Source organism: Phacochoerus africanus, chromosome 8 (assembly GCF_016906955.1).
Source record: "Phacochoerus africanus isolate WHEZ1 chromosome 8, ROS_Pafr_v1, whole genome shotgun sequence".
Lineage (NCBI taxonomy): Eukaryota > Metazoa > Chordata > Mammalia > Artiodactyla > Suidae > Phacochoerus > Phacochoerus africanus.
Genome location: NC_062551.1, coordinates 81,877,116 through 81,938,111, shown reverse-complemented (window position 1 = coordinate 81,938,111; position 60,996 = coordinate 81,877,116). Strand labels below are relative to the sequence as shown.

At 43.3% G+C, this 60,996-nt stretch overlaps 1 protein-coding gene across 9 annotated transcripts; it reads right to left on the bottom strand.

Annotated features, from left to right (window-relative positions):
• Nucleotides 1-23,641: 23,641 nt before the first annotated feature.
• SRRM1 (serine and arginine repetitive matrix 1) lies at nucleotides 23,642-57,919 on the bottom strand. 9 transcript variants are annotated; one of them, XM_047792591.1, is made up of 18 exons: nucleotides 57,762-57,919; nucleotides 54,964-55,053; nucleotides 54,544-54,666; nucleotides 52,244-52,414; nucleotides 51,326-51,441; nucleotides 48,651-48,764; nucleotides 48,011-48,205; nucleotides 47,612-47,731; nucleotides 45,282-45,556; nucleotides 40,191-40,271; nucleotides 39,629-39,712; nucleotides 35,463-35,607; nucleotides 35,075-35,116; nucleotides 30,300-30,410; nucleotides 29,086-29,550; nucleotides 28,182-28,377; nucleotides 25,850-26,059; nucleotides 23,642-24,709 (listed from the first exon to the last, which is right to left on the bottom strand). In XM_047792591.1, the coding sequence occupies exons 1-18, from the start codon at nucleotides 57,780-57,782 to the stop codon at nucleotides 24,605-24,607; spliced, it is 2,664 nt and encodes an 887-aa protein (XP_047648547.1). In that variant the 5' UTR covers nucleotides 57,783-57,919; the 3' UTR covers nucleotides 23,642-24,604. The 9 variants fall into 9 exon arrangements, with proteins under 9 accessions (XP_047648547.1, XP_047648540.1, XP_047648541.1 ...); XM_047792584.1 differs by having other exon boundaries at nucleotides 39,629-39,715; nucleotides 48,651-48,854; nucleotides 57,762-57,918; XM_047792585.1 differs by having other exon boundaries at nucleotides 48,651-48,854; nucleotides 57,762-57,918.
• Nucleotides 57,920-60,996: the final 3,077 nt, after the last annotated feature.

Genomic DNA, 60,996 nt, shown 5'->3' with positions numbered 1-60,996 from the left:
CATAGGCCGGCAGCTGTAGCTCCGATTTGACCCCTACCCTGGCAACCTCCATATGCCGTGGGTGCAGGCCCCAAAAGAAAGACAAACCAAAAAAACCCAACTTTCCCCAAGGTCATGTGTCAAGCTGTGGTAGATATTCACTGATTCATAGGTATGGGTGAGGGGAGCTGCATTGCAATGCAGCTGTGTACAGATGATATTAACATCAGAGCTCTCTGTTCTCAAGAGTCCTTCTGCCGACTTGACCCCTGGTCTTCCCTCCTGCTTTGACTCCATCTCCCTACCAGATTGTCAGACCTTCTCTCACCTTCAACCCACCTTCATCTCCTCTTCCATCTCCCCCTCTAAATTCCACTTCTTTCACTATCCTGAACAATGAGGTTCTCGGTCTACTCCCCTTCCCAGGGCATCCTAGCTGCATTGACGGGGATCTCTTCCCATGATTGCAATGTTTTTTAGCCAAAAGAACTGCTGGAAACAGGTGGTTTCCTCCCCAAAGAGGAATTCGGTTGCCAGGACATTTCCCCTTTTCTGCTCTTGGTGTTGGAAGGCCCAAGACATCCTCCAGCTTAGTATCTTCCAGATCACATTCCTGGGAGCAGTTTTAGTCCTTACGCTGGTCATAGATGTTGCATTGAGGTAGTGTGATCAGATGCATGTGGGAAGTGCTGAGTTAAAATGAAGCAGCCTCCCCTCACTGCAGCACCATCAGACACCATCCTGAGAGCAAGAGAAGATGCTGTGCAAGTTGGTGCCACCGGCCACAGGTGTCCACTGAGCACTGGAAATGTGGCCAATGAGGAACTGAATTCTAAGTTCTAGTTCATTTTTTTTTTTTTTTTATGGTCACACCAGGGCATATGGAAGTCCTTGGGCCTGGGATTGAATCTGAGCTGCAGCAATACCAGATCCTTTAACCCACTGTGCTGGCCAGGATCACACTTGTGCCTCCACAGTAACCTGAGCCACTGCAGTTGGATTCTTTTTTTCTTTTGTCTTTTTTGGGCCACACCCATGGCATATGTAAGTTTCCAGACTGGGGTGGAATTGGAGCTGCAGCGACCAGCCTATGCCACAGCCACAGCAACAGCAGATCTGAGCCACATCTTCAGCCTACACCACAGCTCGTGGCAACCCCAGATCCTTAACCCACTGAGCAAGGCCAGGGATCAAACCTGCATCCTCATGGATACTAGTCAGGTTCGTTACCACTGAGCCATGACAGGAACTCCTGCAGTTGGATTCTTAACCCACTGCACCACATTAGGAACTCCCAGTTCTAGTTCTTTTAGTTAAGTGAATCTAAATAATCATATGTGGTGAGTTCCCTGGTGGCCTAGCAGTTAAGGATTCAGCATAGTCACTGCTGTGGCTTGGGTTCGATCCCTGGCCTGGGAACTTTCCATATGCTGTGGGCACAGCCGAAATAAATAATCACATGTGGCTAGAGGACACCATATTGGACAGCACAGACCCAGAGCTTTTACTGTTCCAATAGGTGTTAAATGGCTTTCCCCAAGAGGTCTGGCCGAACTCTTTCTCTTTTTGTGTATGGTATGCTATTAAACCCATTTTGCAGTCTGAGAAATCCTCCTCTGCTGCAACTCTCACTTGACAGATGAGGAAACTGATCCCAGAGAAGGGAAGGGAATTTCCCAAGATCACACAGCAAGTTAGATGCCCAGCTGTGGCGTGAACTCAAACCTCTTCTCTCTCCTGGTCCAGCTCTGTCCCTCAGGACTTTGGATCACTTTAACTAAGGGCTGATGCCAAAAGGCAGGACCAACACCGAGTTTGTTTAAGGTCCAGTTCTGTGACAAGACCTCGCTCATACATGGACTCCTTTCATGCCCACAATAACTCTGTGAGATGGAAATAAGTAGCCCCAATTTACACACGGGAAAACTGAGGCTCAAAGAGGGACTCGCTCAAAGTGATACTTGTGGCTATTGCTTGAAATGAACAGAGCTGTGTCCAAAATGTTCGATTGCCAGGAAAAAGGTGGGGAAACGGCAGGAAGGAGAAAAATAAACCTCCGTGAACAATGAAACAAGGAATTTGGGGGGGGGGGGGGCGGGTAGGAACATAGGGAACTGGTCTGGGCCCATAGAAAAATCAGAACAAGAGGAGGAAACACTTGCAGAAGCCAAAGCTAAAACACGACCCCAACCATTACTGTCCACGGATGGGCGGGCCTCCGGTCCTCAGAAAGCCATCCTATTGGTTGGCTGGCAGCCAGTGGGGGAGCTGGAGTGAATGCTCTGGCCAACAGGAAAAGCCCTGACAAGCTGGGGTGGGAGAACCAATCAGATCCTCTCTCATATGAGGTTTGCAGCCAAAGGAGGAGAAGGAAGCAGCGGGTGGTCGCCTTGATGTAAAATTGTGTAAATGCTGTAGCTATAGACGTGAGCAAATGAGCAGCGGGTAGTTCACAAGAAGGATTGACTTATGAGCCCTCAATCCATAATGAGTAACAAGGGACAATGGATGACATTGTGCTGTGTGGGTGCCGTTAGGGGAGATGATCAAGACTTCTTGTCTGAAGGATGTGGGCTGGGAAGGGATTAGATCATTCGGCTGGACTGGGGAGAGGCCACTTCCTTCACCTTCCATATTCCACATCCAGAAGCCACCCACACCCCGGTCTCAAAGTCTGCTTCTAAAACCCTGGGCATGGCTGGTGGCCTCTGGACCAGAGGCAGCACCCCGTCCCAGCTGGCCAATCACGTTCACGCTCCTAGAATTTGAAATTGAAACCTAGATCCTGGCCTCTGTTGGGTGTTGGAACTGAGAGGACCTGTAAAGCTGGGGCTGAGGCAGCCGGGAGCCCTGAGAAAGCTCATGATCAGCGAAAGGGAGAAAAATGTGGGCATGCGGACCAGATGGGCAGGGGTGGTGGCGAATAATGTCATTTTTTATTTTCTGGTGTGTTTCTGGCCCCTTGGAGCTCCAGCTGCTTTTCCTACCCTTTGCCCTCACACAAGCATCCTGCCAGGAACCTCCCCACCTCTTGCCTCCCATTTATGCTTAAGGAGGCTGAGGCAGTTCTGTCTTTGTAACTAAAGTGATGCTTGGTGTGTGTGTGTGTGTGTGTGTGTGTTGGGGAAAACATATTGAATATTGTGTCTGTGAGAGCCTGTCCGCCTTCTGAGGTTATATTTTGACAAGCTACTTTTTTTTTTTTTCCTCTTTTGCTCCCGAGGCATATGGAGGTTCCCAGGCTAGGGGTCCAATCGGAGCTGTAGCCGCCAGCCTACACCACAGCCACAGCAACTCAGGATCTGAGCCTCGTCTGCGACCTGCACCACAGCTCACAGCAACGCCGGATCCTTAACCCACTGAGCGAGGCCAGGGATCGAACCCACAACCCCACGGTCCCTAGTGGGATTTGCTAACCACTGAGCCACGACGGGAACTCTAAGCTACTTTCCTCTGACCCACGTGGTCCTCCCACATGTTATGTCAGGGGCTGGAGAAGACACCCTCTTCTGACAGCCAGCTTTCTTACTGGTTTTCTGTTTGTTTGTTTCCTTTTAGGGCCACACCTGAGGCATAAGGAAGTTCCCAGGCTAAGGGCCGACTCAGAGCTGCAGCTGCCAGCCTATACCAAACTCACAGCAACACCAGATCCAAGACACATCTTCAACCTACACCACAGCTCGCAGCAAAGCCAGATCCTTAACCCACTGAGCGAGGCCAGGAATCGAACCTGCATCCTCATGAATACTAGTCAGGCTCTTAACTTGCTGAGCCTCAACAGAAACTCCTGACAGCAGCTTGCTGCTGCAATGCTAAGTACCACATTTATTCAAAGAATCAGTCGTTCATTCTACAAATGTTTATTGAATGACTACTATGTGACACACATTATTCTAGGTGACAGGGATGAGGAATTGAATAAAACAGATAAAAAAATTAACCAACCAACCAAGCTTTTACACAAGATTGGCCTCAGTTTTCCCATCTGTAAAATGGAGCATCAGACCCAAAATTCCTTGAAGTTCCTCTGGACCACAAGCATCTGTGGTTTGCTGAGCTGTCCTATGAGCACTTGTTACTGATAAAACCTAAATCTATACTTTGGGCTCCTGCAGGGGCCCAGGTGAGATACCTGGAACCCGAGAAGCAGGCGAGGTAGGTGGACAGTGACAGCTCCTGAGCTCATGTTGCAGATTGGGCTTGGCCTGCCAGCTGGCCTGGCCCCAGCCGGGTTCCGGCCACTGGGCTTTCCAAGCAGCCAGCATTCACCTGTGACTGCTCAGCTCTCCCTGGAGGCCATCCCACCTGCCCTCTGACTTGCCCACCTGACCCTTCCCCCTGCCCCACCTTTGACCTTTGTGTGTGGTGGGCTTCTGGAATACCAGGCAGGGTTCAAATACCAGGATCACCACTTTCTGGCGGTATGACCTTAGGCAAGCATCTTATTCTCTGTGCCTCTGTGTCTCCCTCTGTAAAATGGGTGTAAGGATAGCATCTTACCTCGTAGGTGGTGGGATAATACACCGCTGGCACGGACTGTGCTAATGGAGCAGCGGGGCTGGGAAGTGCCTTGTTTCCACAACAGGAGCCTCTATTTCCTCTCCTGTGGAAGGAGGATAATAAAATCTTGGAAGGTTAACAGGCAGGGTGGAGCACCTCTGGGTTTTGGGTCTCGGCTCCACCTCCAACCGCCTGCATCCTTGAGCAAGTCCCTTCTCTGAGGCAGACCCTTACTTCCTCAGGACCAGACCCTCTGGTCAGCACCCACCTCCAGGAGGGCCCCACCCAAAAGGTGGCTCCTGATTGGAGGATTAGCTTAGGCAATTCTGGCCCTTGAGAAGTGAGGGGGAGTCTGCTGGGAGCTGCCAGGTGGGACTCTTCCCTCTTAAAAGGGGTGACAGAAAAAATAAAAAGGGCGTTCTCTCCCGGCGCAGTGGGTTAAGGACCCGACCTTGTCACTGCTGTGGCACGGGTTCCATCCCCGGCTGGGGAACTTCTACATGCCTTGGGCTCAGCTGAAAAAAAAAAAAAAAAAAAGGTGTGTGTGGGGGGGTGACTGGGGAAAGAGTTCTCTGGGTGGCTGCAGATGCCATTGTTGGCTTGTGGCCCCTGAAACTGTTGCCACCATTCTGGGGGCTGCGAGGGAGGGATGAGCCCAGCACAGAGGATGAAGCCTACAGTGAGGGAAGGAGCCTGGGTGCTGGGGACCCCAGATAACATCTGGCACTTTGGGGGTTTTGTCAGGTGAATGTATTTATGGCTTAAGCCACTTTCAGTTGGCTTTTCTATTACTTGACGCCGACAGAAGCCTGACCGACAGATTCTCCTGACCCTCAGTTTTCTCATCTATAAAATGGAGGAGTTCCCACTGTGGCACAGTGGGTTAAGAACCCAACTGCAGTGGCTTGAGTGGCTTCAGAGGCTTGGGTTTGATTCCCAGTGCAGTGGCTTAAGGATCCGGTGTAGGTGCAGCTTTGGTGTAAGTTAAAGCTGCAACTTGGATTCAATCCCTAGAACTTCTGTGTGCTGTGGGCGTGGCCATAAAATAATAAAAATAAAAAAATAAAATAAAATGGAGATAATCTTCCATGTCACAGGATTACTGTGAACGTTACAGGAGAGAACACACGTGGAGGGTTCAGCAGCCTCTGCACAACAAGGGGCTCCTGCCTGCCTGCCTCTGCCTGGCCCGGTGCCCCTCAGGACCGTGGCAAACTCACTTCCTGCTGCTGCTCTGCCCCCCTCCCCACTGTGCCTTCCAGGCTCGACTGGGTGTCCCCAGTGAGCCCAGCATGAGGATACAATGCAAATATCCATCCCAACCACTCCGTGAGTCAAAGTAAGCAAAAGAACCAGTGCTGGTTCTCTTCCCAGAGGCCATCAGACCCTGGGGCTGAGTCACGGCTCTGCCATAGGCTCTATGTGTGTCATCAGACACCTCTATGGCTCAGCTGTTTTGTCTGTAAACTGGGAGAAACAATGGCACCTGCGTCCCAGACATGCTGGGCTGGAATGAGTCCATGTGGTCAGGTGCTTGGCACCCACAGGATCTCGAAAATGGCACTTCCCTTAGAACATGACTCCCCACGACAGCTTTCCTGTCCTTAAAAGCCCATGACTTTGGAGATCATGTTATGCGGCTTCTTTTTCTCCTCCTCCTCCCCCTCCCCCTTCTTCTTTTCCATGCTCACAGCATACAGAAGTTCCCGGGCCAGGGATTGAATCTGCGCCGCAGCGGCAACCCAAGCCACTGCCCTGACACTGCTGGATCTTAAGCCCACTGAGCCACCAGGGAACTCTCGGCTTTTTTTTTTTTTTTTTTAACCGTGCAACTTTTTCAGATAAAATCTTGTGAGAAGGAGTGTTCACAGCAGGAACATTCATTTGTAATAGCTGCAAGTGGGAAACTACCCAAGTGCCCACCAACAAGTCAGTGGGTAAACGAACTATGGTGCATCCGTATAGCAGGACACAGGCAGCATTAGAAAGGAATGGGCTATTCATACACATGCCAACACAGGTGAATCTCAAAACAATTGTGCTGAATGAAAGAAGCCAACACAAATCAGTACATACTGTATGGGTTTGTTTACATAAAAAAAAAATCTAGAAAACTGAAACTGGGTACATATATATACACAATGGAACATTACTCAGCCATTAAAAGGAACGAAACAACGGCATTTTTAACAACATGGATGGACCTAGAAATTATCACGCTAAGTGAGGTCGGACAATGAGACACCAACATCAAACGTTATCACTTACATGGGGAATCTGAAAAAAGGATACAATGAACTTCTTTGCGGAACAGATATTGACTCACAGACTTCGAAAAAAGTATGGTTTCCGAAGGAGAGAGGTTGGGGGGTGGGGGGATGCACTGGGGGTATGGGGTGGAAATACCGTAAAACTGGATTGTGGTGATCATTGTACAACTATAAATGTAACAAATTCATTGAGTAATTAAAAAAAAAAGAGAAAAAAAAAAAAACGCCAGCTAGTGTGTGGCTCCCGGGCAATGGGGGGAATTAGAAAGGGGCAGGAGAGGTTTCTTTTAAAAAATTTTTTAGGGCTGTACCCTTGGCATATGGAGGTTCCCAGGCTAGGGGTCAAATCAGAGCTACAGCTGCCGGCCTACACCACAGCCACAGCAACGCCAGATCCCAGCTGCATCTGCGACTTATATGCCAGATCCTTAACCCACTGAGTGAGGCCAGGGCTCTAACCTGTGTCCTCATGGGTGCTAGTCAGATTCATTTCTGCTGAGTCATGAAGGGAACTCCAAGGAGTTCTTGAGGGTAATGGATATGTTCCCTCTCTTTATTGTAGCTGGTTTCCCAAGTGTGTGTGCGCATGTGTGTGTGTGTGTCAAAACGTATCGAATCATACACTTTAAATACACCAGTTTAGTGTGTATCACTTTTGCCTCAGGAAAGCCTTAAAAACAAAAGAGAAACCTCACGTGGAAGCCCAATGTGTAAAAGTTAAAAATGAAGGATGAGAGTTTCCTGGTGTTGCGGTGGGTTATGGATTTGGCATTGTCACTGCAGGGGCTCTGGTCACTGCTGTGGCATGGTTTCCATTCCTGGCCTAGGAACTTCCACATGCTGTGGATGCAGGGGGGGAAAAAAAAGGACAGAGCGGCTCCGGGGGTGGGGCGAAGGCTGGAGTACCAGCTCATGCCCTTGGCCAAGCCCCACCAGCCAGGAATCTCCACTGCTCCCTCCACTTGGCGCTTCGGTGCCCACTTGGGAGAGAGGAAGGGCCCTGTGTTAAGTCACACCGTCTGAGCGGGGTGGAGCCGTGGGCAGAAGGTAAGATTCCCCCTGTGTGGCCAGAACTCTTTCCAACTGGCACTGGGAGTGGAGTGACAGCTCATCAAGGGACTCAAGGATGGCCCAGCAGTGCAGTCAGTAAACAGGTCTGCAGTTCAGTCTGCTGGATCCTGTATTAGGCTCAGAAGGGAACACAGAAGTAAACAGGCCCCAGACTCCTGGTTTCTCGATCTTTTTTTAATTTTTCTCTTTCTTGGGGAGCTCCCGTCATGGCACATAGGAAATGAATCCGACTAGGAACTATGAGGTTGCGGGTTTGATCTCTGGTCTCACTCAGTGGGTTAAGGATCCAGCCCTAAAAAGACAAAAGACCAAAAAATATTTAAAAAAAAATTTTTTTTTAATTTTTCTTTTTAGGGCCACACCAGCAGCATATGGAAATTCCCAGGCTAGGGGTCAAATCAGAGCTGTAGCTGCCAGCCTACACCACAGCCACAACAACGCGGGATCTAGGGCATGTCTGTGACCTACACCAGAGCTCACAGCAATGACAGATCCTTAATCCACTGAGTGAGGCGAGGGATCAAATCTGCATCCTTGTGGATACTAGCTGGGTGTTTTGGGGTTTTTTGTTTGGTTTTTTTTGGTCTTTTTAGGGCCGCACCCGAGGCATATGGAGGTTCCCAGGCTAGGGGTCTAACTGGAGCTACAGCTGCTGGCCTATGCCACAGCCACAGCAACACGGGATCCGAGCCACCTCTGGGACCTACACCACAGCTCACAGCAACGCCAGATCCTTAACCCATTGAGCGAGGTCAGGGATTAAACCCGCAACCTCATGGTTCCTAGTTGGATGGTTTCTGCTGCACCAAGACGGGAACTCCCTTGTTGGGTTTTTAATTCCCTGAGCCACAGTGGGAACTCCCTCTCATCCTTCTTTGTCCTCGGTATATGGAAGTTTCTGGGCCAGGGATTAAACCCGAGCCACAGCAGTGACCTGAGCTGCTGCAGTGACAACGCCAGATCCTTAACTCCCTTTGGCACACAGAAACACCCAGTCTCTCATCCTTGAGGACCTTGCAGCCCAACTGGGAGCAAGAATTCAAGAAGAATCAGACACAAAATTACAAAGATGGCTTGAACCTGGACTTCCTGGGCCAGAGTGCTGTTGACCGCCAACCAAGAGGGCAGCATGTGTGTGTGTTTCTCCGGCAGCCCGGGAAGCAGAAGCAGGGAGCACTCCGTGACGTGTGCAGCAGGTGGCTCTTGCTTAACCCCAGGACGGGCACATCTGTCCCATCCCAGAACTGCAGTTTACTGGCGACCCTCACTGATGTCCCTGTTTCACAGAGGAGACCCTGAGGTCCAGAGAGGAAAGGACTAAACCAGAACCAGAGCCTGGGAGCCCCGATTCCAAGTCCCAGTCGCTCTCGAAAGCCGCCCCCTGGTAGGGTTGGCCTGTTGGTAGGACAGGCCTGGGGGCTGGGCTTCGGGCCATGCCCTGGACAGAGAGACCAGGGCAGGGCAGGGACAGAGGCTGGGAGGAGAGGATTACTGCCAACCCCACCCCCACCCCCGGGCCCCTCTAGGGCTGCTGCAAGGTCAGGCGATGATAGGCTTCCTCCCGCTGAGCCGGCTGGAATGCTTGGAACTTGGTGGTGGCAGTCCGGAGTTTCTCTTCCCGTGGAGGGAAGTTCTAGATAAGAACCTGGGGCTCTGGCCTTTCCTCCCGCCCTGCCTCTTCCTTCCCAGGGGCTTTCATGCACGCCAAGGTTGAAAACAGCCACTCTGGGACACTTGGCTCACCCTGGTCGGCCTTCCAGCCCCAGCTCCTGCTCCGGGATGAAGAAAAACAAGCATCTCTTACATTTAGCTCTTGGCCGTCCACAGGGGCCCTCACAGCAAAATTCCCCTGAGAATCACTATCCGCATTGTAAGGATAAGGAGAACTACGCTCAGAGAGATGCGAGCTTTTGCCCCGCAGAACAGGTGAGTATCCAGAGTTTGTTCGCGAACCCAAGTCTCAGGCTTCCTAGCTTTGCCCCGCCCCAGCCCCAGCCCCAGCCCCAGCCCTGCACGCCTGTTAAATACCAAGAGGGAGTGTGGTGTGGTGCAAAACACAGGGAGCCCCTGAGGCCCTCCAGCCAGGTTCGAATCCCAGCTCCACCGCTCCCTTTTGCTTCCTGTCCCTTGGACAGTTACTTCACCCCCTCTGCGCGTCATTGTCCTTATCTGTGGACAGGGGTAATTATAGTAACCACCCATCAGGGTTGACGTGAGAATGAGACGAAAGGAACATCCATGAAGTTCTTGGCACACAACGAGGAGAAAATACTCAAAAAATGACGGGGGCTCTTGTATTGCAGGCCCCGGAGGCAAAACCACATCTGTCCTGCAGGTCTGCCTGGTCCTGTTTCTTCATTGGCTTCTGGGAGGATCAGATGAGATGCAGATGCAAAGGACATGACGTGTATGCTAAGACGTGAAGGCCCACACAGACCCGGATGGTCTGGGTGAAGCTACTCCTGAAATGCCATGTCTCTTCTGGACAGGAGGGAACTAAGAAAATCCTAGAAGCCTGCTCAGGCAGGTTAGCCCAAACCTCTCCTTTCATAAGGGAGGGCGCCGAGGCCCAGAGGGAAGCAGGGACCCGCTCAGGGTCACATAGCAAGGTGGCCAAGGTGGAGGTGGACAGAGGTCTTCCCACTTGGCCATGAGGTTGATTTCTTTGTCCCTCTAAAGGGGACCAATCCAGAGAGACGTGGAAATTGTTGCCAAATGTTTAAGGATAGGTCCAGGATGGAAAAGTCATGTCTTGGCATGAGCAGCCAATGGAAAAATGAGTATGATGGATCATGAATCAACAGAGCAGTTTTCCTACAGCCATCGTCACCGTGGGTCATGGAGCTGGGCCACATACTTTGTCATAAGATGAAAGACCCCTCTTGGAGCCTAAGCCCAGCTTTCACCTCTGCACTTAAGAGGGACTCAGTCAGACAAGGCAGGTCTGGAGAATGAGGCCAGGAAGATGAAGGCACATCCCAGGAGGTACTGGGTGTACTAACCAGGGCTCTTTGATTAGCATGGATCAGAAAACCCAGCTCAAGAGCTCCTGTTGTGGCTCAGGATCCATGAGGATACAGGTTTGATCCCCGGCCTTGCTCAGCGTGTTAAAGATTCAGCGTTGCCGTGAGTGGTGGTGTAGGTTGCAGACATGGCTCAGATCCTGCGTGGCTGTGGCTGTGGCGTAGGCCAGCAGCTGTAGCTCCCATTCAAACCCCTAGCCTGGAAACTTCCATGTACTGCAAGTATGGCCCTAAAAAGAAAAAAAAATTTAGGGTGATTGGTTACAAAACAATAGGACCTAATAAAAACACAGACTGGGGCAGTTCCCTGGTGGCCTAGTGGTTAAGGATCTGTCATTGTCACTGCTATGGTGCAGATTTCATTCCTGGCCCAGGAACTTCCGCATGCTGTAGGTGTGGCCAAAACAAACAAACAAACAAACAAATGAAACCACAGACTGGGTGCTATTTCACTATGAAGTGTCTGGGCTCTGCCTTCCTCTATATGTTGGCTTCATCCTCAAAATGAATCCTCTTTTGGCAAAAGAGCTGCTGTACCTCCAGCTCTCACATCCCTTCAACACACTCTCCAGGAAACAGTATCCCTCTCACTACTTCTGAAGAAGCAAAAAGCAGCTTCTCTCCCCCAAAAGCCCTGCTGACTTCTTTTGACAAATCACTGGCTCTGCTTTAGTGACAGGATATGGGAAAAACGCATTGCTTGGCCTAAGCCATCAGAGCCTGCCCTGGAGCTGGAGGTCACCCCCACCCCCAGCCAATCACATGGGATTCCAGTAGAGCCAAATAGGGCTCTGATGGTGGGAGAGATGGGGAACAGATGCTGGGACTAGCCATGAAATCATGGGAGTGGTGGTGGAATGCTCAGGAACAGAAATTCTCCCATGGGCTTGAGCATCCTCCAAGGTGAAGTGATAACAGCTTAGAGGGAGGTGTCTTGTGCAGCAGGTTAAGGATCTGGCGTTGTCACTGCTGTGGCTTGGGTTCAATCCCTGGCTTAGGAATTTCCATATGCTGTGGACACACCCAAAAACAAAAAACTCCACTTACGGAGTTCCCACTGTGGCACAACAGGATCAATGGTGTCTCTGCAGCACCAGGACACAGGCTTGATCCCCAGCCCAGCAAAGTGGGTTAAAGGATCCAGCCTTACCTCAGCTGTGGTGTAGGTCGCAACTGCGGCTCAGGCTTGGGAATTTCCATATGCTGCGGAGTGGCCAAAAAAAGCAAAAACTAAAAAGCCCTGCATTTATGAGGACTATTGAAGATGTAAGCACTTAAAAAATAATAATAACAGGGCTTAGAGATTCAGGTGTGAGTTCTGCAGTCAGACAGGATCCAAATCCTGGTTCTGGACTCACCACCTTATGAGACCTTTCTGTGCTTTCATCTATAAAATGGGATTAGAATGCCCAGGAACACGGGCAGAAGAAGAAAATGAGGTGCAATAAACGCTCAATAAATAAGTTCTATTATTCATTCAGAAACGTCACTGAGCACCCACTGTTGCTTGTCTCTTTCCCTGGCTAAACAAAGAGGCACCCAAAGGACCAAATCATGGTTGTGTCTTCGTTTGCTTTCTTGATTTTTAGGGCCACTTGTGCAGGATATGGAGGTTCCCAGGCCAGGGGTCGAATCAGAGCTACAGCTGACAGCCTACACCACAGCCACAGCAATGCCAGATCCGAGTCGCGTCTGCAACCTACACCACTGCTCACGACAATGCTAGATCCTTAACCCACTGAGCAAGGCCAGGGATCGAACCCGCATCCTCACGGATGCTAGTTGGGTTTGTTACCACTGAGCCACAGAGGGAACCCTGGTCATGTCTTTGCTGTCTTGGTGACCCTGGTACTTGGCACACAGTAGGCACACATGTCTGCAGAGCTGAATCATTTGGAAAAGAGAGTAAATGTTCTTCTTGGCTCCAAGGACAGGGCTAAGACCAAGGCCTGTGTGTGGAAGTCTTAGGAATCAACATTCAGATTGCTCTAAAGGAGAACTTTTAGATGAAAGGAATAGAACTATCCATAGATAAGAAAATGAACGAAGTATTTGTGGAAGGCTTGCCATGTGCCAGGTATGAGGCTAAGCCTCCCTCAGGTCCTTAGTGTGTAATCCTCACAAGCTTATGAGGTAAGTACTATTATTAACTCATTTCACAAGTGCAGAAACTGACGCAGAGGACAATTGAGTGTGTTCCTTTACTTAGTCATTTACCAGAGGAGTGCCAGACCCTGAGGATTCATCCAGAAACAACACAGAGAAGAGTTTGAGTCGCTGGCTGAAAAAGGAGCAAATTGGGGACATTAGAACCCAACTGGGTTTATCTTCAGAGCTCAAGTGCATGGATTACATGGATTCCTTCCAGAACAGTATCCTCGGAAAGCAGCGAGTTTCCTTTCGCTGAAGGTGTGCAAGTCCGAACTGGAGAGAGCAGGGGCCTGGCTGTGAAAGAATTCCAAGTTGGGATGGATTGGGGTCAGTGAGCTGCAAAGGCCCTGGGCCTGTTCTTCAAGCTCTGGAACCTTCCGGAGAGCCTCTGAGCACTGAATTGGGCCTCTTTCTGCCTCTGGAGGGAAAAAAAGATAGGGATGGAGTTAAGGGAAAGAGGAAGGAAAGGGGAAGCGGGAGGAGCAGACTAACTTTAGGGCGTCAGCTCCCGCTGCAGACACCCAGGGCCAGGGCGCCACCTAGTGGAAGAATGGGCGAAGCTGCTGGAAAACCGGAGAGTGAGAGACAAAATGAAGGGAGCTGGAAGGGAGAGACCTGGAGAGAGAAATTGAGAGTATGACAGATGTGTTCCTTCTTCAGTGTTCCAGACCCTTCTGTGCACAACACTGTATATAATCTAAGATACACAGATATCCATAAGATTACGATAAGATATAATTTAAGACTTTCCCACAGCAGTTTGACCTCTGGAATCACAATGTGTCTTTACAGTGAAAGGGATGACATATAGATGGTGGTGCATCCTCCAATTGCCAGCATCGAGACTTGATGAAACTTGGTCATAACTCTCATTGAAGAAGACCCCATGAGGGGCCAGGCACAAGCTAAGCCCTTGACATGCATTATCATACTGAATCTATGCCCATTTTACAGAAGAGGGAACTGAGGCTGGAGGTGGCTTAAGATGGGCAGAGTAGGGGGGAGCTCATCTTCCCGCAACACACACATTGAAAACACAGGCACATGTGGGACAATTCTAACAGAAAGCCAACTAGAAACTGAGGCTGAGGGAGGAGGTGACGTCAGGTGCCCAGGCTCACAGTATGCCTTTGGCTGAGACGCTGCTGACCACTGCTACACTGCACTGCTCTCATCTTTGTTTTTTTTTTTGGTTTTAGCGCTAGTAACTTGATCGCCCCTCTGTTCCACCCACCCCCATCCTGGCCATATGCCATGAGCTCCACTGGAGCAGGGACTGTATTTTCTTCATCTCATTTAATCCTCCTCACAATCCTGTGGGGTGGGTACCATTATCACCGTTTCACCTATAGAAGTAAGGGTTTCAATAAATGGAAGCATCTGATATTTTTTTTAAATAAAAGAACTAGATAAGAACTAGACAAAAGGATTACTGTAGCTGTGTATTGATGTTGGCATGGGGTAATTCAGTTTTATCTGTTGTCTAAATTTCCTGGTTGTAGAAAACATTTAAGATGTATTCTGCAATTTCAGTTCATGATATGCCCAATGGCAAAAAGAATATTAAACATTATATGTACATGGTTTGATCCTGATGTTTGTAGCTACACATGTACTTCTTTTTTTAGGTTTTTACTTTTTCTATTACAGTTATTTACATTGTTCTATCAATTTCTGCTGTACAGCAAAGTGACATGACCCAGTCATACACACACACACACATTGCTTTTCTCCTACTATCCTCCATCATGTTCCATCACAAGTGACTAGATATATTTCCCTGTGCTATATATACAGCAGGATCTCATTGCTTATCCTCTCCAAATGCAATAGTTTGCATCTACTAACCCCAAACTCCCAGTCCATCCCACTACACACATACTTCTAAATATATAAGGAAAAACACCCAGTTTGTTTCAAATCTGAGGAAGGGAGCTCAGCGTAGGTTAGGCATAGTCAGGTAGAGATCTCGACCTGAGGTTAGGTGTCATTGGTTATTTTCAGATGATGGGATAACCAAGTGGTTTTTTTTTTTTTTCCCTCCAAATCCTCTAAAAGTGCGCATGTGCTTTTTTTTTTTTTTTTTTTTTTTTGGTCTTTTTGCCATTTCTAGGGCCACTCCTGAAGCATATGGAGTTTCCCAAGCTAGGGGTCGAATCGGAGCTGTAGCCACCAGCCTACACCAGAGCCACAGCAACATGGGATCCGAGCCACGTCTGCAACCTACACCACAACTCACGGCAACTCCGGATCCTTAACCCACTGAGCAAGGCCAGAGATCGAACCCGCAACCTCATGGTTCCTAGTCGGATTCGTTGACCACTGCGCTACGACGGGAACTCCAAGCATGTACTTTTTAAGATATATAATTAGAAACCATCATTTTTGTTTTTTGATTTTCAGGGCTGCACCCTCGGCATATGGATGTTCCCAGGCTAGGGGTCAAATCAGAGCTACAGCTGCTGGCCTACGCCACAGCACAGCAACGTGGGATCCAAGGCATGTCTGCAACCTACACCACAACTCACAGCAATGCTGGATCCTTAACTCACTGAGCAGAGCCAGAGATCTAACCCTCACCCACATAGACACCAGTCAGATTTGTTACCACTGAGCCACAACAGGAACTCAGAAATCATAAACTTAAATACACTTCTTTTGTTGCTGTTGTTGTCTTTTTAGCACTGCACCTGCAGCATATGGAGGTTCCTAGGCCAGGAGTTGAATCAGAGCTATAGCTGCCTGCCTACATCACAGCCACAGCAACTCAGGATCCAAGCCGCATCTGCGACCTACACCATAGCTCATGGCAACGCAGGATCCTTGACCCACTGATCGAGGCCAGGGATTGAACCCTCGTCCTCTTGGATACTAGTCAGATGCATTTCTGCTGAGCCACGAGGGTTACTCCTTAAACACACTTCTAAGTCCGAAAAGGATATGGACATTTGGAATCAAGAAAGGATATCCCAGGCAGAGAAGAGCAAAGAAATGGAAGTGGGACATCACAGGGACCAGACCCTGAAGTAGCCTTGAGCACCTGGCAGCTGCTCAGCACATCCTGACATCTGGGTGGGCTCCCACTGGTCAGGCTCACCAACCCCCTGCTCATGTTGGCTATGAAAGCCAAAGCCTCCGTGCTGAAAATGCGGTTATGGTCCCCACCCGGCTAGGCGCTAGGGAAGGAAACAATGTGGGACTCTGAAGTTCACAAAGTCTTCCCTCTTGCATGTCTTTCATACTTGGGGTCTTCCTCCCACATCTCCTATATTCACCGCGAGTCACAGTGCCTGCTTCAGAGGCACCTGGCTATTCTCAGTCTGTGTCCTTTCACTACAACAGAATTAAAGCTGGGTACACTCTGCAGCCCTTTGGCTGTGGTAGTGTGAAGGGTAGGAAGATTCCTTGGGGCAGTCAGTTTCCCTCTTTAGACTTTGTTGATGACAAGGCCTAGGATACATGGGTGGTTTTTGCATGGTTCTTGTGGAACCCTTTATTAAACAGAATCCAGGAATTCTCTTGTGGCACAGTGGGTTAAAAATCTAGTGTTGACACGGCAGCAGCTTGGGTTGCTGCTGTGGCACAGGTTCGATCCCTGGCCCAGGAACGTCTACAAGGAGTGGATGTGGCAAAAACGAACAACTCAGAATCCAACAGAGATCAAAATTTAAAAAAAAGGGGGGGCAGGGAATTCCATCATGGCTCAGCAGAAACGAATCTGACTAGCATCTATGAGGATGAGGTTGAATTCCTGGCCCTGCTCAGTGGGTTAAGGATCCGGAGTTGCCATGAGCTGTGGTGTAGGTCACAGACACGGCTTGGATCTGGCGCTGTGGCGGTGGCATAGGCCAGCAGCTGTAGCTCCGATTAGACCCCTAGTCTGTGAACCTCCATATGCCACAGCTGTGGCCCTCAAAAAAAAAAAAAAAAAAAAAACAAAGAACAAAGCCCTTGCAAAATTTACTTGTATCATCCTCAATCCCTCAACAAAGATCTAGTACTACTCGTGGCCCCATCCTACAGAGAAAATCTTAATCATAACTCCCTCCACTCAGAGGCTCTTCAGGGCAGGGTAAAAACCGCTGGACTAGCTGATCCGTAAGGTAGTGGCTTTCCATTCTGTCGACTGTCAATCACATTACAATACATTTTACATTGTAACCCAGTACACAAACACACATATACACACAGACACTCACTTCATGAAATAATGCATAACCTACTATACGTAATTCATATTCAAATTCACTATTTCATTTTTTTGGCCATACCCAAGGTATGTGGAAGTTCCCAGGCCAGAGGCTAAACCTGCACCAAGCCACTACTCAAGCCTCGGCTGTGACAATGCTGGATCCTTAACCAGCTGAGCCACCAGGGAACTCCCCATCCCTTGGCCCTGCCCCTGACACATTCAATTTTACAATTCACTGCTGAGTCTCAACCTGCAATCTGCAATACACTTTCTTAAAGAAGTTTCCAGTTGTAGAGAGGTATCAATGGCACCACTCTTGGGAATCAGTACATCAGCTCCTCCTCCCCTGATACACCTGAAAGAAAAGGGCATCTTAGCAAAAACCCCTTATGATGTGAAAGCCCACCAGCTTCCTACATATTGCCAAATGTGGAAGGTTTCTGCAAAGAGCTTTGGAAAAACCTGTATTTCAGATCCTCTCAATTTATCTTTCTTTCCTTTAAAAACAGATTTGGATGGAAGATCAGTTCAGAGTACAGCAATAATTGAGTTCCTGAGAACAAAAAGGCAATGTCTGATATGAGCAAAGATGAGTCTTTTTTTTTTTTTTTGGCTTTTTGCTATTTCTTGGGCCGCTCCCGCGGCATATGGAGGTTCCCAGGCTAGGGGTTGAATTGGAGCTGCAGCCACCAGCCTACACCAGAGCCACAGCAATGCAGGATCCGAGCCGCGTCCGCAACCTACACCACAGCTCACGGCAACGCCGGATCGTTAACCCACTGAGCAAGCGCAGGGACCGAACCCGCAACCTCATGGTTCCTAGTCGGATTCGTTAACCACTGCGCCACGACGGGAACTCCAAAGATGAGTCTTTTAAAGGAAAAATACTGTATTTACTTATTTAAGCTTTCAAAAGACAGAAAAGTCTTATGGACTCTTAAAGCTGGTCTTTCAGAGAAGAAGGGGCAGAATTGGGTCCTTAAAATATTAATGCCTTTCAAATTTCAACTTCTAAACTTTGATATTTTCAGGGTAATAATAAGCTCCATCCTTAATTCCAATGCCTTTCTGAGAACCACATTTTTGGGCAGTCTCTATATTCACCATTTATTTTAACTCTGTTCTAATACCAGACAAATGTATTGAGAATAGAGTTTATCAGGCGCTCCCAGTGTGGCTCAGCGGAAACGAATCCAACTAGGAGCTATGAGGTTGCGGGTTCGGCCCTGCTTAGTGGGTTAAGGATCTGGCCTCACTCTGAGCTGTGGTGTAGATCGCAGACATGGCTCATATCTGGCGTTGCTATGGCTCTGGTGTAGGCTGGCAGCTGTAGCTCCAACTAGACCCCTAGCCTAGGAACCTCCATATGCCACGGGTGTGGCCCTAAAAAGACCAAAAAAATCTTTTAATTAAAAAAAAGAGACAGAGAGAACAGAGTTTATCAGATGGCAGGAAGGACAATATTAACTAGACCTACCTTGAAGTTCCCACTGTGGCATAGTGGGTTAAGAATCCAGGATTGGGAGTTCCCGTCGTGGCGCAGTGGTTAGCAAATCCGACTAGGAACCATGAAGTTGCGGGTTCGGTCCCTGCCCTTGTTCAGTGGGTTAAGGATCCGGCATTGCCGTGAGCTGTGGTGTAGGTTGCAGATGCGGCTTGGATCCTGCGTTGCTGTGGCTCTGGCGTAGGCCGGGGGCTACAGCTCCGATTGGACCCCTAGCCTGGGAACCTCCATACGCCTCAAGAGCGGCCCAAGAAATGGCAAAAAGACAAAAAAAAAAAAATCCAGGATTGTTTCTGTGGCAGCATAGGTTTGATCCCCAGCCCAGAGCAGTGGGTTAAGGATTGGGCATTGCGGCAGCTGTGACATAGGTCGCAACTGCAGCTTGGATTTGATCCCTGACACGAGAACTTCCATATGTCACAGGTGCAGCCAAAAATCAAAACAAACAAACAAAAAGGGGGGAGGGGAGGGAGTGGGTTGGATTGGGAGCTTGGGGTTAATAGATGTAAACTATTGCCTCTGGAATGGATTCGCAATGAGATCCTGCTGTGTAGCACTGGGAACTATGTCTAGTCACTTATGATGGAGCATGATAATGTGAGAAAATTTGTGTACATGTATGTGTAACTGGGTCACCATACTGTACAGTAGAAAAAAAAATTGTATTGGGAAAATAACAATTAAAAATAAATAAATAAAGACATGAAAACAAACAAACCCCAAACCTAGACCTACCTTAAGTCAGTCACACTCTCCCTCTCCCTGAGTCTCATGATCCTCTTTACAAAATGGGAACAAATTTTTATTTGGCCATAGTTCCCTGGCCCCAACCTCCACAATGGGTATGGAAGTTCTACAAAGCACTTTACAAATGCCTTATCAGCTCTACCCTACGGAAATTCTGAGAGCCCTACAGCCACAATTTCAGATTTTTTTTTTTTTTAAGCAGCACATTCGGCATACGGATGTTCCCAGGCTGGGGGTCAAATCAAGAGTTACAGCTGTGGGCCTACGCCACAGCCATAGCCACACTAGATCCGAGCCTCGTCGGTGACCTACACCGCAGCTCACGTTAACACCGAATCCTTAACCTTCTGAGCAAGGCCAGGGATGGAACCTGCATCCTCATGGATCCTAGTCGGGTTCATTACCTCTGAGCCACAATGGGAACTCCTCAGAAATATTTTCATACAAATTCAAATCAGCTAAACACGACACTGAGGTCTGTCGGCACATGAAAAGATGCTCAACATTAGCCATCAAGGAAATGCAAATCAAACAGTGAGATACTAGTTCACACTGTGGGGGTCATCATTAAAATGACAGATAACAAGTGCTGGCAAGGGTGTGGAGAAATTATAACCCTCATACACTGCCAGTAAGAATGTTAGGATGGTGGAGCTGCTTTGGAAAATAGTCTGTTTCTTAAAAAGCTGGGTTACTGTATGTCCCAGGAACCTCCCATTGCTAGGTATATATACCCAAGAGAATATCTATGTCCACACAAAAATTTGTATGCAAATATTCACAGCAGCTTTATTCATAATAGCTGGAAAGTGGAAACAGCTCAAACGTCCAACTAATGAATGGATAAACAAAATTTGGTATATCCATAAGGGAACACCACTTTGCAATTAAAAAAAAAAATGAAGTATCATGGATGACCACATGTTAAATGACAGAAGCCACACACAAAAGGCCACATATCGTATGATTCCAATGAAATGTCTGTCCAGAATAGACAAATCTACAGACAGAAAGTAGTTGTGCCAGGAACTGGGGCTGATGGAACTGCTGAGAGAATGGAAGTGACTGCTAATGGGCACAGTTTCTTTTTAGGGTGATGAAAACGTTCTGCAATAGATAGTGGCGATGGTTGTATAACCTTGTAAACACATTAAGTACCACTGAACTACACACTTTAAAATGGTGAGCTTTACTAAAACAACAACAACAAAAACCCAATAGAATGGATGGTTCAAATCCTTTTTAGGAGTTTCCATTGTGGCTCAGCAGGTTATGAACCCAACCAGTATCCATGAGGACATGGGTTCGATCCCTGGCCTCGCTCAGTGGGTTAAGGATCCAGTGTTGCTGTGAGCTGTGGTGTAGGCCGGCAGCTGCAGCTCCTATTTGACCCCTAGCCTGGGAACTTCATAGGCCCACAGGTATGGCCCTAAAAAGCAAAATTAAAATAAAATGCTTTCTAGACACCTAAACTAAAATTTGCCATAGTTACTAAAACAATTACATAAGCTAAGAAAATGGGAACCTCACTTTGTACTACCATTGCTTTACCTGTATTAACTAACACATTTAAATCCTCTATAACAACTCTGGGGTAGATTCCACCATTTAACTTCTATAGGAGAGGAAATGGCAGCGCTTAGAGGTCAAGCAACTTGACCAAGGTCACAGAGTAGAAAGCTACAGTAGAAACTTTGGTCTATCAGACTCGACGCTATGTTCTGTCCATTCAGTTGTTTGCATGTTTTTATCCCTAGTAGGCAAATAAAGGGCAGCAATCACTATGTCTTCTTTTTTAACTCAAACACTAGTAGGCCTGGCAAGTAGAGGCAATGACATCAGGTATACTTATTATTCCTCTGTACATCAAGTACATGTGTTTCCACAATGTACCAGATACTAGGGACATAGTCATAAACACCAAGTTCCTAGGGTCCAAAAATCTATCATTTCAGGTAGCAATAATTGCTACAGATGAAAATAGAGAAGAGGAAGTTAATGAGGCCTCTCTGGAAAAAAAAAGAAACAAGCCAGATTGGGAGGAGATGCCTTCCAGGATGAGGGAAAAGTGAAAACAATGGCCCTGAGTGAGAGTTCAACTTTGACTGATGAAAGGAAAAGCAAGAAGGCAGGTATGGCTTGAGCGAATTGAGGAGTGGAGACGAAGATGCCAAAGCAGATGCTACTGGGTCTTGCAGGCCATGTTAAGAAATTTGGTTTTTACCTTGAGGCAGAAAAGAGCATCTGAGGATTTTAGGCAGTACTATGATCTAACTTAGGCTGCTGGGAATGGAATGATCTTGTGTGCATTAAGTATTGAAGGGTGGACATACTGCTATTGATAGTATCAACTCAACTTTGAGTAAATGAGTGACAGGTACCAAAATGAGACAGGGGTAAGATCAAAGGACATGTTCAATTCTGTATGCCTTCTAGATGTCCAAATGAAGAGATCAACCAGATGGCTGGACAGGGGTCTAGGTGAGGGGGAAATTTAGAACGGAAAGAAATTCCATTCTAGACAAAAAGATGACATTTAAAATCAACACAATTAAATGTCAACAAAAAGACAACATTTAAAGTCAAGAGACTTGGGGAGTTCCTGCTGTGGCACAATAGGATCAGTGGCATCTAGGCAGCGCCAGGACACAGGTTTGATCCCTGGCCAGAGGATTAAAGGACCCGGCAATGCTGCAGCCCCAGCAGAGGTCCCAGCTGCAGCTTCGATCTGATCCCTGGCCTGGAAACCCCATGTGCCACGAGGCAGCCAAAAAAGACAAATAAATAAAAACACAAAAGACTATGAAATAATCTTTCTTGGTCTACATTGGCTTTCTCTACAAACTCCATCACTTCATGTCTGAAAGGATCCACTAGAAATAAATGAACAACTAAGCCAATGAGGTAGGAGGGGTTGCTGCATCTAGAAGGTAAACCAGTGTTGACTCCTAGAATCCAAGACAGGGAAGTGTTTCGACAAAGGAGTGAATGACTGAGTCAAATCCTGGGAAGAGGGCTGGTAAAGGATGGAGAACTGATTCTTTATTTTGGCAAAATAAGTTACTGATACCCTTAACAAGAAGTTTAATCAAGTGGAAGAGTGAATACAACTGAATAAATGGGTAAGTGAATAAAGAATTGAATGAAAGGCTAGAGAGATGCAAGTATCCCACTGATGTTCACTGGTTTGATCATATTCGGAGGGGTAAATCGGCAGCAAGCATCTTAGCATCTTTCCAACATCACAGAATTATCAAAAGGGGTCATGTGGAAGATTTTGAAAATTCTTAGGTTGCTACATACAAATTTAAGATTCTATCATCAATCATGGGAAGTTACTCTAGATACCTGAGTTTAGTCCCTACTAAAGCAGCTTCATTGAGCTTTTGGCCTTGTTATAAATCACTCTAAAAACCCAGCTGTAAAAACAGCCCTGATATGCCCATGTCCCTTAGGTTAAAAAAAATAAATAAAAAAATAAAAATAAATAAAAATAAAAATAAACCTTCCCACTGCGTTTTCCTGAAATTAAGACATGTGGACATTCTTCCTCTCTTTGCTTCAGCTGCCAGAAAATTATAAATCAAATTAGTTTCTCATGTCAACCTGCTAAGCTTAGATTCACTTGTCAAAAATTACTTTACTTCTTTCATATAAATATTGCTGTTCTATCTTATACAATGTTATCAACTCCCAAGTTTCCTCAAATTACATTGCTCTGCTAAAATCTTAAATGCAAAAATTACCTGCATAGAGCCAAAGTGTCTCTCTCTCTCTCTCTCTCTCTCACACACACACACACACACACACACACACACACACACACACACACACACACACACACACGCCTGATACAAAGGGGTTGCTCCAGTCATCAGTCTTCATTAACTTTCTGGAATGTGGTAGGCTCCTTCTGCCTTGTGGGGTACAAAGATACTGCCTGCTCTGCCTAATACTCTGTTCTATGCCTGGCTGACCTGCCCTGCCCATAATACATGTTTCAATCTCACTGTGCACCTTCCCTTCAAAACACTTATATTAATTATTAAAACAAAGACGGTAAGACAATTTCATCACATTGTATTTCCTTTGCCCAATCCTCACTGTGCCAAAGGTGCCAAGGAGGTAAAAATATAGGCACTGTAAGATTTCAAAGTTATGTTTCCTGCAATATTGAGATGGGTAAGTAAAAGTGAGTGGCCAGTATTTTTAAATTTAGAAATTTATTCTGTTTAATCCACAAGCTTTATATAGCTTTAGTTTAAAAAACAAAAACAAAAACAAAAACAAAAAAAACAAAACAAAACAGTGAAAACAAGACACTATTTCAAAGTCTGGGCCCTTCCAGCTTTCCAAATACAAGAGCTCTGAAAGTTGTATATACCAATCGGAAGAACAAGACAAAATTATGAATGGAGCCATGACATTTCATAAATCAAAATTTTTATATAACTGAAGGATCCTTCCTGGGACTAGATAATTGCCTTTACAAAAAAAAAAAAATGAAATTCCAGTGTTCCAAATCAACTTGTTACACATCAGTATAAACCCACAGTGTCCTGGCAAACAACATGCTTTCATTTTCTGTCTCATTCTAGAGCTCGAATCCTGATTAAGTTCAGCAGAGACTCCACAGGCAACAGGAAAGATTGTGGCATTAAAATATTCATTTATACTTTTGTGGTAATTCAACAGTGGTCTTATTTCTGGGCAAGCTCGCAAACCATACAAGGTTGGAAGCATCATAACTTAAATGGGTGCTAAGACTCAAATGAGAAAAAGGAGGAAAAAAAAAAGGAAAAAAGGAAAAGTATATAGAAAGAAAAACCTCTGGGAAGAGCCAGAGGCATTTAAAGGAACCATAAGAATGCCAACAGTATTTAAACCCCCTTTTTTAAAAAGGGGATCTTTTTTTTTTGGCTTAAAATATTTCACTCTAAATGAATTTATGTCAGCTGTCAATGAAAGAATGTCACTAATACACTGTGGACACCTTTTGCAATGTAAATCCATGCCCTTTTTTTTTTTTTTTTTTTAACATGGTGAACTTCAACCTAGCAATTATTACAACAAATGTTATAGTCTAAAGCTCAAACACATTTTAGCAATTTTGAAATTGAATTGCGTACAAACCAAATAAAATTTACATCATAACAAACATTTCCACCTAGGACTGTGGGGACACTTGAGCCTTCCGCATTGATCTCAGGGCCTTTTCGCGCAGGTGCTTTTCTAAGTCATCAAGGTTATCTTCGGCCTCACTTTCAGTCTCCTAAAAAAAACAGAAAAGTTGTATCATCAAACCTTGAGATACTGGTGGAAAATGCTGAGTATAGAGAAGAATAATACTATCATGATGGCTGCACAACTCTATGGATATACTAAAAAGAAATCATTTAATTATATACTTTAAATGGGTGAATTATATGGTATATTTATATTTAATTATTTCAAAGCTCTTTTTAGAAATATACATAAGGCCTTTTGTATTTTCCCCCCCTTTCTAGGGCCATATCTGTGGCAAATGTAGCAACTGCGGCTCAGATGTGATCCCTGGCCTAGGAACTTCCATATGCCACAGGTGCAGCCCCCCCAAAAAGAACAGGTATAATCTGCCTATCAGCAACCAAACAATGGTTGATACAGATCAGTATATGACTTTTTTTTTTGGTCTTTTTGCCTTTTCTAGGGCCACTCCCAAAGCATATGGAGGTTCCCAGGCTAGGGGTTGAATCAGAGCTGTAGCCACCGGCCTACACCAGAGCCACAGCAACTCGGGATCCGAGCCGCATCTGCAACCCACACCACAGCTCACGGCAACGCCGGATCCTTAACCCACTGAGCCAGGCCAGGGATCAAACCCACAACCTCATGGTTCCTAGTCGGATTCGTTAACCACTGAGCCATGACAGGAACTCCCTGACATCTTATTTTTTGACGTTAGTTTGTAAACTCACTTTCCTCTGATAAAGACCAAAATTCTTTTTGTGGGGGAGGGGGGTGTCTTTAGGCCTGTGGCACATAGAAGTTCCCAGGCTAGGGGTCGAACTGGAGCTGCAGCAGCCAGCCTACAGCAACACCATATCCAGGCCATGTCTGCTACCTACACCACAGCTTGCAGCAAGGTCAGATCCTTAACCCACTGAGTGAGGCCAGGGATCAAACCCTTATCTTCATGGATATGAGTCATGTTCTTAACTTGCTAAATGAACCACAATAGGAACTCCTGCCATTTTTATTCTTATCTGAAGCCTTAGCAAATTCTAGTTCTTGGCAGGTGGTCGTGGAGAAATGAATCAGAAGAGAACCGAACAGCTGAACATCCAATTACCAGAAAAAAATTACTGAGCTACTTCTCCAAACTGAATTAATTTAGCAATTTGTATAAAATTAAGACAGTATCCATAAGCACCTTCTTAGGTTCTGGCTCTGCCTCTGGTTCTTCCTGTGCTGATGTGGTTGTGGGAGCAGCAATGGCTGTAGGGGTCACAGCAGCTGCAGCAGCTGCAGCCACAGCCTTCTCCTTCTTGTGTTTTTTATGCTTCTTGTGCTTCTTATCCTTTTTATGTTTCTTATCCTTCTTTTTCTTCTTTTTCTTTCCACCTCCTTCTGGGTCTGAATTCTAGAAATCCCAGAAAAACAAAAGAAATACCATCAACATGATTAGAATTCCATCCAATTAAACATTTCCTCAGGGGAATAACCAACTGGACTAATCTCAGGATTTCATACTGCTTCACGGGGAAAGACAGCCCAGGGCTAACCTCCACTAAGAAAAGTATTCCTAAAGACGGGAACTATTGCTGAAATCAAAGACTTCTAAGAGTTGAAAGGGACCTTGAAAGTAAATATTTAAAAAAATATCCTGAACTTACTTCACATTAAACCATGTCTCCTAACCACAAGGTAGCCCAAGTCTGACATGAGGCAGGGTCTAACCTCAGATGTAAAAGCACCATGTACAATAGAAGGAAAACTCGACTCGGTCTCAGTTAAATTCTGATTTCTGAAGCTATTAAACTATTTGCCCTCAGATAAATTGCTTCACTTGTTCTGAGGCCTGTCAACCCAAAATAGCTATAATAATCCTTGACAGAGCTGTTATGAGAATTAAATAGGAATATATTTAAATTACCCATAATACCAGCACAACATGTAGGCTTTTAATAAGTAACTATTATCCTAAATACAAGGTTGTGTGAAAGCCACATCTCTAGTCACCATCTGATCTATCTCTAGAATGCAGGTGGTTTATTCTTCATTATATATATATTCTAAGTTCATGCAAAGGGTAGGCTCTGCTATAATTAAACCTAGCCTGTAATTTTTATCTTTTTTTTTTTAAATCTTTTTTTTTTTTTTTTGCTTTTTAGGGCTGCACCCACGGCATATGGAGGTTCCCAGGCTAGGGATCCAATCAGGGCTACAGCCACCAGCCTACACCACAGCCGAAGCAACCCAGGATGTGAGCTGCACCTGCGACCCACACCACAGCTCACAGCAATGCCAGATCCTTACTGAGCGAGGCCAGGGATCGAACCCGCAACCTCAAGGTTCCTAGTCGGATTCGTTCCCACTGCGCCACAACAGGAACCCCAGGTCTGTAATCTTTAAATCTCACATTTCTAAGCAATTACTTAAAATTCCTCAACCCTTTCAGTTAGTTTGCACAATAAATTCAACCCTATTAAGATGAACAACTAACCATTGATTTTACACAATACATGGAACCTGCCATGATTAATGACTCACAAAGAAAGGAAAACAACTTAAGCTGATATTTTAATATCCCAATGATATTTAAACATGACAATGTAAAAACAAACATGTCATTCTTATTTACTTAGCTTGCCAAAGACTTATATGGGACAATAAAGTACTTCCCATTCCAGCTAGTATTTCATAAGCTGCAAGATTCTTTTTATGAAAGAAATAATTTATTTCCATGTTAGGAAAAAGCAGAGTCTTAAAATATGAAGAAGAAAAATTAAAATCACTCATCATTCTCCTAACACATAACCACTGTTGGTATCCCTCTTGCAACATATCTTTCCTTTATAAAAAGGGTCTTCTTTTTTTTTTTGGATGCCCCACCACTTATCAAGTTCCCAGGATCACATCTGAGCCACAGCTGTGACAACTGGCAATGCCAGATCTTTTAACCCACTGTGCTGGGCCAGGAATTGAACCCTTGTCCTGGTGCTGCAGAGACACCGCCAATCTCACTGCATCACAGTGGGAACTCTGTCCTTTATAAAAATGGAATCATACTGATGGACATGATCTAAGATCAAAACTTACTGCCTGATCATAACTATCCTAAAACCTTTCAAACACCAGAGAAAACAGCAAAAATGCCAAGCTATTTTCTCCCAACATAATAGATTCATGGATATTTTTCCCTGTTTTTTTTTTCTAAATTTTCTACATAGTCCAATCTTGACCAACAAGATTATAGAATTTAATATAATAGGATTAGACATATTGCAAATTAATGGATGTCTAGAGTATTGAGCATGGACTATGAAATAACCACTACCACTTACTTATTTTGTGCCTCCTTCTGAAGTCCATCGTGGCTCAGTGAGTTAAGGATCTGGCATTGCTGCTGCTATATGGCATGGGTTTCATCCCTGGCCCAGGACTTCCACATGCCGTGGGTGCTCTGAACCATAAAAAACAAATTCTCTCCTTCAAAGTGACCACGTACAATTATAAAGGATGCTCAAACAGGGCAGACATACCCTTGCCGGTGATGGGCTTGGTGTTGGGCTCTTAGCCTTTTTGACTGGTACTGCTGGTGACCAGTTGGTAGAAGGTGACTGAGACTGGACAGGAGATGGAGGTGCTGGGGGTTTTTTAGCTGCTGGCTCAGGAGATCCCGAGACAGATCGAGAAGATGAGACCCTCCTTACTGACTGAGGGCTTGGTGAGGCAACTCTAAAAAAAGGGAAAAAAAGGAAAAAGGAAAAGTTACTGTCCAAAAAGATATCCTTCTTTCTTAAGAGAAAAAGACCAACTACCATTAAAAACCGGATCTAAATTTTAAATATTTTATAGCACTTAGTTTGCTGGTTGTCTATACTAATACCTAACGAATTTGTATCATCTAAGACTGCTGGAGAGTAGCTCAAGTCCCACAATGCCCTATCTATTCTGTTAATGACCCTTCCTGTATGAAATGAGGAATGCCAGCTCCTATTTAAGACTGCTTTCATCGGTCTTACATAGACATGCAAGAAATATGCTACGTATCACTTCAAAGCTAGGTTTGGAAGCACAATCCTCAATAAACTTGCTACCTCTGAGATCCAAGTAAAATTCTATGACATTTAAAACTGAAAAGAAGGTCCAGCACAGGGAAATGTGTGCGACTAGGTCGCTTTGCTGTACAACAAAACTTGACAAAACAGTATAAATCAACTATACTTTAAAAAACTAAGAAACAAAAAACACCTTAAAAAAAAAAAAAAAGAACCAGAAAAGAATCTATGAAACGAACAGCAGTACCCAGTGCCTTAAACATTTGTATTCACAGCTATTCTTTTATGTGACTTCCCAGTAAACAGGGGGTGGGGAGCTTCTAAACATGAAGAACTACACAGGTTAAAAGTGTTCCTAACCAAAAAAAGCATAAAATATTTTTACTTTTTTATCTTTTTGGGTTCCGGAGTCCTGGAGACTCTCCTAATGGGCCTAGAACTTGGAGATGGGGACTGCCTTCTTTGGGGTGATGACGATGCTCCTCTTCGAGCAGGTGGAGGACTTGAGCAAGTCTGCGGAGCTCGAGGCCGTGGTGAGGGCGAATGCCGTTTGTTTGGTTGTGGTGACCGGGCTTCCCGGGTAGACCGGCTTGGGGAAGGCCCTTTCCTATGCTTTGATGACAATGAAGGTGAACGTCTCTTAGTGACTGGGGAGCTTCTTTGTTTGGGAGGTGGCGAATGGGAGACCCGACGCTTTGGTGGCGGAGATGGTGATGCCCTTCGTTTAGGGGGAGGAGGGGGTGACGCCGTTCTTCTCTTTGGAGGTGGAGAAGGAGAGTATCTCCTCTGTATTGGAGGAGAGTATCTTCTTGGGGAAGGTGAGCGTCGACGTGGGGGAGGAGAAGGAGTCCTAGGAAAAAAACAACATTAGGAGTTCCTGTTGTGGCTCAGTGGTTAGTTGAATCTGACTAGCATCCATGAGGATGCAGGTTCAATCCCTGGCCTCTGTCAGTGGGTTAAGGATCCGGCTATGGTGTAGGTCACAGACTTGGCTCGGATCCCCATTGCTGTGGCTGTGGTATAGACCGGCAGCTATAGCTGAGATTTGACCCCTAGCCTGGGAACCTCCATATACCCCAAGTGCAGCCCTAAAAGGCAAAAACAAAACGAAATGAAACAAAGCCAAAAAACCCCACAAACATTAAGCTGAGAAGTCCAAGAAACTAAAGAAATATAATGCAAAGAAAACTATGCACTCACAGCACTAGACAAACAGAATTCCCAGTGGAAATGCAATACCTTTACTTTCATTTAAGGTTAAAACAAAACAAAACTCTTAGTAAATTCCTATTTATGCTAGATGACTACAAACAGGGCATTCTGGTTAATTGTGAAATTTTAGTTCAAACTGAATTCAAGTTTGTTGAAAGTCATTCAGCACAGGAGTTCCCGTCTTGCCGCAGTGGAAACAAATCAGACTAGGAACCATGAGGTTGTGGGTTCGATCCCTGGCCTCGCTCACTGGGTTAAGGATCCGTTATTCATATAAGTGGAACTGTAGAACGATGTACTTTGTAAACAGGTAAGCGATGCAACTCACATAAAATATTTCAATCACAAAGATTAAAAGTTGCCCTACTAGCATTTCCAATAAAGTACCTTCGTCGTGGTGGTGGCGTGGGAGACCTGCGTCGTCGAGGTGGAGGAGCAGGAGAGGGAGAACGTCGCCTTCTGGTGGGTGGTGGGGAAGGACTTCTCCTCCGTCTACCACTAAACCAAAGAAACAGTTGATTCAGAGTCAGCAGCATTTATAATTGACGGGTCAAGATAATTTAGTTTCAACCACTGTTAACCCAAAGTGCAGCAACTGTCATTCTCTCCCTCAGAGCAGTCTTCTACAAACTAGTGTAGTCAAGGCCCTGGGTAAGGAACAGAATTTATAAGTAAATAAATAAAGTGATTTACTTGTGTCAAGGGCAATAATTTTTGTCTTGTGAAACTTGTTTCAGTACGTAAATATGCAGTCTGGGTCATGATATAAAACATTCTTAACATGAAAGAAAGTGGAAAAAGTTGAAAATACTGCCTTAGAGCACTGCTTTTCAATTGTAATGTTCAGCAGAAACAGCTGGGGGAGTTCTCTTGGTGGCTCAGCGGAAACAAATCTGACCAGTATCCACGAGTAAGTGGGTTTGCTCCCTGGCCTCGCTCAGTGGGTTAAGGATCTGGCGTGGCTGTGAGCTGTAGTGTAGGTCACAGATGTGACTTGGATCCCATGTTGCTCTGGCTGTGGTACAGGCTGGCAGCTGCAGCTCAGATTTGATCCCTAACCTGGGAACCTCCGTAAGCTTTAGGTGCTGTCCTAAAAAGACAAAAGAAAAAGAAAAGCTTCGAAGCTTATTTTAACTCTGTGTTCACTAAGTCTGGGCTATGGTCTAGTGGTACATATTCTTTTTTTTTTTTTTTTTTGGTCTTTTTAGGGCCACATGTGCTGCATATGGAAGTTCCTAGGCTAGGGGTCGAATCAGAGCTGCAGCTCCTGGCATACACCACAGCCACAGCAATGCCAGACCCAGGCTGCATCTACAACCTACACCACTGCTCATAACAACCCCAGATCTTTAATCAATTGAGTGGGGACAGGGATCAAACCCACACCCTCGTGGATACTAGTCAGGTTGTTACCACTGAGCCACAATGTCAACACCAAGCTGATATATGATAAAAGCATTCTCCAAGTGATTGATTCCTTGTTAGGAACAACTGCTTTAAAGCCTAGAAAAATACAATGTTGTAATACAGAAATTTAAAATTTAAAGTCATCAGTGGTTTTAAGGCTCCAAATCTGGGTATTACTGCTACAAATTACTGATTTTTTTTTGATATATTCCCACGGGTTGAGTTGCACAGTATTAACTAAAAACACTACCCTAAATACAAAGGACCAAACTGTCTGAGCAATGATGACATCACTGGGGACAAAGTGGTTAAAATATAGATAAAACTCACAGACCTTAATTCTGAGGTGTTAACACAAAAAGCACACATGAAATATATGATAAACCAGCTACACTCTAACAGTCTCCCAGTAGACTCAAATACCAAGTCAGTTTGCCATCTGTTAGCTAAATTTGTGTATACAAAGTAGTCAAATATTGTACAACTGACCCTTTAACAATGCCTATGTGGGTGCAAGAGGGCAGTTGAAAACCTCCAAACAACTTTAGAGTTGACCCTCTGTATCCAGATTCTGCACTAGCAGACTCAACCAACCAAGGATCATGTAGCATATACCACAATATGCATTTATTGGGGGGAAAAAAAAAAAATCACGTCTACGTGGACTTGCATGTTCAAAAGCAGACTGTTCAAGGGTCAACTATAATTAGTTTTTAATTTCTTGTCCAGTAAAGGATTGATGTTTCCTGTGAACCAGGAAACATTCTCTAAAGTTTACTTGTCTTTTTTAGGGCTGCACCTGTGGCATACAGAGGTTCCCAAGCTAGGAACTTCAGCGGCCGGCCTACACCACAGCCACAGCAACACCAGATCTGAGCCACATCTTCGACCTACACCACAGTTCATGGCAACACCGGATCATTAATCCACTGAGCAAGGCCAGGGATCGAACCCCAACCCTATCTTCATGGACGCTAGCTGGATTCTTAATCCGCTGAGCCACAATAGGAACTCAAGCTTACTAGTCTTGATTCCTCATTAAAACTAAGAACAGTTCTGTTACAAGAAAAATGAAACCTGTCAAATTCATTAATAACTCCGCTTATGCCTTGTAAGGATGAAGACTTCACTTTGAACAGATTTAAAATAAAAACTAAAAAAAGCAATATATCAAGACAGATAAACTTTAGACAAAACGTAGACACCAAACTATTAATTACAAGAAAGAACAGTAAAGGAGAAGTTACTTTACTAGCAGGGCTAATCTGAGAATTATACAACCTAGAGAAACAAGATGGACCACAGTACTGTAGTCAATAGGTAACGAAGAGTTCAAATGAGAAAAGACATTTGGGTTTTGATTAAAAAAGAAAAAGGTTTACGCTCACAAACTCTGAGAATGAGATGATAGAAAAGAGAACTCCCAATGTGTTATCAGTATGTATAATAGCATAAGAGGCTCTTACTGTTGAATATGTGGCTTCTTTTCAAAATATCTCATTAAACAAGAGGGCTTAGGTTAGAATCTATTATGAAACTCTAATGACCTGAGACACTTATGCTGTGCTTCAGTTTCATTTGTAAAATCAAAGGCCTATTTACATAACTAAAAGGTCCCTTTCAGTGATAACTTTCAATGTCCTAGGTTTCCATGTGAGAAAAATAACCACAAGAGAATGAGAATAAATAAAACCATAACCAAACTAGCATACTTAAGGAACTACATACTTAAGAAAAATCACTTGTAACTAGTTTTTTGTTTTTTTTTTTTTAAGCAGAAGTCATCTTTCTTTCTTTCTTTGTCTTTTTGCCATTTCTTGAGCCACTCCGGCAGCATATGGAGGTTCCCAGGCTAGGGGTCAAATCCGAGCTGTAGCTGCTGGCCCACACCACGTCCATAGCAACGCGGGATCCGAGCTGCGTCTGCAACCTACACCACAGCTCACGGCAACGCTGGATCCTTAACCCACTGAGCCACGATGAGAACTCCCATAACTAGAATCTTGACACCCAGTGGCTCTACGACCTGAAGGCTACAGGTTCTTACCTGAGCTGAAAAGGCACACAGTTCAGGGGTTTAAAAAAAAGGGGGTAAACATTTTCTAGTTATCTACTTTCAACTCAAGCCCTCAACTGTATGTATAAGTCTGCCACCCAAATTGTTCAAGAACCAGTTTCAATAAGCCTGAATACATCAAGTAGCCATCCTCCTTGGAGTATGTAGGAATAGACAAGTCTTATCAGAATGAGATAGGTGCTATCACTGAAGAGATCTCTTCAGAAAAACCTCACTTCAGGAGTTCCTATCGTGGCTCAGTGGTTAATGAATCCAACTAGGAACCATGAGGTTGTAGGTTCGATCCCTGGCCTTGCTCAGTGGGTTGAGGATCTGGCGTTGCCGTGAGCTGTGGTGTAGGTCGCAGACGCAGTCAGATCCCACGTTGTTGTGGCTCTGGAATAGGCCCTCGGCTATAGCTACAATTGGACCCCTAGCCTGGGAACCTCCATATGCCGAGAGTGGGGCCCTAGAAAAGACAAAAAGACAAAAAAGACCAAAAAAAAGAGGCACCAATTAAAATTCCTCCTCCCATCTCTAAATCCTAGATACCTGAGGGCAATTCCCAGCATCATTAACTATACTAGGGGGAAAAAGAGAAGAAATGTTAACCACTAACCTGATTTTGTAAAGACTTTTTAGCTGTTGTATTACCACTTTTGCCAAAGCAAGGGATAATTATACCTGGGAACAGAATACCTTTGCATCGAAATTTTTAAAAAGGTTTTAATTTTTTATTGTCAAGTAAGTTACTTCCACAGCACAAACACACTGCTTTGTTCCATCATAAACATTGCCAACTGATTCCAAAAGAACCTTTCCAAGAAAACACTTATTAGTGAGACTATCTAAAAAACAACACAACTTCAAAAACTGAGCTATAAATAGGGCAATGTGACATTTCAGGAAGGATAAACGCTTAAGAAATGTAGTGGCAGCAAAGACCCACAAGGCAGAAGACTAACAAAGACAGTGAAATGGTATGTAAATGGCACAGGTCTAAGATACAGCTTTGTCATTCTGTAACCCTAAGAAACTCACTTTACTATTTCTGGGCCCATTTTCTCACTTACGAGATATGCCTAAATTAGAGATTTCTGTGTATCACCCAGTTCTAAAATGTTAAAGCTTTATGGTCACAAAGACACTGATGATCAAAAAAGCTTCCAGAGGATATGCAACCTACCTTTCTACCATAGGAAATTAAATAGGGCCAAAGCCCTACAATCATTTTTATCTTCTAAATGTCTCTCTCAAGTTTCCTTGTCTTCCCTAAAGTGACCACAAAGTACCTCCCCACTAAATCCAAGGAGCTATTATTATCCAATCTCTTGATCTAAATTCAAATGATGCTCTAAAATGAACACTGTGTATACACTTCTATCATTAATCTGATGTGTAAGGAAATCTAATCAAGGGAGTTCCCTGGGGGTCTAGTGGTTAGGACTCAGCGCTTTTATGCTGTGGTCCAGGTTCAATCCCTGGTCTGGGAACTGAGATACAGTATCAAGCCTCAGGCAAAAAAAGGAAGAGAAAGAAAAGAGAAAAACAGAAAAAAGAAAAAGAAAGAAAATCAAACCAAGAACAAGTGAGGAACTTCTCCACTGTACATCTAGGAATGGGATGTTACCTAAACAGTAAATTAAGTCACTAAAACTTTCACATGTAACCCTAATTTACAAAATAGTGTCTAACCAACCTTTTGGTCATTGGCGATTGCCATCGCTTTCCCATCTGCATCCTGAGAGCAGTGGAGAAAAACAAGTGTCAAGAATTCCATTCACCAAATTAATCACTTTAATGGTGTTAGGTATCACTAATGGAGATTTTTTCTTTTTTAAAACATGTTCAAAGATGGTCAGAAGTTAATGCTATGATTTAACTGGTCTGTTCTAGTCATGCACACATACAAAAGTTACTAGGCTTTCATTAAATAGTAATGACCACTGAACAAAGAAAACCCAAATACCCCCAAATCTGACTATCTCTTATTGTGGGTCCCTGAAATGAAGAAGTTACCAAATTCTAAACAAGCCCATAGCCCATCCCGTAAGTTTTATCACAACTGCAGAACACCAAGACATTACCGAGGGGAAGTCTCTTTCTGGCGCTTGCGAGGTGATGGAGAGGCACTCCGGGAAGGGGTATGTCTCCGCCGCCTGCCAACCTCACCATTCTTCACGTGGGACCTTTTGGGTCGCTCGTCTTCTGAGGAAGAGGAGGAGCCAGAATCTACAACCATACAATAAACAAAAATTAACATTAGGTCTATGCTTAAGGATCTAGTTTTCTGAATCTAAGCAGAATATCTAAGTTAGCAAATCGAGTCCACTAACATTAGCAAGCATATACACAAGCCATCAGTTCTGAACAATACACATCCTTACTATTATATAATTAAGTTATACAAATCATTTCCATAGCACAATCCAGTAAGACACAAGGGTCCCTAAGAATTTTAACAATTTTCCAAATAACTAAGTACAGCTTCAAAAGCATCTCAAGGATTTCCCTGGTGGCTCAGTGGGTTACAGATCCAGCATGGTCACTGCTGTAACAGGGGTTCAATCCCTCACCCAGGAACTTTCACCTGTTGTGGATGTGGCCTAAAACAACGAAAAATTGTTTTAAAAAACAACAGGTACATAAAAAACAAACAAACAAACAAAAGGTACAATTACTTAATTCTTCTTTTTTTTTTTTTTTTAGGACCGTATCTGTGACATATGGAAGTTCCCCAGACTAGGGTCGAATTGGAGCTGCAGCTGCTGGCCACAGCAATGCCAGATCCTTAACCCACTGAGCAAGGCCAGGGACCAAACCCGAATCACCATGGATACTAGTCAGGTTCATTATGGCTGGGTCACAGTGGGAACTTCTGGGCCACAATGGAACTCCACTGTTAATTCTTATTATTCTATGCACTTATACTTTTGGCCACGCCTGTGGTACGCAGAAGTTTCTGGCCCGGGGATTGAATGTCCAACACAGCAGTGACAATGCCAGATCCCTAACCCACTGAGCCACCAAAGAAATCCACTCTATGTACTTTTAAGGCTACTGAAATTCTTACTAGGGTTTAAATAATTTACTTCCATATCCCAATCATTTATTAAACATACAAAATGCATGTGAAATTTTCTACAGCCCTGGTAGCAATCTAGGACTGTAAAGAGAAAAATGTTGTTTGCATATGGTTTCCTTAACTTAAAATAACAAGTCCCAACAACCCAATGTCCAAAACTTATATGCATTTTCAAACATTTCCACAACTAACCTCATCTTCAACAAGTTCCCTTTAGAGATCCCTTAAACTATAAATACAGGTACTTTTTTGGGTAAATGTTTTTAAATATAATCTTTAAGGATTAGTCATTTACTTTTTTAAAGAGCGCAGAAAAATGTGTATTTCATTATACTTCATGTAAGATTATATTAAATAACCAAAAGTAAAAATCACTGTTTAATTTGCTTAGTTGATATTTTACCTTATTAATAAACACAAGTTCATTTTGATTTTTTTTGGATTTCAAGGCAACAGAAAACATTTTCAGTCAATTTTAATTATTTTCCAGAGCGCTGATGTAATGACATTTTTTAAAAAGCTTTTTGAAAATATTTACATTCCAGAAGGCAACTCTGATTTAAAGTCATACAACTATAAACCAGTTCATGGAAATAGTGGTAAAATTAAAATTCAAGGAACTATTTAAAGGGGGGAAGGGAGTTCCCTGGTGGCTTACTGGGTCAAGGATCCAGTCTTGTCACTGCTGTGGTACAAGTTCAATTCCTGGCCGGGGAACTTCTGTGTGCCCTGAGTGCAGCAAACACGTGTGCACACACACTCATAAAGAGCTGCAAAAGCAGTATAGCTTTTAACTGATTTAATGCCACTGTGGGATGCTTTGATTTCCATTTTATAGATGAAAAGTACTGCCTAGACTCAGGCACGAATATCAATTGAGCTAATAAAATCAGGATTTATGGTTCAAAAAGCTGTGCACACAGCAAAGGAAACCCTCAACAAAACGAAAAGACACCCCACAGAATGGGAGAAAATCTTTGCAAATGAATCAACTGACAAGGGATTAATCTCCAAAATTTATAAACACCTTCTGAAGCTCCATACCAAAAAAAAAAACAACCCTATCAAAAAATGGACAGAAGATGTAAACAGACAGCTCTCCAAAGACATACATATGGCCAAAAAACACATGAAAAGATGTTCAACAACACTCATTATTAGAGAAATGCAAGGCAAAACCACTATGAGGTACCACCTTACACCAGCCAGAATGGCCATCATCAAAATCTACAAACACTTAAGTGCTGGAGAGGATGTGGAGAAAAAGGAACCCTAGTACACTGTTGGTGGGATTGTAAATTGGTGCAACCACTGTGGAAAAAATAGAACTACGATTTGATCCAGCAATCCCACTCCTGGGCATCTATCCAGAGAAAACCATGACTCGCAAAGACACATGTACTCCGATGTTCACTGCAGCACTATTTACAATAGCCAAAACATGGAAACAACCTAAATGTCCACCGACAGAGGAGTGGGTCAAGATGTGGTACATACACACAATGGAATATTACTCAGCCATTAAAAGGAACGAAATATCAGCATTTTTAGCAATATAGATGGACCTAGAAATTATCATGCTAAGTGAAGTCAGCCATACAATGAGGCACCAACATCAAATGCTTTCACTGACATGTAGAACCTGAAAAAAGGATAGACTGATCTTCTTTGCAGAACAGACGCTGACTCATAGACATTGAAAAAAACGAGGAGACAGTGTGGGGGAGTGGGGGGTTGTACTTGGGTTGTGGGATGGAAATCCTGTGAAATTGGATTGTGATGATCATTATACAACTACAGATGTGATAAAGATAAAAAAAAAAGCTGTGCACATACTTTTTAGTTCAGAAATTCCACTTGTAATTATTATCTTATAGGCATACTACACAAACAGATAAACACACACACACAAAGACACACTAGAAACAGTCTAAATGTCCAAACAGGCAAGTGGATTATAGTATTAAAAAAATATTTAAATGCTGCAACTAGTGGGTCAAGGATCCAGCGTTGTCACTGCAGTGGCTTAAGCCGCTTCTGTGGCATGGGTTTGATCCCTGGCCCAGGATCTTCCACATGCCACAAGCGTAGCAGCCCCCTCCCCTAAAAGAAAAGAAAAATGATGCAGCTAGTAAAGAAATGAGGTAAATCCTTAAGAACTACAGAGAAAGGTGTCCAAATATATTAAATTCAAAAGGCAGGCAATGATCTATGGTTTGAGCCTGTGTGGTTTGTTTTTTTTTAAAAATCCCATATAATTATACATGTATAGAAATATTCCTGAATAAAGTTTTGGAGAATAAGAACAAGGACTGAGAGGGAGTTCCTCAGTTCGTTGTGGCTCAGCGGTAACAAACCAGACTAGTATCCATGAGGAGGTGGGTTTGATCCCTGGCCTCACTCAGAGGGCTGAGGCTCCAACACTGCTGTGAGCTGTGGTGTATGTTGCCGCTGCAACCCCTAGCCTAGGAACTTCCATGTGCCATGGGTATGGCCCTAAAAAGACCAAAAAAAAAAAGGAGGACTGAGGAAGGAAATACTTTCCCAATTTTATTCCTGTTTTATTTCTGTAACAATTTAAAAGAAAATTAAGTTTTGGGGGTTTTTTTTTGGTTTTCCTTTACTTTTTAGGGCTACATCTGCAGCATATTGAGGTTCCCAGGCTAGGGATTGAATTGGAGTTGCAGCTGCTGGCCTAGGCCACAGCCACAGCAATGTAGGATCTGAGCTGCATCTTACACCTACACCACAGCTCACAGCCAATGCCGGACCCTTAACCCACTGTGCAAGGCCAGGGATCAAACCCGAATCCTCAGATACTAGTCGGGTTCATTGCCACTGAGCCACAATGGGAACTCCTAAAAAAAATTAAGTTTTCTGTAAGTACTTAAAAACAAAACTCCAAAACTAACACTTCCTCCTAACATTCCCATGTAGGCACAAAAATATTTCTCCTAGGTACACTCAATACACTTCAGATTTTTTGCTGTTGTTTGGCTTTGTTAGGAGCATGTGGAAGTTCCTGGGCCAGAGATCGAACCCACACCCAAGCTGCTGCAATGACAATGCCAGATCCTTAACCCAATGCACCACAAGGAAACTCCTCCAATGTTTTAAAGTATTTTTATCAGGATATCCAGATAGGAAAAATGTAACCACTGTCCGTACCAGATGAAGATTGCTGGTTCTGTCGTCTGTATTGGCGTCTCTGCTGCACAGAATCTGCTGCAGCCATTTTGCCACCTTTATCTTCTTCTGAAAGATGGATGCATTTAGAAAGTGTTTCTTTAGTTATGCATACAAAAAATGTTACCTATTTGAATTGGGAAATGCTCTCTTACATCTTTATCTGGTTGGGCGAAGCAAAATAGTTATATATATGAAGGAGGAGATTAAAATGCTAATTTAGACTTTTTTCAGCAAATGTAATAAAAATAAACTTATTTAGTTAGGCATTTGCGGCAGTTTAGGCTGGGTATCAAGCACTTTTAAGTATTATCTCAGTTAACCACCAAAGACCTAAAGGATGGTACTGTTTTCTGCATTTTGGAGATGAAAAAAAGGTTTACATAAACTAATTAAAACAAACAAAAAGCAGGTAGTAGTGAGGCTGGGATTTAAACCAGTTGGTCTGACTTCAAAGACCTAGGTCTTAACCATTAAGCCATATCTTATATCTTTAACTAGAATCTAATTCAACTTAAAAAAAAAAAATCAGAACAAAACTTACCCGACTCGGATAATTCTACTTTTCTAGGCTTGGGTGCTGGTGAAGGAGACTCTCTTTTCTCAGTACCTTTATGTTTTGTCACTAAAAAGAATAAAAAAAAAAACCCACACTTACATACATACAGAAACAAACAAAAAAGCTATGCATCTTCTTAACACTATGGAAAGAAGTGTGACTATTCTCCTAAGTCATTTATTGACAATTAAAAAGTTCCTGTAAGACACTGTTCTTGTTACCTGAAGTAGAAGCAAGAATTTGTAAACATTTGGTGAACAGCCTCAGAAAGTTCTACAATGGGAATTCCTGTTGTGGCGCAGCAGAAACAAATCTCACTAGGAACCATGAGGTTGCAGGTTCAACCCCTGGCCTCGCTCAGTGGGTTAAGGATCCGGCATTGCCGTGAGCTGTGGTGTAGGTCACAGACGTGGCCTGGATCCCACAGTGCTATGGCTGTAGTGTAGGCTGGCAGCTACAGCTCCAATTCCACCTCTAGGGTGGGAATCTCCATATGCTGCCCCCCCCCTCCCCCGAAAAGACATAAGATCTGGAGTTCCCATTGCGGCTCAGGGCTAATGAACCCACAGCACAATGGGTTAAGGATCCAGCACTGCGACAGATTTGATTCCAGGCCTGGGGAACATACACATGCCTCGGGGGTGGTAATTATTAAAAAAAGAGAAAAAAGAAGTGACCTCAACCAAAATCTGGGATATGAATCTAAGACACTAGTTCTATGGCACAGGTTTTTAATTTCTAACAACTACTATCTGTTTATACTAGCCATCCCTTGCTTCAGTAAAAGTCAAAAGGGTATATACGGATATAATCATTAGCCTTACCCTAGACTGACCTATAACATCATTTGAGAACATCCCTCTAAGAGCTAAACTTGAGGACAATATGATGCCCTCAGGATCCTTACACCTATTTTTAAAAAAATAAATCAACTGCCATGGAATATTTAACCTAGAATCTCGATACATTTTATTATATATACATATTCTATCTTTGTTGAAATAATCCAACTGAAGAATTAATTTACCACAATACTTTTTTTTTTTTTTTAATCGCCACATCAGTGGCATGTGGTAGTTTCAGGGACTGAGTTCGAGCCAAAGCTCTGACAATGCCGGATCCTTTTTAAGTCGCCACATGGGGCTGGAATCAAACCCACACCTCGCACCTGAGCACCAACCTGAGCCACTGTAGGCGGATTCTTAACCCAACCATGCCACAGCAAGAATTCCAATTCTGTAATCACCAATTGTGATATATAACAGCAAGACTGCATTTAAAATCTGCATTTTAACAAATTCAAAGAAATAAAATGGAAATGCCTTTAAAATTTTAAGAACTTAAAGATATTTTTCAGGTCAGTTTTTGTTTTGTTTTGTTTTATTTTGGCCAAGGTGTGCAGCAGCTTAAAATGGGATCTCAGTTCCCAGACCAGAACTGAACCTTGGATGCAGTGAAATAAGAGAAATCTAGCGGTTAGGATTTGGTGCAGTTAAAGTGCCAATCCTGGAGTTCCCATCGTGGCTCAGTGGTTAACGAATCCAACTAGGAATCATGACGTTGCGGGTTCAATGCCTGGTCTTGCTTAGTGGGTTAAGGATCCGGCGTTGCCGTCAGCTGTGGTATGGGTTATAGACGTGGCTCGGGTGGCTCTGGCAAAGGCCAGCGGTTACAGCTCCGATTAGACGCCTAGCCTGGGAACCTCCATATGCCGTGGGTGTGGCCCTAGAAAAGACAAAAATAAATAAATAAATAAAAAGTTAATGTTTTATTATTAATATTCAAGGGGCAAACTATCATGAAGCCTGAAATCTCCCAAGTCAACTGAAAAACCAGAATTTTAAATTTACTTCAATAGTCCTATTAATCATTAATCTTACAGACTTACTCAAAAGATCACTTGCAAAGATAAGTCACTCTGTGAACAGAATTAGTAAAATAATCATTAAATGCTGACAGAGCACAATTTATATGGCTATACTGACCGAAACTCAAAATTATCACCACCACTTTAGGCATAGATACTCTGTAAACAAACTTCATTCAATATTCCACTGACTTCAAAGGACACTATTTTATGCACTGAGATAACGCCAATTCAAGTCTGACATGCCACTGATTACAAAAAGCCTCCTGAGGACCCTTTCAGATGAGAATATATATTGTACTCCAGATAATTTACCTCTAACTCTCCAAAATACTTTTTTTGCCTTCCTCCCATTCCATTCCCCCACAATGAACAGCAGAATCTTACAAGTCCTGATTGGTAACTACCACATGAAATACAAAAGTAAAATCTATTACATTTTAATGGTACCACTGTTCTTATTAGCAATTGAGAACTGCAAAAAAAAAAAAAAATCATACTACTGAATACAAAAACTTAAGAATTTTACCCTACCTTCTATGGCTCTCCTCAAGCAATTAAAACAGGTCTTTTTAAGTAGGAGAGTTGGGAAAAATATAGATTTTTCAACTTGGAATAAGGATCCAAATTCTAGGCCTGGCTGATTGACCTTGACCAAATCACTTAACCTGAGAACCTGTTTCTTGGTAACAATCTCTGAAGTCTTTCCCAGCTCTGAAATTCCATTACAAAGAGCTGGGATCATTTTACTGTAAAAAGCTACTTATTTTCCAAGTAGTTAAAACCAATATTCAGCTTCAGTGGATTAAGGGCAGTGCAGTCTTTTTGGTTGGGTTTTTGTTAGGGCACAGAAGACTATCCTATAATCCACAGGAATATTCCCTTGTCTTTCACTGTGACTTCTCCCCTACGTAGGCATCCACTGTGACTTGTTTCCAAAAAAGCAGCAGCCCATTCCCCTTGACATTTCAAAACACAAATTGGTACCTGTGGAGACCCTAACAAAGAAAACAAAATAATTTTTAATGACCTATTTAAGAACTCAAGTCTTTCTGCTCTTGTACTTTCATTACACTTTGACTATACAATGTAGATAGAAAAATTCGAATTTGGAGTTCCCTTGTGGCACAGTGAGTTAAATATCTGGTGATGTCACTGCAACGGCCTGGGTCACTGATATGGCTCAGGTTCGATCCCTGGCCCAGAAACTTCCACATGCCGCAGGCACAGCTAGGAAAAAAACCTTATAATTTGATGTGTTTTTGCAAAGTAACAAATAGGAACACTCAAAAGTTGCCACCGGCGAGCCCTAGAAACAATCTGACTAGCATCCATGGGGATATGAGTTTGATCCTTGTCCTAGCTCAGTGGGTCGGGGATCCGTCACTGCCATGCCATGAGCTGTGGTGTAGGTCGCAGACACAGCTTGGATTCCATGTTGCTGTGGCTGTGGTCTGCATGCCGGCAGCTACAGCTCCTATTTGACCCCTAGCCTAGGAACGTCCATATGCTACAGGTACAGCTCTAAAAAGCAAAAAAAAATAAAAAAAAAAGAAATATTCATGCTATTTTTTTCACTAAAGAACTTTCTGGCTCTAGACAAAGGAAACAAATATTCATAAGTATAAAAACTCCCTAAGAGGAGTTCCTGTCATGGCTCAACTGTTAACAAACCCAATCAGTATCCATGAGGACCTGGGTTTGATCCCTGGCCTCGCTCAGTGGGTTAAGGATCCGCTCAGTGTGTTAAGGATCCGGTATCACCATGAGCTGTGGTGCAGGCCAGCAGCTACAGCTCCATTTGACCCCTAGTCTGGAAACCTCCATATGCCAAGGTACGGTCCTAAAAAGACAAACAAAGCACTTCCTAAGATTAAAAAACAAAACAAAACAAAAAACAGGTGAAGACAACAGGCATCAGATTTGGTAATGGTGACTGAAAACTATTTCGAGCAAAAAGGACATGGTACAATGAAAATACGTGATCCTAGGACACCTCTCCCACACTTAAGCCTGAACCTAGAAGACCTAAAGGTTTCTCTATTTTCAGCCAGCTGCCTAAGTCTAAAGAGCCAATCCAACAAAAACGTTCCATATACTTATGCTAACAAATTAACCTGTTAAAATTCAGAATATATTACTCTTTACAAATTACCATTATCTGCGAGTCCCCATTTCATTCTGACAGTGACTACAACTCACAGTAACAGAGCTCAAAAAAAGAAAAATTTGCTTTTCTAACTATCACACATTGTACTCGTGGGGGTGAGGGTGGGGTGAACACAAATGCAGCAAGAGGGTGCTGATTAGAAATTCTGCTCTCATCAACTTCCTAAAAACCTATAGTCAAGATTTTGGCCATCCCTGTTTTCTTCAATTATAACTTGAAAATTTAATGTGATCAGAGCAACCCCAGTATATTTACAGATTGCTCCTTAAAATTTAATTACTAAAACAGTTCTTTTAAGATCTCCCCCCTTTTCCACTACTCACCTATCAGACTGTGTTTGTAATTCCAGCCCTAAGCACCAGAGGCTCAATTCAAATAGCCACCATAATTTTTCTCTCTGTGATTTAATGCTGAAGAAACAAACCCCAATAGACCACAACCTTCACTCAGACTAACTTGGCATTCTACTTGCTTGGTTACCTGGCAGGATCACAGATCATAAATTCCTCAAAAGTCAATTTGCAGAATAAAGCAAGGACAACACTCAAAAGGACCCTACCTAGAGCCTAAATTAAAAAGCAGAAATCAGCTTTTAGGAGGACACCATGTCCAGCCCTGGGGAGTACAATGTGGCCAAGAAAGAATTAAAACAAAATATGAAGTCCTCAATTAAGGTACCAAACAAAAAATCTTCTGGGTTAAAAAAAAAAAAAAGTTAACTGGTCTCATAGTAATAAAATGTTCCCTTACCATGACAACACAAACTTCAGTTAAGTTACCTCAACTCAAACAGCCCACGCCTGGTAATAGCACATCTCTCCACCTACTCAACGCCGAGGGCATGCTAAGAGCAAAACGCTTTACCATGTAGACTCCATTAACAAACCCCAAGAACTTACAGCACGAAAGAAAAGGTGAGCTTCTAAGCAAATTTATAAAAACATCACATACGAATATTACCCAGCTACTTCATACTTTGACAACAATGACTAGGTATTTTGTAGCCAAATGAACAAAGGAAGAACATATTGATTTTTACCTTTACTTGAAGTCCTCCCTGGAGAGACAGAAACACGACTCTTCCTTGTACGATTTGACTGCTGGGGTGTTGGGGAATGACGAGTTTTTGGTGGTGGAGTTGCTGGAGGTGAGGGCCTATGCCTTCGCCTTGGAGGACTTGCTGAAGGAGATAGCCTACGAGTTTTTCGAGGGGGGCTGGATGTCCTCTTTGGAGCCTTCTTTGGCGGTGACCGGGAACGAGACGAAGATGATGATGAGCTACTTCCAGACAAGGATGCTGATGAACGCCTTCTTCTGTGGAATAAAGTGCTCATATTCATTAACTGCATATGTACCGAGAACGACCTTACAGGAATGTACAGTTTACACAAAAATACAGCTATTTGTATCCAACTTTTGAGTTTATGTAGCTAAGCACATTAATTTTTTAAAGGGAAACAACACCATAACCTAGGCGGGAAACAGCTAGTTCTGAGACTAACTACAAATAACTTATTCTGATAAATGCTTCTGTTTGATTTGTATTTCCAGCTATAAAATATGTCCAGTGCTACAATATAATAACTAGCCAGTCTCTTCCTTCCTTGGAATAATGAGTGTTTTGGAGTTTGCATACAAAATTTGGATGGCAAAGTATTTTTTCACTCAATAATAAAATGTCAACCTTTAGGCTGCATTTTTTAAAAAAAAGATGTGCAGGATTAGGAATTCATTTAGCTACATAAACTTAGAAGCAGGGGCCTCTCGAATTCTGCGGCAAAATTTGTGGTAAGTTCTGTGCAATTATGTGTACCTGCAGAATTCACCTTTGGCGGAAGAATTCCTGAGAACCTGAAAAAAAGAAACCCTACCTTAAGTGTGAGATAAAAACTGGCTGAAAGGGAATCTTACACAATCTGCAAATTATTTGACTGCTAAATGGCTCAGTAAGCAATTAAAACACACTTTTTGCAAAACTCCAATGTAAGAAATAGCTGTTTCCACTAATCTTCTACTAGAAAGCAGTAGCTCTACTTTTCTGAGGAACAATCATTTTTAGAAAAGTATGACGCCTAAACTGGCTGACCATTTATATCCTTAGTCTTATTTATTTATCAATGGTAACATCAATTCCGTAATTTTTAGCAGTAGTTATAAAAAATGGTTCAATAAACTCGAAAACCAAAAACTCTGTACTAAGTATAATCTGAAGCATAATTATCAGGTCCTTCCAAAAACAGGTGAAATGTATTGTCAAGAAAGCACAAAACGAGAGTTCCCGCCATGGCACAGTGGGTTAAGAATCTGGCATTGCTACAACTGCACATAGGTTGCAGCTATGGCTAGGATTCAATCCCTGGCTCAGGAACTTCCATATGCCTTGGGTGCAGCCATAAATTTTTTTTTTTAGTTTAAAAATTAAAAAAAATTTAAAAGGTACAAAGATCTGCTACCAGTACACCATGCCTCCACTTTGGGCAGATGTAACAATTTTTCTATTACAAGTGATAGATTATGCTAATTTATTCATTTATTGATTTTTCTTTTTAGGGCCACACCTGTAGCAAGTGAAAGTTCCTGGGCTAGGGGTCAAATCAGAGCTGCAGCTGCCAGCCTACACCACAGCCACAGCAACACCAGATCCAAGCCACATCTGCGACCTATGCCACAGCTTGCAGTGATGCTGAATCCTTTAACCCACTGAGGGAGGCTAGGAATGGAACCTGCATCCTCATGGATACTAGTTGGTTTCTTAACCACTAAGCCACAACAGCAACTCCCACCTTATGCTAATTTAAAAATGATTTTTAAAAAGGAACACTGGTATTGACAGGGTTACTTTTATGCGGCCTCTTCAAATTGCTAACAATAGTTATATCTATGGAATGGGACTGGGTAACTCTAAGTTCGTTTTACTTGTTTTAACTGTTTATAATAACTGCTCATTACTTCTTAAATATGAAAAAAATCTTTAAGAGTATAAATCAAGTGAATTATTTTAATACTGGTAGAGCAATCAACTGGCTCTGCAGTCATCTATATTTAGAAGCTAATGGTTAAAACCCAAAGAAAGGGTAAGGCAGCCAATTCCCTTACTTGATAGGATTTCTTGGTAGCATCTGAAAAGATCAAGGTTAACACAGATAACAAGTATCAATAAGACAGTGAATTTGTTTTTAATTTTCCAAATCTGGATTAGCGTTGCTTAGCATTGCACAAGTAACAGCACTACAACCTCAAATGAGGATGATCTTTTTAAGATATTGCTTACTACCACTCATGAGTTCTTTTTTCCCAGGATGACACTAATTCAAAGATTAGCCTAAAACAAATATATGGTCACTTCCAAAACAAAAAACCACCTCTCACCGTCTCACTGGAGATCTACTCCTTCTATGCCTTGGTGGAGGAGGCATTCGTCTTGGTGGAGTTCTTCTTCGAGGAGATGGCCGTCTTCTTGGGCTTGGCCGCCTTCTAGGGGAGTATGATCTACCATAACAAACAGAATTAGAATCTGAATAAATCTTGAGCAAGAACAAACACCTTGACATAGTTTTCTTGACAACTACATCCAAAAAACGGTTTTCAAGGGATATGAGTGTGTAGATTTTTACAGACCATACAAAGTGCCCTCAAATTCTCTCTAAATTCAAAGTTTAACATTTGTGCAAAATTTTTCTACTGCTTTGAAATAATTTACCCAATTCTATCTAGGAGAGTTAGCACATAAAATTTAAGATCTAGGCAGATATTACAGCCATTACCCACCTTGATCGGGATCTATGGCGCCTTCTAGGTCGAGTATGAGAAGGAGAGCGAGAACGTGTCCGGGATCTTGACTTGGAACGTGACCGAGATCTTGGTCTGGTCTTCTCCTTTTCCTTTTCCTTTTTGGAATTCTTCTCTGGAGAAGGTTCTTTAGGCTCTGGTACAGGTTCAGGCTTGGGAACTTTCAGGATGTCACTGTGGGGGGAAAAAAAGCTTACTTTCCCCCTCTTCTCAGAATCCCAAGTCATAATACAATGATACAAAAAAGTTTATCTTTCTTTGGTTTTCAAAATTCATGAAGATGTCTAGAAAGATATATACACATCAGTGAAATTCAGTGAACAACCAACAATTCTAACCACATCCATTTCTTAAAACTGCAAAGTTGTCCACAGTATTGGGACGGGGGCAAGTTACAGTATATAATATTGGAAATTAAAAAAACAGCAGATAGCAGTGGTCATCTTGGGGGCATTTTACTTATACTCTCCTATACAATTTAAATTTCTCAACAATCTAACTTTGTAATTTAAATAACCTAAAAAGAAAATGAGTAAGCTTACATTTTTAACTCAGAGGTACACCTATTTACACTCACCGAATAACAGCCTAAAACTGCAGACATTTATTATGTACTTGCCTAGTAGAAGTGGCCTCTTGTACTGAAGGTTCTTTCACTTTCACTGATGGCTCTGGGAGCTCCGGAGTTTTTTCCTTCTTCTCTGGAGCAGGGGAAGGACTCCGGCTCTTGGTTCTGTGACGGGGAGATCGAGAATGACTGCGCTTTCTCTCTCTCCTGACAGGGGAAGATCGTCTTCTAGGGGAAGGAGATCTGGATTTGCGTCTAGGATGAAAGCAATTTTTTTCAGGTTTTTTGAATAATGTGGACTGGGGAAGAGGGTCAAAAGAAGTGAGATTAATCTTTTTAATTACACTACTGTTGTTTATATCTGAGAAGTTCCCTATGGAAATAAGATATCCTATCCCATTTACTTAAGAGGAAAAGGGCCAAGAGAAAACCAGAAAAACAAGCAAATTGAAGATTATAATATTCTCCGAAATATACCAGTTACAACATACTAAGGATTCTAGATTTAGGTTCTTAATCACTTCCAGAAATGAAGAAAGCAAAGAGCAACTTTTCAGAGGAAGAGGGTGCTTAAAAGGAAGGAAATATAATGAAATTAAACCCAACAAAACAGAAATTGGATGCAGACGGATCCCATCAGAGTTCATCAGGTAGAGTCCAAGTATTCTAGGATAACATCTGCTGCAACTAAAGCAATATGTTCTTCCGAAAAGAAGCATTTCAAACTTGGCTAAGACAGCTTTTTTGAAAGAGAAGCCTTTCCATTTCAACAGTAGTTTCCCTAACCTGAAGTAAAACAGCAGACCTGATCCATCAATAGTCAAATAGTTACCATGATTTGTGCGTAACTCTAGGAATAATACTGCTTCTCTGATAAGCAGCTTTTTTTTTGGGGGGGGGGGGTTCTTCTCAGGGCCGTACCCTCAGCATATGGAAGTTCCTTGGCAGGGGTGGGAATCGGAGTTGCAGCTGCTGGCCTTATACCACAGCCACAATAACACCAGATCCAAACCTCATCTGTGACCTACACTACAGCTCACGGCAACGCCATATCCTTTAACCCACTGAGCGAAGCCAGGGATCGAACCTGCATCCTCATGGATACTAGTCGGGTTCACTACCGCAGAGCCACTGAGAAGGACTCCTGATAAGCAGCTTTTAATATCAAATCTATAAATGAAGGGGACGAAGGAAAATTACTTTCTCCCTTTACTAATTCTGGCAGATTTATGAAGAAATTAAAATTAGCAGAACTCTAAAAATGAAATGTCTAATGGAATTCTCACCCTTCATCACAACTACAGAAGCCAAATCATGGATTTTATTTATTTACTTACTTATTCTACTTATTGGCCATGCCCTCAGCATGTGCAAGTTCCCAGGCCAGAGATCAAACCTGCACCACAGCAGCAACCCCAACCACTGCAGTGACAATGCTGGATCCGCAACCCACTACACCACAACTCTTGAATCATGGATTTTATAATGGGAAACTTGGGAGTTCCCTTGTGACCTAGGAGTTAAAGATCCCCCCTTGTCACTGCTGTGGAGCAGGTCTGGTCCCTGGCCCAGGAACTTCCACATACAAGTGCAGACAAAAAAAAAAAAAAAAAGGTGGGGGGGGGGGGCGCTAACCAGTCTCAGTGGAAGGAAGAAAGCAAATGACCTGTTTTGGGTTCAGAACAATCACATAAGAAAAGCAAAACAAGAGTCCCCTTCTTGGCTCAGTGGTTAATGAACGCAACTAGGATCCATGAGGATGCAGGTTCAATCCCTGGCTAGCTCAGTGGGCTAAGGATCCTGCTGTGAGCTGTGGTATAGGGTGCAGATGCAGCTCAGCTCTGGCGTTGCTGTGGCTGTGGCATAGGCCAGCAGCTGTAGTTCTGATTGGACTCCCAGCCTGGGAACGTCCATATGCCACAGGTGCAGCCCAAAAAGCAAAAAAAAGAAAAGAAAAGAAAACAGAATCAGGTAAGTATAATATAAAGAGCTAATGGGCACAAATTTCTAATTTAAAAATGGAGAAGGAAGAACTGAAATACATTAAATAACTCTGCAGTAGAGATTGGCACAACACTGTAAATCAACTGAACTTTAAATACAAAAGAGAACAAGACATAAAGAGTAATAAAACTTTGAATCAATGGAAAAAATAATAACAACTCAAAATAATTTAAAGTAAAGCAATATGAATGAGAAGTCTACATTCTGATTTAGGAATTAAGGGTTGACTGATTCACCAAGATTTAAGAGATAATTATTACAGTCAAATGATGATCTGTCTCAAAAGATGAAGTATTTTGGCCCAGAGGCAAGCAATAGCTCACCATGAAAATTGTATGATAGAAGAAATTTCCTGAACAGTGCTATTAGCTCCTTTTTTTATTATTTTTTTGTCTTTTTGCCTTTTCTAGGGCCACTCCTGCAGCATATGGAGGTTCCCGGGCTAGGGGCCTAATCGGAGCTGTAGCCGCCAGCCCACGCCAGAGCCACAGCAACTTGGGATACGAGCCTCATCTGCAACCTACACCACAGCTCACGGCAACACCGGATCCTTAACCCACAGAGCAAGGCCAGGAATCAAACCCGCAACCTCATGGTTAGATTCGTTAACCACTGAGCCACAACGGGAACTCCAGCTCCTTTTTTAACTGTGTAACTTTGTGCATAGAGAATACTCTAACATACTCATAAAATATTAGGTATGTGTGCAGATTGTCCTGTACCTTCTTGGGCTTCGAGATCTCTCCCTTTTTTCTCTGCTGCTCTCTTTTTCTTCTTTATCCCTCTTATCCTTGTCTTCATCTTGCTTTTTCATAGATGCTAACTTTTCTTGTTCAATCTGTAAAAATCAGATTTTCAAAGTAAAACACAATCGAACATTTACAATCAACAAGCAAACGGAAAACTGCACATTGGATAAACACCAATACTATTTGTCGTTTCATCAGCCTCTGCTTTCAAGAAGACCGTTCTTTCTTCATCCCCGCTAAAGGTAAACTTTAGGACTAGTAATGAATAATTCAAATACTTGCTGAAAATTAATACTGAATGGCTTAACTAAAGAAAATGGCTGTTTTCGGAGTTCCCATCGTGGTGCAGTGGAAACGATGAGGAACCATGAGGTTGTGGAGTTCGATCCTTGGCTTCGCTCAGTGGGTTAAGGATCCGGTGTTGCCATAAGCTGTGGTGTAGGTCACAGACGCAGCTCGGATCCTGCATTGCTGTGGCTGTGGAATAGGCTGGCAGCTACAGCTCTGATTGGACCCGTAGCCTGGGACCCTCCATATGCCGCAGGTGCAACCCTAGTAACTTTTTTTCTTTTTTGTATTTTCTAGGGTCACACCTGCAGCATATGGAGGTTCCTAGACTAGGCGTCTAATCTGAGCTGTAGCCTCTGATCCCTCTGAGGCCAGGGATCGAATCCGCAACCTCATGGTTCCTAGTTGGATTCGTTTCTGATGCGCCATGATGGGAACTCCTTTTGTTTGTTTTTGTTTTTGATTCCTAGTAAGACACACACACACTCACACACAAAAGAAAAGGCTATTAAGCCTAGACAGGACATGTAAAATTTTAAACATCTTAACAGTCTGGATACTGCTCTCTCAAATAAAACATTACAAAAAGGAAAAGGCTATTACCTGTCTCTGTTTTATTTCTTCTTTCTTCAGTTCTAGGAAAGCAGAAGGGATTCCAGCGATGTTTTCCTGTGCACTTAAGAGCAGGGGCCACAGTTCTCCCATAAATTCTCTAGCATTTTTTCCATTCAAAAACCCAGTCAGGTTGATTTGCATCATTTTGGAATCTGGATTCTGCAAAAAGACATGACAGGAAGAGAAACAGGTTACTCCAAAACAAACCAATCAATCAACCTAAAGCTCATTTCAATTAGTATTTTTTAAGTCTATCATAGGGGCTTAGAGATATATATATATATATATTCTTTACTATTTTAAAAATAGCTTTTTCTAGTAGTTTCTCAGCAATATAATCACTAGCACAGATTACCAAATTCTCTCTCACTCTACCAAAAGCTATCAGAGCAGCCTGTTAATCCTTTGTGGATTTCATAAGTATTTTTAGACTATGTGGCTGTTAGTGGGCCTTACATTTATTAACTTTAAAAACCATCATGGAATATCCACAAATTCTTGTGTCTGCTAACAAGTGTTTGCCTGTCTGGAAATTTTCCCTCAATGAGAAATGGAAAAGTACACAAACTGTTCACTTTTCTAACACTGTAGATAACTTTCTATAAAATATCTACTGTCCAGTTATCAAAACTAACAAGTTATGCATGCACTCTTTAACTTTTGAAGACTAAGCTGAAAGCCTGACTTCTATATAAGGATAACCTATTATAACAATGCTTCAAATTCTCAACTGTCCACAAAGGGCTAAGAGGTCAAGACTTCTCAAAAATAACTGGGTTTTTAAATGCTAAATCTGTTGGTCAAGCAACAAGGTCCGTATAACAAGCACAGCTCAATAGCACAAAGCAAGTACAGATTCCAGGTGTCTTCAGTTTCTTCTTGGAACCTTGGGGGTTTGGAATCGCCAAGTCCCCTGTAGAGAAAGATGTTCCCTTGGCTTGCTTCCGACTCCCTACTGCAACTCAACCACCTTGAGTTTAATGTTATATCATTTATCTAAATTGCAAAAGACGAACAAGCAATAATGAGTACACAACCACAAAAAAAGAAAAAATTGTTTTAATAAGTTCTAAAACTTTAATCTCATGCTCACTACAAGGGGAATACTACCAGATACTTAGGTTTTAAAAATGCACTAAAATACAAATCAGAAAAGCATCATCCAATAAAATCTATCTAATCATCATTTAAAAAACGTTTTCCCATATTCCTGGTTTTCTAAGTAAAATGTATACATTTTAAAGAAAGCACTTTCTTAAAAATAAATATTTAAAAATATCCAAAACAAAACGTAATTTTCAAATTATATTTTAAAAATAGAAATACCTTATCAGTTGAAATGCCAACTGTTCTGTCAAAACACAAGGGCGAACTCTTTGGGAAAAGGATTAACGTAAAAGTAAATGCACATTGGTATATTTGCCAAAAGTTTATATGGTACACATCTTACTGTCCTTTGGGTTGCTGTTGCAAAATAGCAAACTATCTTTTATTAAAATTCTTTTTAAACATCAATTCTATTGTCATCTCATATCATCTCATGTATGAAGAAAGGAACAATTATATTAACTGGTTCTAAAAATACTGTCAATTTATTTCAGTCTGAAGTTAACTATAATGTAAACAAAAACTCTGTGCCTAAAATGTAATTGATGACTAGCTGACATGCAGCTACAACTAAAAACTTTAGTTCTTCGATTATTTTAAAAAAACAATATCCAATCAAATCAGAATTGCCCCTCATGCTTCACATAAAAATCCATCTCATAATAGTACTTTTAAAGAGCAGTGTACAGATTTACCCATTGCTCTTTCCTGTTTGTATTTTTTGTTGTTGTTGTTGATGTTTGGCCACTTTACACAACTCACCTCCAAACACACACTGCATCATCAAGGGAGTTGGGTCAGAGCGACATTGGGACACTCACTCTGCTGTGACCTAATAAGGTGATGGTGCTATACTTCAGACGCAAGGAATAACTTCCATTTTGGTTCAGGCCTTTTAAATCATAAATCACATTATCATTAGAAAATTGCTGTCAAAGTAACTTAACATGTAACAGCAAAATTACAAACAATAAGTTTGATTTTTCACCTGTGTAGCTTTCAAAACTATGTACCTTCACTAAACTTCCAGCCTTAATAGTTGTTTACAAAGTGAATTCTTTTCACAAAAAACATTGTAAAATAACCCTCCTATATTTGTACTCCATAGAAAAATTCAGTTTCCATAGATTCACAACATTATTTCACATATTCAGAAATAAGAGCCATTTGTTTATTATTACCTTCACTTCCAGCTGGTTGAATATAAACTCAATCACAACATCATCTTCAAATCCAAGGATTTCTGTTACTCGTTTTGTTATCCAAGGCTTTATAACCTCCAAATTTACTTTGCTCATGTCCACCTGATAAAATATGCAAGTAATTATTACTGAGTACAACTTTGCAATCCTAAAAGAAAACTCACATTAGACTCCTGGCTAAGTTCCTTTTAGCTTATGAAATTCTTTTGTTTAGTTTGGTACAATTTAGCTCATTCTTATTTGTTTGTGCTATTCTCTGTTGTTACTAAAAGGTGGAAAATGTTTGACTATAAATGTTTCCCCTAGTATTCATGTGACAGTGCACTATCTCCAAAACAATCCCAAAATGTTTGAATCAACTGTGCTATGTAAAGGTGCAGAACACTTTATCCAGAATACCTTTTTTTCTAGACATTCTGCGAATTTCAGCTGCTTCAGTAGCTTCTTTTGTTTGTTGCTGAACCGATTATCCTGTTCTGCACTTGTTCCCTGCAGGAAGAGAAACACATTCCAATCAAGACCTCAAAGTTAAATTCCTGCTTTTTATTAGCTAATGATGGCTATGACCTTTACAGTCAAAATAGGATAATCAAGTAAAGGGAAACACCAAAGTAAAGAGAAACACCCTAGCTCATATTCATAGGTACAGAATGCATACTCTTTTTCCAAAGTAGCTAACATTTTGAAAACTGGATTGTATTTAAAAAACACAAAACATACGTTCATTGTATTAAGTCCAGCAATATAGAATACAACACAAAACACCCCCCTCACAACCAAGTTTGCTATGTATCTTTTTACACCCCTTTCTATGCTAATAAAGCATTTAAGGGGTTTTTTGTTTGTTCGAAAGAGAGCACTTTCTATACTTTACAAACGAGACCATTTCATCCTCTTCTGAAAGCCAGGACCATCTTACAAAATTATTGTGGCAATGCATATAAACACGGAAAAAGGAAGAACCTAAGACTGTATGTTAAGTTTTCACAACTTGAAGAACTCAGAGTGCATAAAAAATAAAGGTCTACCATATAAACTCAATTTCTGCAAACAAACTGGAAAAAAATGAGAGCTTACAAACATACCATACCATCAAGTAACCACCAGACTGCATTTTGTCATTCCTACTGACCCAATTAAACCCAGATATACAATGTGATATGAAATCTACTGATTGGGAGAGCCTCCTTGCCTGCCAGCCTGTATCTCTCGCAAGCACTTTTTATCTTAACCCACTTCTTGCCCATCAAAAAAAAGAAATCTACTGATCAGTTCTCAGAGTTGGCCACTAATCCTTTGGAAAGTGATCAAGAAAATTCTTTTAAGAAAGTAAAGAACCTGATTAGAATCCCAACTCTGTCACTATGTAAACCACATGACCTCAAAGCAAGTTACTTAACCTGTCTGAGAAAGTTTCCCTAACTTGCTAAAACCTACCTCCCAAGGCTGAGAATATCCGAAACGATATACATAAAGTAACTGGTGTGTGGCAGAAGTTCAGCAAATGAAAGGTACTATTTCCATCTTAACTGAAAAATTCAGTCTATTACTCGATGGAAGTGTACTAAAAGAATAACTGCCCTAAAATCTTTAATTCAGAGCTTAAATCTAATCAACTTCTCTAAGAACCCAAGGCAATATATAAAACACTGCCCTTTCCTTCCAGATTTTTACCAACACTAAAAGCAAATCTCATTCTTAAAACAGCCACCTTGTTCTTTTACTGTTGGAACTCTCTTCCAAGGGAAAGCGACAATAACAAGAAAAAATTAAAATAACAGACTTGTTTCAAAAGAATACATTCAGACTACAGGACATATTGAGTATTTACCACAAAAAAACTTTGATGGAAATCACAAAATGGAGAGTTCATCTGCAGTGTGAAAATTTGATATAAACTCAATGGAAACGATCATTACATAAATAACTATAGTACTGTTTGCATAACCTAAGAACAATCAAACAACCGGCTGTGTCAAATTCTTGGAATAACACTTCAACCTTTAATGAAAAACTAGTTGGCACATTTAAAGCCAAGACAAAAGGTATTTCAATGCTAGCTTTGGAGTGTCAAGACATCTTAAAGTCCCGGTCTTACCCTCTTTTATCTTTTCCTTTAAACACACAGAAACTGCATGTAACATGCTCCAGGAAATGGAAAGAGCCAATATGCATTACAGATTCTGACTTAAACCAAGTGGTCTCTATATGGTCTGTTCTGCCTTAAAAAGAATTTGCAAACTCTAGTCCAATCACTGTCACTTCCCACCCATCGAGATCTCGAATGGGTCCTACGGGAGTGAAAAAGGGGACCAAAAGAGTCCAGCACGCACCCGGTAAAAGTATGGGCCCTGAGGGCCAACTACGACGAGAAAACGTCCCCATCTCCAGGTGATGGGAGAGAATCAAGAGGAACCTTTTCACCAAAAAGATTTTCAAAAGAGAACGTTCACAGGGGGTGGGGGGCGGTGAGCGGGAACGAAGAGTAGATCCACTCCATACCCCCGCCTCCACACACGCGCATAGTTTTTGTTGCACCCTCTGCCTGGAGTCTCAGACTCAAACGTTCTAACTACAAATTATCTGCATTCCCCTCCCTGAAGGGCTATCAAATTGGGCGGGAGCTCCCGCGAACTCTGACCCGGAGCCTTCGGGAAGGCTTAGACCAAGAGGGAGGGCGCGCGAGGCGCGGGGGGAGGGGGTTTGGTGCCCGCTTTCTCAAGAAAAGCGGCTCAAGGCTGCTTCCGGTCCTCTCACCCGCTCTCCTGAGGCGGTACCCCCAAACCTGTCCTCCCCAGGGCCCTCCTGCCGCCAGTCACCTCAGGGTTTCCCTCCGGCCTCCCCCCAGGGACTTCCTCCTCGCGGGTCCGCTAGGCCCCAGGACCCGGCGGGGCGCGCGGCTCTCCCTGCAGGCCCTGCCAGGGAGGCGGGCGGGAAGGTACCGCTCAGGCCCATTCCCGCCGCCATTTTCCGGCGACCGTCGCTGCCGCGTAGGGGGGACGATCCCGGAGGAGGAGACTGCGCAGGGGCGCACCGGTCCCCGCCGCAGGGTAGTGGGGAAGCGTCCACTGGCAACGAGGATCCTCAGGATCTTCGAAGCCTCCGCTCGCTAGCCACCCCATCTCGAGTTTAGGCCTCCTGCTGGGCCTTTTCGATAAACCCCTCACCTCACCCCAGATCCCCGCGCTCCTACTTACGCGGAAGAATCCCGCGTCCATCTTGCTGCCTCGCTCGGAGATCGCTCCCTATCCCAAGGTGCACCGCGCCACCGCGACGGAGGGCGGGACCGGCAGGGAAAGCCGAGCGCCGGGACGCAGCTCGCGCTGCTCCACCCGCCCTTCCAGCGGACACGAGGCCGCGCCTGCTCTGTGTGGAGAGCGCTCGCCAAGTGTGCGCACGCGCGTTCCGGGAGGCGGGCTGCTACCGGACTCCGAGCTTCTCCAGTGGCCAGTCCTTGAGGGGAGCCTCGCGATCACAGCCAATGGGAGCGAGCAAGAGAGTGTCGTCCGGTCGCCCCGCCCTGCAAAACCTTTTGTGGAGCTTAACCAGCCTTGTTCGCTCAGCGTGAATTGACCCTTCCTTCGACCCGTAGTGGGGGCGGCTTTCTCTCTTCTCCCCCCCCGGGAGGGGGCTCCATGGAGAGCTTGTGGAGAAAGGCTGTTACCTCAGGGTGACGCTTGTGAGGCCGCTCTTGCGCAGAGGAGAAGCCTTCGATCTCCGCTTTCGTTAGAAAAGTTGTGATTGTGTTGCTTTTACGAGTTTCCAGTTATCGAGGTCGGCCCTGAAGTAGTCGAGCTCTGTACTATGAATGAAATCTGCATTTTGGTCCCGCACCCTCGACTCCCGCTACAACTCCTTAGCTTTGGGGAGAAGCTGGAAATGTCCGTTAGATGAGTTTCGGAACCGGCAGGAAGCTGATGAGAGCCGGGGCCCCCGGGCAGAGTCTGACGGAAAGGAAGCCGGCCTCCAGGCTTCGGGACTTTCGGAGCTCACGTGGGCCTCATCGGCCCAGCTCTGGCTGCGAGGGCCTGCAGGACCGGATGCCTTCTGCCTCCTTTCCTTTATGCACTCTTTTTCTCTGAAAGGGAGCATGTGACCCTTCTCTAGCCATCTTTTGTAACGTAACCACACACACACACACACACCCTAACACACACTTGCCTCCCTTTCCTCATTTTTGTTCACACTTAATGTATTCACAATCTTGGCTTCAAATACCAGTTCTGCCAACAACTTCATAGGTTTCCAGCTCAAGGCCTCTCCTCTGAGCTTCAAACGTGTATTGGCAACGTCCTGTTCAATGTTTCCGCTTGGACAGACGTCACGAACGTAACATAAGTAGTAACTGGGCTCCTCGTTTCTCCTGTTCTGTCTGGAACACCCTCCCCCCACCCTCCACCAGGCCAAAAACCCGACCTGTCCCTCCCAAAGTCTTCCCTGCCTCAGTTGATGGCAGTATCTTTCCTTTTGTTTAAGATACAAGCCTTGGTTGTTAATCTCGATTCCTCTTGGAGTTCCCATTGTGGCTCAGTGGTAACAAATCCCTACTAGTATCCATGATGACACCGATTCGATCCCTGTCCTTGCACAGGAGGGTAAGGATCTCCCGTTGCTGTGGTTGTGGCATAGGCCTGCGGCTGTAGCTCCCATTCGAACCCTAGCCTGAGAACTTCCGTATGCCGAAGGTGTGGCCCTAAAAAAGAAAAAAAAAAGTGGACTCCTCTTCCTCCCACATCTCACTGCCAAACCATCAAGAAACCCACTCTGCTATCGTCTAGGTTCAAAGCACCATCGTCTTTGGCCTGAACTTCTGCCCTAGCCTCCTATCTGGTTTCCCTGCTTCTACCCTTGCGGATCAGCATCTATTCTAAATGCACCAGAGTGAGCCCGTTGGAAAACCTTAGGCAAGTCACTCAAGCTCAAAACCTCCCAATACCTCCTCCTTTTCTCCAGCGAAAGTGGAATCCCAGGAAATGGAAATGCCCCCACTTCTTTTTTTTTTTGCCTTTTTTTCTAGGGCCACTCCCTCGGCATATGGAGGTTCCCAGGCTAGAGGTCTAATCAGAGCTGTAGCCACCCGCCTACACCAGAGTCACAGCAATTCGGGATCCAAGCCACGTCTGCGACCTACACCACAGCTTACACAATGCCGGATCCTTAACGCACTGAGGAAGGCCAGGGATCGAACCCACAGCCTCATGATTCCTAGTTGGATTCGTTAACCACTGAGCCACGATGGGAACTAACACACACACACCCCGTCTTCTTGAATCTCATTTCCTAGTACCCTAACACTGCGCAGTGCTTGAACTTCTGGTTGTATCTTCTGCCAGAATGCTCTCTCCCCACATATCTACTTGCAAATTTCAAGCTTTACTCAAGTATCACCTTCTCAATGAGGCCACCCTGGAAATTGATCACTTAACTCTCTTTACACCCTTGATACCTCTTAACCTACTGTTTCCCCCACCCTCAGCATTTATCACCTTCTAATATTTACCTATTTTTAATATGTTTATTGTCTGTTTCCCACACTAGAATGTAAGCTCCTTAAAGTCAGGATGTCTGTCTGTTTTGTATATTGATATGGCCCTAGCACCTAAAACAGTGTCTGTCCTATAGGGTAGGCTCGTTAAAGTGTGTTTGTTTGTTTGCTTTTGTCTTTTTTTTTTTTTTTTTTTTTGTCTTTTTAGGGCCACACCTTCGGCATACGGAAGTTCTCAGACTAGGGGTCGAATCAGAGCTGTACCTGCCAGCCTACACCACAGCCACAGCAGCACAGGAGCTGAGCCCCATCTGCGACCTACACCACAGCTCATGGCAACGCTGAATCCCTAACCCACTGAGCGAGGCCAGGGATTGAACCTGCGTCCTCATGGATACTAGTCAGATTTGTTTCTGCTGAGCCACAATAGGAACACCTCAATAAAATTTGTTGCATAAACAAAAGCACTGTCAGAGGGTCAAAGACTGGCTTCCACAGAAAGAGCAAGTTAACCAGATGGGACTATGAAATCACAATGTCCACATCTTAATATTCTCTATGATTCTGACCTCCCTTCACTGAGTATGCTCTTTTGCTGCCAATCTCGTAATTGGTGGTTTTCCTCATGATTCTGTCATTGACCCTTTTGTTTTCCTCAATAAAGGAAAACAAAATACATTGGCTTTTATTCATCAGTCACCTTTATCTCAGCCATGAGATTATTTTAGTCTGTATTTTGTTTGGTAAATTTCTGTTTCCTTTCGAGATTGATGTAGGTCAGGAATCCCTTGGCACTAAAGGAAAATAAAAGCTTAGTTGAATTCATCATTATTATGAATACATCTTGCTGTCAAACTATAGGATGATTTCTAGTTGTTTTTGAATATATCGAATGTATAAGACATAGAAGTAGTGACCTGGGCTTTTCTGAAACACACTTTTCTAGT

What these genes read in the sequence shown, in the direction of transcription:
- SRRM1 (XM_047792584.1), bottom strand. Translation starts at nt 57,782, where the DNA reads ATGGACGCGGGATTCTTCCGC. An exon ending in CAGAAAGAGACTTCCCCTCG is followed by an intron (nt 35,117 to 35,462) that starts GTAATGTCTTGG and finishes CACTGCTCTCAG; the next exon opens with GATGCAGATGGGAAAGCGAT. An exon ending in CAGAGCCAGAACCTAAGAAG is followed by an intron (nt 24,710 to 25,849) that starts GTGCTTATGGAT and finishes TGTTTTTTTTAG; the next exon opens with GAGACTGAAAGTGAGGCCGA.